The sequence below is a fragment of the Manacus candei genome, unplaced genomic scaffold (assembly GCF_025592945.1).
Source record: "Manacus candei isolate 608988 ecotype Guabito, Panama unplaced genomic scaffold, ASM2559294v1 h1tg000124l, whole genome shotgun sequence".
NCBI lineage: Eukaryota > Metazoa > Chordata > Aves > Passeriformes > Pipridae > Manacus > Manacus candei.
In genome coordinates this window covers 1,579,801-1,649,781 of record NW_026138172.1, presented here as the reverse complement: position 1 = coordinate 1,649,781, position 69,981 = coordinate 1,579,801, and the positions used below count along the sequence as shown (strand labels likewise).

The 69,981-nt window shown below is 48.4% G+C and overlaps 4 long non-coding RNA genes across 4 annotated transcripts; 2 read left to right on the top strand and 2 right to left on the bottom strand.

Moving 5' to 3' along the window:
• Positions 1 to 6,014: 6,014 nt before the first annotated feature.
• Positions 6,015 to 7,409, top strand: LOC127462248 (uncharacterized). The gene is made up of 2 exons (XR_007900373.1): positions 6,015 to 6,115; positions 7,304 to 7,409. It is a non-coding gene; the product is annotated as an uncharacterized LOC127462248 (long non-coding RNA).
• A 21,347-nt stretch (positions 7,410 to 28,756) lies between these two features.
• Positions 28,757 to 54,005, bottom strand: LOC127462251 (uncharacterized). Its single transcript, XR_007900375.1, has 3 exons — positions 53,919 to 54,005; positions 42,293 to 42,395; positions 28,757 to 28,843 (listed from the first exon to the last, which is right to left on the bottom strand). It is a non-coding gene; the product is annotated as an uncharacterized LOC127462251 (long non-coding RNA).
• LOC127462250 (uncharacterized) lies at positions 29,663 to 64,965 on the top strand. Its single transcript, XR_007900374.1, has 4 exons — positions 29,663 to 29,847; positions 51,938 to 52,050; positions 63,395 to 63,471; positions 64,434 to 64,965. It is a non-coding gene; the product is annotated as an uncharacterized LOC127462250 (long non-coding RNA).
• LOC127462252 (uncharacterized) lies at positions 56,653 to 65,161 on the bottom strand. The gene is made up of 2 exons (XR_007900376.1): positions 65,073 to 65,161; positions 56,653 to 56,802 (listed from the first exon to the last, which is right to left on the bottom strand). It is a non-coding gene; the product is annotated as an uncharacterized LOC127462252 (long non-coding RNA).
• Between the last annotated feature and the right edge of the window lie 4,820 nt (positions 65,162 to 69,981).

Here is a 69,981-nt window from a genome sequence, read left to right as displayed (position 1 = left end):
TAAAAAGTCTTCTAAAACAGGTTTGGGTTTTTTTGGGCGGGGTTTTTTTGGGCAGAGTTTTTTTCTCTGTTTGTTTGCTTTTGGCAGGTTTTTTGGTCAAGCTTTTATGATTTCAAAATGAAAATTAAATTAAATATAAAAATGAAAATGCCAAGGCCAACTCTTAGAAAACTGTAAGCCAGTTTTCCCTTCCACACAGTATGTTGTAGTGAATAACATTTGACAAATGGTCTTTCTGATTTCTACACCTCCTTCATTCTGTTCATGGATAATTGTAAAATGAAATCTTATAATTCTATCAGGGAATAATTCATAACTGTGATTAGGCATCATCTTGTTAACTGCAGAATAAAGCCAGGAAAAGTCATCTGGCTTCCAAGAGAAGAAGCTGTGTTGCTCATACAAGTATCTCTAATAATATTTACTCAGAAATGTACATACTGGCAAAGAAAAATGCAAAACGTTTTCATTTCTGCATGTTTGTCCCAGGCTGAAAGTCCCTCTTTAATTACTTGCTCCAGCCAAATCCCTGCCAAAAAACGGTGGGGAGGGAAGGGGAGCAGGCACACAGCGGAGAGCTATTTTAAGAAGTAAGAAAATGTTTTCAAAACTCTTTTCCTATTGTTGTTTTGCCATGATTTTGCTCCTTGAGAGATTCCAAGGTAGGATGGGCTCTTTGCCATCCTTTGAGAGTTAGGTCTCGAGAATGTGTGTACTGCACGGAGGAGTCTCACTCCAGCTACAGCCTTGTGCTTCCTTCTCTTTCCTTGCTCCTAGAGACTCCAGAAACCTTTCTAGGTCTTGCCAGGTCTTCCTCCTACAGCCTGTGCTAAATTACCAAGGCTGGGTAGATGCTGCAAAGCCCCTCAGTGCCACCAAAATTCCAAGGTCGTGGAGCTCCTTGGATCCTTTGGGTTTCCAGTAACAGACTGTTCCCTTTAACGTGGTTTTGACAGGCTGCATATTGTTCCTTTTTGTACAACCTGTACTTTTAGAAGGAGTAAGGTATTTGTGGGTGTCTGGCAAAGGGATCTCCAAATCCCAGCCAGGATGTAAACAAAATACAGCTCTTCAATAAAATTCAATAAATATTGGCCAATATAAACCTGCAAAAAATATCAGACCGTGCCATGCAACATTAAACCTTGTGAACTGCTCAGATCCCTCACCTCGAGCCTTTTTCAAAGGCATCAGAAAAAGTACAGTCTAATGTACACAAATACACAGGGACTGTGTTAGGATGGTATGTGGAGGCCAATTTGTGTATTTGCTCCATATTTTAGAGAGCAACGTTTGAATCTCTCTGTGCTTTTGTGAGATCTAGTCTCTAAACTCCAATTGTATTGTCAACAGTGTTTTCTTTGGAAAATAAACTGCCTTGGCTGAATTTGGAACTGCTCCCAGATTCCGTTCACTTCCTGACAAATGGCAGCAGAAAATTTAGACCGGCTAACATAAACATTAGCATCTGTGTCCATAGAGAGAAGGTAAGTATAATAATGCTGGGTGGGTGGACATCACTCAAATAATTCTGTAGACCACTTAAATACTAGAATCCACTGTTCTTTATTTATACAGCTCTGGAAGATGGCTCATCTGAAAAATCCAGCTAGGCTGTAGGGCAGCACTGCTCCAGTGGCACTTGCCTAATTCCAGACGAGAAGTATATTTTTCCCAGACTCCATGGAAGCCTTATAACTGGGATATATCCAAAATTCCTATGGGAAAGCTTGCATTTCTGGCGACATTCTTATTTTTTGAAGGAGCAGCTTGTGGTGCACAGGTAGAGTCCCCAGCTGGGGGGGATATGAAGAGCCACGCAGAGCCAGAGATGACACTGCCTTCCCTTCTCTGGATACTGACAGGATTATCCATCAGATAGTGCTAACATCTCACTGCTCTGGTCTGCTAGAGTGAAAGGTAGGCAGTGGTGTGGCAGGAACATCAGAGCTGGAGTTCATGTCCCCAAACATAATATAGACAGTTAATTCACATGGAGTTCAAAATGCAATAATTAGATGACTAAGTACCATAGAACCATAATTGGGCTCTCATGTTTATTATTTGCATTTCTTAGCCATCTTTATCTTTTTATACCATTGAAGAGTAAGAGAAAGAAAAATAAAAGCAATTTCTTCTCTTCCTCTCTTTTTTTTTTTTTAATTTTCTATTTATTACCAAGCAGATATTTTGTCTGTTTTTTAGGGAAGGGTCCCCACATAAAAATTATTTGGGCAGATGTTCTTCTGTTCTCTGCAGCCAGATTTTTTTTCCCTTACCCACAATTTTTTCATTCAGTTAATGCAGTAGGGATGATACAATGCAAGGCCCTGGTAAGAAAAGGTGAAAATAAACTACACTGGTGCCTCTGCTCACTGTTTTCACTCATCTAATTCTGTTTTGATATGCAAATCAAAGATGGGTTCAAGCAAGTGTCCTGGAAATGTTTTAGTTCCCTTGAAGTTTTATCATGGCTGACAGGAATTTGAGAAGTTCTGACATTTCCATACAGCCTGGAGGCCAGTCAAAGTTATTCTAGGTAAACTAATGGACATTTGGCATGTCCCATGTTTCAGGCAGACCATATGCACATGGAGCAGGGACCACCCTCACCAACACTTGCTGGGATGCACCTCATAATTTTCAAGGCAGAAATTCCTTGAATGCCTTTCAATGCCTTCAGAGTGGAATAAAGGGGAAGGGACCAGAGGAGTGGTCCTGTGGGGATCCACAGGAGGGACTGGTTGGCTCCAGTGTGAAGCAGTAAGTGAAAGCAGGAGTTACTAGCACATTGTCCCCAGACTGACAAACTTCTCTACGCTGCTGTGACTCCCTGAGCCTGCTGCCTATTGTTGCCAGTGTTTCTGTGGGAGAGAGCTCTCTATTCATACTCTGGTTTATGTCCTTCTTTAGGACATGAACTCGTTCCAAACCAATCTTCCATACAGTGCACAAGCCACTACTTCAAATGCCTTTCAGGAGATAAGAAGCAAGTGTCAGATGCCAACACTCAGCTCTTCCTTCTTTACAGTCCAAAGACTCCAAAGATTTTACGAGTGAACACTAATAAATGCAGTCTGGGGAAGGATGTACTGAGCTGAAGAATATTTCAGAGAGGAACAAAACTACTATACTGAAGATGCTTCCCTCACCTTCTTACATCAGACACCAGCTTTTAGAAGTTATAACTGTGGGTCCAAAGCTATGGGCTGGATCCCCAGCTATGATGAGTCTGAGTATTTGGATTGAATCAATGAAGGTACATCCAGAGAAACCAGCTGAATATCTGGCCCACCAGCTGAATATCTGGCCCACCATTTAATGCATCAGTGAAATCAACTGAAGTGACAAATGAAGTTATAGAGACACCTCACTAAACAACATCTCAATGATGAGAATTTTCAATAACAGAGCTCATCCCTCACCATTGCAAACTGCTGTTCTGTATTTTCCCTTTAAGCTGCTCTGCACTGAGATGACTTCAGCTTTTTTTTTACACAGAATCAATAAACTCCTTGAACCAACACTGCTAATGAAACGACCTTGGATCTTTGTTTTATGATACATCATAAGTATTTCCAAAATTAATCAGGCCATAAGGTTTGAGAGAGTTACATAGTTTGGGCAAATCTGCCAGGCCTAACTGTATTATTTTTGAGTAATCATCCTCATACATCATAACAGCAGCAGCAAGAGCAGTGACTGAAGAAAAGAGGAAAACTATTTAACCTTCCTATGAGTAGTAAGAACTGTAAGTGAACTAATTTGTGGTGGTTTCCTACTGAGGAGCAGAAAGTCACTAAAAAATATCTTGTAAGGAAGAATGAAAGCTAACTCCTTTCAGGAGAAAACTGAAGTTTGGAGGTTTGCAATTCAGGAGGATTTACAGTTTGCAAAGATCTTGGGGTAGATAACTGAGTCTCAGAAATTTATGCCAACAGTTTTAGAGGAAGACTGGGGGTTGGGTTAGACAACCTTTAAAGGACCCTTCCAACTCAAACCATTCTATGATTCTATGAATCTAAGATTACTGCTATCACAGAAGGGGGTTGACAGCCAGCTGCCCACATAGTTTTCCCACCAAGAAATCAGAGAGACAATTTAAAAGGTATGCACTGTTCAGAAAGGTATATTTATTTACTAATTTTGACACATAGTTCTGCTTTCGCCTGCTTTGCCTCCTCCTAAATTCTTTGTTTCAAAGTGAAAACAGATGAGAAACTGAGTTTCATCTAATTTTCTGAGATTTTGAGTGGAGCTGAGAAGCTGTTTGCTAGTGATTGCTACAGTGAGCTCTTGATGGCACCACAGAAGCTTGGTAGAATGGCTATAAATGAACTCCATATCTCTTTATCCCTTGCATAAACTTTGCCTACCAGCAAGTGTACCTAAATAAAAGAATCACAGACCTACTGACACTGGGATGTACCTCTGGAGATCACCTAGTCCAAACTCCTGCTGCCCAGGAACACATTGAATCATGTTTCAGATATCACTGAGGACGGAGACTCCATTGACCTCTCTGGGAAATCTGTGCCTGTGCTCAATCTCTTTTACAGTAAAACCATTTCTGTCCTATGTTGAAGTGGATTTTATTTTTTTCTTTATATTGCAATTTGTGTCCATTGCCTCTTGCCCACCACTGGACAGCCCAGAAGAGAGTCTGGTTCTCACCTCCTTGGACCTGCTGGCAACACTCCTCCTCCCGCAGCCCAGGACATCATTGTCATCTGTTGCTGCAAGTGCACGTTGCTGTCTCATGTTCATCTTGATCCCCAAGTCCTTTCCTGCAAAGCTGCTGTTCATTTGACCAGCCCACAGCCTGAACTGGTGCATGGGACCATTCTCCCTCAGGTGCAGGACTTTGTAATTCCCTTTGTTAAACTTCATCAGAATCTTGTCAGCCCATTTCTCCAGCCTAAGGTCCCTCTGGACATTAGTACAATCACTTGGTGTATCAGTCGCTCCTCCCAGCTTTGTAACATCATCAAACTTGTGGAGGATCATCCTGCCCCATCATCCAGCTGTTGAAGAGTATGGATCCAGTATCAACCCCTGAGGTACACGACTCGTGCCTGCCTCCAGGTGGGCTTTGTGCCCCTGACCAAAACACTTCGAGCTCAATAGTCAGTTTTCAATTCACTGCACTGTCCACTGTCCTGGTCTGTTTGCTGAGGAAATTCCACCACGTTCCACAAATTATGCCACCATCAACAGGACTCGGTCCCAGGCTCCTCTTGAAGAAGGTGAGTCGCCAACCTGCTGGGTAAATCAGGGGCTTATTTATCCAATAAAGAGAGCAGCTTGAACTGGGAACCTCTGAAGAGACATCCCAAACAGAAATACCCCTGGGCAATTATACCCTTGCAATCTAAATTACCCACCCTCCCACAGGTCTGACCAGGAGTTATATTAGGGTCTAGGGTCTTCCTTTTCTTCACTGGGTCCCTTCACTGTCTCTAGTCAGGCTGTTCCTTCTCTTACCTCCAAAGCTGCAGCATCAGCTGATGGTTGCATCAACCTTTCTTGATTCCTTATCTTCCGACTTGAACTGGCTCTGGGGCTTTTCTTGATTTAATTAAAGCTTAACTAAAGCTGTTAACTTCCACCTAGATATGCTGAACTTTTACCTAGTTAAAAGCCTAAGACTGCAGCAAATTTAGCTACTAAAGCTAAGCATGTTATGCTAAACAGGTTCTACATAAGTAGTATACCAAATTGCACAACACTCTTCCTGAGGATATTATGGGAGTTAGTGTGGACATCACCCAGCTGAACATCTTCATGTGGGAAAATTTTATGATATTAAAAAGACTGAGGGCCATCGCAGCACCCGAGATGTCTCTTGCACTTTTTTCCATGAAACATTATTTTTGTGAATTCGAGTCTTTTGTGGTGAATTGTTTGGCTTGGTTAGGTGTGTTCAAATGTTTTATGACCTGTGGAATGTGGGTATTTGTGATACAATCATTCTGTGAGTGCAGTCTTCACAGAATGTATCTGCATCCAGTTCAGGGAGCTGGCACTACCAGATGTATGTTAACCTCTTCCAGGAGCAGTGCTACTTAGATGACAATTCTGGGAAATTTGGAAGGTATGTTGATATGCCAAACTGGTGAGTACTCTGTTTCTACAATAAGATGTGTAAATGTCTTCCATAAAATAGATTTACAATGTTTTTCCAGGAAAATCCAACAAAAATATTTGGTTAAGAAGTTTTATTCCTGGAATAAAGATTTCAAAAGCTAAAATGAAAATATTGTCACTTCCATAATGATGAGAAAAGTCACTTGTGCTAGCAGCCACTGCACTCCCCTGCAATCCAGTCTAGCATTCTCATCTTCTAATTACTCCTTAGTATTTGCAACAAGCTATTTATTTGGAATGCCACACAGGTATCACAGGGAGTAGGAAATCAAATTACAAAACAACAACAACAAAAAAAGACATAATTAACAAGCAGCTGCTCCTGAAGCAACATTAGAATTAGGTATGTATTTCAGCATAAACACCTTAGTGATTAGGTTACTGCCCTGGATTATACCTCACTGTCTTTTGGGCAGAGGGATGAAAGGAGCCAGCCAGATATTTATTTTTGTTTATATGGAGCAGCTATTCAACAGAAATGAAAAATAGAACAATTGTGTCTGTATAGCTTCATCCCAAAAATCTCATGTTTGTTCTGCTAGGCTTTCTAAAGCAATAAAACCTAAAAGTAAAATGCCATTTGCAATAAAAATACTATGAGAAATTCCATCTTTTTTCCCCAGCTTTAGACAGGAAAAATATATTTCTTGTCATAATCAATAGTTTTTAGATCCCTGACTTACCTTCTTGCCTCCCTGCCCCAAACAGAATGCTGCCATATGCTGAATTTACAACCTCTCTGCACAAAAGCACTCTGTGACTATTATTATGCCCATAAAAAACATGTCCCTCTAAAAAAAAAAAAATCAACAAAGGTGGAGATTTAAAAACAAACAAAAATAACCAGGAAAATCAGGTGATCACGCTGTCCCTGTAAACCAAATCTGGCAAAGGAGCAAGAATCTAAAATCTGTGGGAATAAGTGGCTGGAAAAAGTAAGGACAGCCTCTCAGGAACCCATTGGAAGAACCGCTGTGAGTTCCTACAAGACCTTAGAGAACCAACACGCTGGGGACACAACTCTAAAAGAAGCCTCAAATTTTGCACTCTGTTAACACCAGAGAATCCCACTCTGAAATAAAGGTATAGGAAATCCCATTTCATTAGTTCTGTTGTTCATGAAGGAACACGAGTTGTTGTTTGGTTTATTTTTCAGAGATATTAAAGTTGCAGGTTGGCAGGAAAGAGGTGGATTTGACAGGCAAGGGAGAAGGCTCTACAAAAAGGGGTCCAGAGGAGTCCTGAAAGGATGGAGCAACTGACAACAAAACACCAAATCACAGCAGCCTGTAGGCAGAGGGAACACTCCCTGCATGACTGCTGCACAAATGGAAAAGATGTTCAGGGAGGAAAAGAATACAAGTTTGTGAATTGTACTGTTTTTTCGAGAAGATGGCATTTAAAATGATGTTTGACAGAGAGTCTGTCACAAAAAGAAGCTATTGCAAGCTTCCCACTAAGCACAACTCTGCCTTATACAAAAGGAATTGTTATGTGCAAGGAAAACTACAGTGTCCCACTGTTTGTACTATGCAGGAAGCAAACATAGAAGCAGTTCTGTTTTCCATATTCTTGCATAACCTCAACAAAGCTGGCTGCATCTTAAAAGTTAAAGGAGCTATCAGTGAAGTACTGTTCCCAGTTTAGCAATTCAGAAAATTATAGTGTGTATCTGATAGAGAAAAATGTGCTTTCTTCACCATCTTCATCTTTTATCAAACTATTGTGTCCACATTCCTTTAGTTCCCAAACTCTGACAATAGTTCTAATGAAATCCCCCAGTCATAAAATCACAGAATGGTTTGGGTTGAAAAGAACCTTTGAAAATCACGTAGTCCAACACCCCTACCGTGGGCAGGGATATATTTCACTCAATCAAGTTGCTCAAAGCTCCATGAGCAAAGCAGGTGCAGATCCCTCAGGAAAGAGGCATGGCATGGAGTGAGAGAAAGCTTTGGCTTTATTGCAAGACTAGTATTACCACTGTGGCAGTCCTAGGAACCTATGCTAGATAAAATGGTGTCCCAACTCTTCTTTGGGTGTGAAAAAAGTTTTATTACAAACAGAGATGGGTAATAAAACTTGGAAAATAATTAATATATCATACTTATGGAATGCCTTGGTTTGCTCATTAGCAGACTTGCTGATTTAATGCAGATGTTGTTGTCTAAATTCCAAGATCTGCAGCTGGCTGTCACACTGGCACCCATGCACCCCCCAGATGGGGGGAAATTACTTGTCCTGAGTTACTATGACAAGATAAGATGCACTTGGGATTCCAAATCATCCATGCCAAAGTCTTCTTGTTCCCTACAGCTCATCCAGCCTGGCTTTGAACACTTTCAGGGATGGGGCACCACAACTTCACTAACCCTAACCCTTTTCTTCTCCAGGCTGAACAATCCCAGCTCTCCCAGACTTTCCTCACAGCAGAGCTGCTCCATCCCTCTGATCATCTTGGTGCCTCCTCTGGACTCGCTCCAACAGCTCCATGTCCTTGCTGTGCTGGGCCCCCAGAGCTGGAGGCAGCACTGCAGGGGGGACTCCCCAGAGTGGGGCAGAGGGGCAGAATCCCCCCCTGCCCTGCTGCCCACACTGCTTTGGGTGCAGCCCAGGGCATGGGGGGTTTCTGTGCTGGGCCACGTGCAACCTCTCATCCACCAGCACCCCCAAGTCATTCTCCCCAGGGCTGCTCACAGTAATTTCATCTCTTGCTCTGTACTGATACTGGGAATTACCTTGATCCAGGTGCAGGATCTTGCACTTGGGTCATGGATTTTGCACTTGGCCTTGCTGAACTTCAGTGAGGTTTCCATGGGCCAGGTCCTCATGGCCATCAAAGTCCTTACGGATGGCACCCCTTCCCTCTGGTGGAGCAGCTGCTCCACTCAGCCTCGTGTCATCTACTAACCTGCTGTAGATACATTCAATCCCACTGCAGTTAAGAAGTTAATCTTCTTAACTGCTTCCTCTGCACTATTTCCACATCTGACATCAATGACATGTTATCTAAACAGTTTTGATGTCTATGCCAATTGATTTATATTGTTGATATTACTGTACATCTCCATTTTATGAATAAGCTTGTCTGTCAAAGCATCTCATTCTTTGTACTTGCTCTTATTTTCCTTTTTAGTGTCCAAGTTATGGTGCATTATCCAGGTAGGCTGTATTTTAAAAGATGGGATATGACCCCATATGCCATTGATGAAGGTATTAAATAGGTCCCAGTATAGACTCTTAAAAGGCACCACTCATCAGCTGTTTTCCACTAAGACACTGAGCCATTGACTGTAACTCTTTGGACATGGCCATACAGCCAGTTGTTTATCCACCCAACAGTCCATTCTCAAACACATCTCTCTCCAATTCAGCGATAAGAATGTTGTGGGGGACCTTACAGAGATCCAGGTAGATGACATCCATAGCTCTTCCCTTGTCCAGTGATGCAGCCACTGCTGTAGAAGGCCACTAAGTTAGTCAGGCACAATTTTCCCATGTTATCTGTCTCTGTCTTGAGTATGTTTCGACATATCTTCCAGGAGGATCTGCCCCAGAACCTTAGCAGACACTGATATGAGGATGACTGTGTTGAAGCCAGTCTCCTTACTTTGTACATATATTAACTGAGATTCCCACATTATGCCTGTGTATTACCTTTGCCTGAGCTTCTTCAGCTTCCAAGATCAGCCAAAGCCCGTGAGGTCCCCGTGGTTCCACACGAGTCACTGGCTGACCTGTCAGGGCAAAGCAGCCACACCGTGTCTGTCCCAGATGACAAAGCAAAACAGCTGCATTGACCCACAGGTACAGCTGGGGAAATGAGGTGCTTTGGGCTTGAGACAGCACAGCAGGAACTTGTATCACCTGGACAACATGAATAAAGGAGGTAAAGTAGCCCTAAAGGTAAGTAACCCCTTTCCTCCATGATGTGTAAGAAGGTGCTAACAATGCACTTCTCCTAGTGCTGACCTGGCGTGTCGGCTCTGGATAGAAAGTGAAGATCAATGATGTTTGCAATCATTCTGTACAATACCTGGAAGCAAGCCAACATTTAACACAGCTTTTTTCCCAAAGTGTGGCAAATGACAGTCTGCAGTATTCCTGACTTAAATGAGGTTTGAGCTCCAAAGCTGAGTGCTCCTTTGCTTGAAAGCGTTTGATCCTGAAGAAGATATAGAAGTGTTCAATTTAAGAGTTTATCTCTCTTGTAGTAAGCTCTGAGCAATCATACTTCAAAGTTTAAATTGCAAAATTCAGGGACTTGGTTGTCTCAAAGAATATTCACTTAGCTACCCTTGGTGCTGGTAAAAAACCCACAGACAAGTGCCGAGGAGATGTCAGCTACAAGGCACATGCTAGATCCTAATTCTGAGCTGAGCGGTTTCATTAGTAGAAGACAGGATAATGTGCTTTTTTGTAAGTACCATGCAAATTGTAATTGAAAAAACCAACCCCAAACTCACTAGGAGCCTCATCACTAGTAGTTTGCAGGTAGTAATAACATGAACCACATCACAAGAAGCGTTTTCTCCTGCACTGCACATTCTCTGCCCTTGCCCCTGAGGCTGAGCCCTGAGCTGGGGCTGTTGCCGACTCAGACCCTTTGTGTGGTGCTGCAAACCACATCAGTGTGGAGTTTTAGGTGGGAGACATGGGACATAACAGGTTTTGCTCTGAAGTTAATTTCTTTTACTTAGGTGTTTGGAGAGTAGTGGAGACCAGCGGGCATGCTGAGTAGTCTTTAATTTGTGTTGCTAGAAAGCAGTTCCCTGCTTTTTTGCTATGATGCTCCATGTGCCATACTGAGGTGGTCCCGGGGGAGGCCTGACCACCTCCACTTAATGTAAGACATAGAGATCAGTCAGACTCTGGGCTCTCACTTCTGGATGACTGTGATCACTTTTTGTAAAGGCTGTGGGAGAGACCTGCTGTCTGGTGTGCATTTGTGGCAGTGCTCCTCTCTCTGTGGTGGGCTGACCCTGGCTGGATGTCACATGCCCACCAAGGCTGCTCTGTTGCTCAGCTGGACAGAGGAGAGAACAAAGGGCTTGTGGGTTGAGGGAAGGGCATGGAAGAAATCCTTCATCAGTTACTGTCATAGGCAAAACCGAGTAAAACCCAGGAAATTAGTTTAATTCATTATCAGTCAAATCAGATTAGGACACCAACAAATAAAATCAAATCTTATAAACACCTTACTCCCACCCCTCCCTTTTTTCCAGGCTCAGCTTCACTCCTGCCTCCAGCAGTATAGGGGGATAAGGAAAGAGCACTGTGGTCAGTTCATCACCTCACACTCTTCTGCTCCAATGCAGGGTCTCTCCCAAGGGAGATGGTCCTCCACAGACTTCTCCAACATGAGTCCTTCCCATGAGCTGAAGTTCTTCACAAGCTGCTCCAGCATGAGTCCCTTCCACAGAGTGCAGTCCTTCAGGAATAGGCTGTTCCAGCATGAGTCCCTCCCATGGGACCAGAAGCTCTGTCAGCAAATCTGCTCCAGCCTGGGCTTCTTTTTCCACAGCTCCTGCCAGGAGCCTGCTCCAGTGTGAGATTCCCATAGGGTCACAGCCTCCTTCAGGCATGCACCTGCTTCAGTGTGGGCTCTTCTGTGGGCTGCAGGTGGATCTCTGCACCTCCATGGACCCCCCTGGGCTGCAGGGGCACAGCTGCCTCACCACGGTCTCACCACGAGCTGCAGGGGAATCTCTGTTCCAGCGCCTGGAGCGCCGCCTGACCCTCCTTCCTCCCTGACCTGGGGGTCTGCAGGGCTGTTTCTCTCACATATGCTCTCTCCTCTCTCCAGCTGCAATTGCTGTTGCACAGCAATTTTTTTCCCTTCTTAAATATGTCATCCCACTATTCCTGACGGGCTCATCCTTGGCCAGCAGTGGGTCCAAGCTGGAGCCGGCTGGCGTTGGCTCTGTTGGACACAGGGGAAGCTTCAAGCACCTGTGGTCCCCCCCCTACCAAAACCTTGCCATGCAAACCCAATGCAATCCAGCCTAAAGGCACCAGGTTTCTTTGGCAAACTGTGTGCCCCTGGTGAGTGCTAGGAGTCAGAGTGGAGTCTGCTCACGCTGACTTAAGAGTGTGTCTCTGCTGAGCTGGACACACACCTCTACCCTGATGACTCTGGAAATGAGATAACTGCAGAAAGACAAGGTATGAGAGAGAGAGACAATTAACATTCAAAATAAATAGAGATATAGTGGCCTATATTTTTTTTTTTTTGGTAGTTGACAGCACCTCTGTTGTGCTGGTACACCCAACACAATGCCTGGTTGTGATGTGAAGGGATGTAAAAATCTCTAGCTGGACATATAGGTTTCATCAGATTTTGTGGCTTTTTGTTTTGTTTTACGTCTTAGTCTTTTTCTCCTGTTTTTTTTTTACCCAAGTAACCATTGCTGGGCTATGAATTAATGACAGATGTACTTGTTTATGCAGACTCTGACTATGATTTAATATCTATTATTTTTATAGCTCCTCAAGGCATCAGGGTCAGGACTCTTCTTTCACTCACAAATAAGTTTAAGAAATAGTATCTCACCCACTGGTTAAATTTTAAACAATTCTAAAAGGAAGACTTTCATGCTCAAATTAGGATTTCTATTATTTTTTTTTCCAGGAAATGACAGTATGTTGCTTAGTATTTCATATGTTTCAGATTGCAGTACCCTAGTTATTTACAATCTTACAGGATCAGAATTTCCATTTAAAAGATTAGTATTTGAATATATTGACTCCAAATGCCGGTGGCAGGGAAACCAAGATGGTTTTACAGAGTCAAGGATACTTGAAAAAGAAAAGTGCTTTATCTCACATTTTGTTAATTCAGCAGGTTTTTGTTTCCTCACACCTCCTGGTTCTTTTTTTTCCCGTTGTTTGTCTGACAAGGGGGTTTGTCCAACCTTCAGCACGACTCTGTCATGCTTTCCCTGACATTTGCACTTCAGAGCTACTTATCCCTTGCAAAGGGAAGGTTGTTCCAGGCTACCTTTCCAAGGAGACTTACACTGAAGCTATTTTGAGGGCAGCTGGCAATTTTTAGCTTTGGGCTCTGTGTCAGGGCTTGTCCTTAAGCACCCACATGGGATGTGCAAATTTTCACTGATCTAATTGTGTTGATTTTTCTTCCAGTGCATTTTACAAGCGATTACTGAAAGATATGGTGCCTGTTCCTCATGTTGTTCATCTCTTGTTCTGGGGTGGGGTGGGGGGAGGACTGTTATTTAAAAGCAGAGATATATCTGTCACTGAAATTTCATTATTTGTCCAGTTTCTTTCAATTAATACTGAGGCTTGGCCTTTTTATAACAAATGCTAAAAAAAGGTCTGCCTTTGTTTAATGTACATTTTTTGTTTTACATAAGCACAAGCCACATGTTTATCTCTGCTGTACTAGCTTAGACTACTTTCCTAATATTCCCAAAAGTATGCAGATAAAGAATAGAATTTTCTGATTACCAGAGTAATGAATTCAAAACTCACTTTTATGCTCCAATATATTTCTTTCCATACTATTTATTATCGTAAGATTTTTCTTTTCTCTTCCATATGTCTATAAACTAAACAGGAGAGGCCAGAACAGGACCCCCAGAAATGCTGTGGATCAGGATCCCCTTGTGTTTTTCCAGCCCCTCCACAGCTCAGAGACAGTGGCCATACGAAAATACTCTCCTAGCTTTCCAGTGGTCTCAGGCCCACAGAACATCTTTTGAGTATACAGAGATACCAGGATGCTGCCTTGTGCCCCAGGAAAGGACACTGAGGGGTATCTCTGAGACAGCTCTGGCATCTGGTCAGGACCTGGCTGTGTGCTCAGAATGGGAATTGTTCACCTGGCCCATCTTCTGAGCACCTGTGAGCTGCCAGAAAGTCCCACACCTGGCACATGCCACATCCCTCCTGAGCCCTGGGCTCCAAAGGCAGCTCTGGAGAAAGGCTGCGGAGCCTCTGCGGCTCTGGGGAACCCCAGGGGAAAAGGAGAAGTCCCAGAGTGAGAGATGGAGGTCTAAAGTGATCTGATGACAGCCCTTGTGCTTTAGTCAGACACCCATGATGTGACCTGATGCAGGAGAAGAGAGAACACAGTACATCCCTTACAGAAGAACCTTTCTTGTATGTCAGCTTTTCCTTCCAAATTGCATGGAATCTTTATGCTGTTTAACAGTCCTCTCCTGCCTCTCACTGAGCAATTTATGCTTGTTAACCGTGTTCACCTTTCCTGTTTCTTTGAGGGGGTTTCTGAATGTTTTGTGGGGCTTTTTTGTCCTTATCATTTGGGGGGGGAGGGGTTATTCTCTCTTTCCTCCTCTTGTCCCCCTCACACACAAATCCTGTAAAGAAGCTGCTCACATCTGGCTTCTTACATGTGCAAGTACCAAGCTCAAATCAGGAAAGTTAAAAACTAGGGAGATGTCTGAGAGCTTGCTTTCTGGAACGCTCCCCAGAGTCTACTGTGGGATATCACCAACCAGTGTGTTACAATAGGTTCAGATGATGACAAGCATCTTCTTCTCACAGAATGTCCCTGCTAAGAAAGGAACAGACCAGATTAACTGAAACTACTGATTTAAATAAATTAAAAAACAAACAAACAAAACAACAGGTCAGAAGGGTCACTCGGGCAGTGTCACATCAGGATCCTTTGTAGCTACTTGCAAGGGGTTGTCTCCTATAGCAAAAGCAGATTTTCCCTACTCCAGGGCTCTCTCCTAATCCAGTATGGCAAGAGCAAGAGAAGGAGTATCTCGGCAGCCCAGTTACTTCTGGCAAGAGACTCCATCCCTCCCAGAGCCTCTGGGAGACCTGCTGGAGTCAGACACAGGAGCCCCTCTGCACAGGTCTCCCTGCTGCCTGGGAGGGGCGGGGAACAGCAGAGCCCGCTCCTTGCTGAGGATGCACATGGCCAGGAAAAGGCTGCAAGGAAGAGTGGGAGCCCAGGCCATTGCAGTATAAGATTCCCAGGAGCAGCTGGCCCAGCAGCTCCTGTCCCCAAGACACCGGTTCTCAATCCACGGCTCCCAGGAAGCTGCGGCTTTGCCGTAGGAGAAGATCCTTTGTGTGGTGCTGGACAAGATTGTCCAGTGACAAAGGCAAGTGTTTCCAACTCCAGGGCTGTCTCTTGAGCCGGCTCTAGAGTAGAATATTAGGGAATATCTCTGCATCTCTCTTCCTTCCTGCAATAGCCTCCATCCCTTCCAGAATCTCTGGGAGTCCTGGTTGACTCCAGACAGATCAGCCACTGCCTAAGGGACAAAATCCAGCATATACAGGAAGGACCTAAACTATTTCAGTTTTGAGCCAGTAGGGTGCAGAAGTACTGTTGTGTAAACACTAAATAAGGAGAAGGGGAAGGAAGAAAATAGAAACTTTTTTTTTTGTTTTTGCAAATAGGGTTTTTTCACATGGGTTTAGGTTGGCTATTTGGGAGAGGTTCTTCCCTCCGAGGGTGGTTGGGCACTGGACCAGGCTCCCCAGGGCAGGGGTCACAGCACCAAGGCTGACAGAGTTAAGGCACATGGTGTGACTCTTGGTGTTGGTCCTGTGCAGGGCAAAGGCTTGGACTCGACGCTCTTTGTGGGTCCCTTCCACCTCAGCATATTGTGTGACTGTGCGATCAGTTCCCTCTCTTTCAACGCTTCTGTTCTTTTTCGGGATCCTGGCTGCCCGGGGGGCTGCTTCCCTGCCCGTTGTGGCGGCCGCAGCCAGGCGCTGAGTGCCCGTTCCCCGGGCGGGCACGGCCGCTCGCTCCAGGACTAGCGGGGCAGCGCCGCTCCCTGGAGCATTCCCGGGATTCCCTCGCCGGTTTCCAGGCAACGCTCCCCGCGCGGGGCTCGAGGCGTCGAATCCTCCCCGCGCGCTCCTCGCTCCAGGGCCGAACGCGCGCAGCCAATGGGAGGAGGCGGAGTGGGCGGGGCGAGGCGGGGATTGGGCGGGGCGGGGGCGGGGCCGAGAGGGTCGGTTGGTGGGGTTTGGGGCGGGGCGGGCGCGGGCGGGGCCGGGAGCGGGAGCGGTGCCGCTGAGCGGCCCCCGGGCAGAGACCCCGGGGAGAGACCCCCGGCGAGTGGCCCCCCGTGCGCGGCCCCGGGGGAGACATCCCGGGGGAGACATCCCCGGCGAGTGGCCCGCGGGGCCGGGGGAGGGACCCTCCGTGCGCGGCCGCCGGCGAGCGTCCGCTGGTGAGCGATCCCCGGTGAGTGACGCTCGGTGAGTGACCCTCGGTGAGCGACCCCCGGTCAGCGACCCTCGGTCAGCGACCCCCGGTGAGTGACCCCCGGTCAGCGACCCTCGGTGAGCGACCCCCGGTGAGTGACCCCCGGTGAGTGACCCCCAGTGCGCGGCCCTGGGTGAGCGACCCCCAGGGAGGGACCCCCGGTAAGTGACCCCCGGGCAGGGACCCCCGGTGCGCGGCCCCCGGGGGTGTCGGGCCGGGGCTGGGCGCGTTCCTTCCCCGTGCAGAGCCGAGCGGGGCCCCGGCGGGAGCGGGGCGGGAGCGGAGCCGGCCGGGGGGGCAGAGGGGAGCCCTGAGCCGCCTTCTGCCGAGGGGGCTGCTGGAAAGGAGCCTGCGCTGGGGGGAGCGGGGGAATGGCCCGAGGCTGAGGCAGGGGAGCTTCAGGTGAACTACTGGAGAAAGGTTTCTCGCTGTGTTTTTCGGGGGCTCGGGCACTGCAATGGGTTGCCCAGGTGGAGTCAGCACCCCGGCAGGTGTTTCAGAGGCGCCTGCATCTGGCGCTGAGTGACACGGTTTAGTGGTTTAGGAGTTCCTGGGGCAGTGCTGGGCTGACAGTTGGACTCGATGGAATCATGGAATGTGTTGCGTTGGGAGGGTCCCATGGTGACCGTGGAGTCCAGCTCCCGATGTTTATGCACCAATAAAGGAACCGAAGCTGGATCAAGCTGTTTGGCTCCAAAAATCTTCTGCCCCTAGTCTACACTGCAAAGTAAAACAAGAAAGACCGTGCAAAATAGAGGCCTGTGTTCCCCCCAAAGGGAAGGCAGGCAGTTCCAAAAGAGGACAATAAATCAAAGCTGAGAGCATACGTTCATGGTCACCACAGTTGTATGACACATCAAACCAGTCGTCTGTTCATTACTCGTGTAGAACTCTCATCAAGAACTCCAAACTTTATTTGTGTATTTGTGGAAATATATATATATATATATATATATATATACATTTGTGTGCATCTGTATAAGATTCTGTATCTTTGGCTGTGATATTGGCATGTTATTGTTCTGTGGCAACAAGTGGACTTAAAAGGTTGCAATACTTTATTAGATCACCTTTCTGCTTATGGGTTATATATTTTAAAGAAGGCAACGATCAAAGAACTATTTAGCCAAATATAAGTTAAGACGTTAATCAGAGCAAATGTATTGCTTTTTATTTACAATTGTACAACATTCATTCATGGCTAGGCTTTGCGAACCCAAACAACAAGTCATTCAGCTATTTGCATACTCAAAAGCCAGGTTTGAAAATTCTCCCTCAGAAATAAGAAAAACTATTTTCCGAGGCTGTTACTTAGAGCCATTTCAGAGTTTCCAATAACAACTCACCATTCTTGAAATGCAGAGCCTGAAAAATGAAACAAGTGTTAACCTGAAATTCTTGTTGCCAGCACTGATCTGGACATAAGTTCTTAGAGAGTGTAGCAAAGCTAGCAACAGAAATAACCTTTGGCTCTCTAGCACTGCTCTGCATTCATTGGTCATGGCAACACCCATCTGCTAAGGAAACCTTTCCAGAAATGTGAGTTTATAAACTACTTTTCTTAAGAAGTTATGAGGCCTTAATACAGTGTACACAGATGCGACCCTGAAATAGGAGAGAGTCCAGTTCCTGATGATCAGTGGAGATGAGGAATCAGGTATGCTGAGCAGGCTTCAAGCTTTGTGATTTTTAAAAGTGGACTATTTCAAATCTGTTGTGGAAGAAACACTCTTTTCCGTTTTATCAACTTTCCACTTTCAGAATACTGCAGTTTATCCCTAAACTTCAGCCAGTGGTTTCAAAAAATAAAAATCCTTAGAGGAAATCTTTTGGCTTCAGTAGCCAATTGCAACTTCTCCAGGGAAGACCAGCAACAGCACCATTCATTAAATACACTGTTCTGTACAAGAGATCCCATAGAGATTTAGCTCGAGTGCTAAACCCCATAGAGTGTCAACTGCCATAACAGCTGATTTTTGACTTCGATGAAATTATCTCTTGTTTGCGATAGTGCAGCTGGCACATCTGGAGCAAGGGATCTGGCCAAAAGTATATCCCTACCAGGGTCCAGTAGAGATCATGGTACAAGAGCAGCCCTTTCTCTAATTAAGGAAGCAAAGTAGAGAGAGGAATTTATTTTTCCAAACTTCCAGATGCCCCAAGATTCCTCCCAGACAAAAGGTGCCACACAAGAAAGCTCTTGCTGCCCACAGAGTGCCCAGGCTGCTCCACCAACTGAATCAGAAAGGCAAATATAGGAGGCTTTCTTTCCTGAGGATAAGGGCTGCTCTTCTCTTGTTTGAGCCCTTTGCTGCTACTGCCATTCTGACTCCCGAAATTCCAGATGCACCAAGATTCCTCGCAGACAAAAGGTGCCACACAAGAAAGTCCTCGCTGCCTACAGAGAGTCCCGGCTACCCAACAAATGGCACTGGAAAGCCAAAGCTCACAGGCTTTCTGTCCTGGAGGAAAGGGCTGCTGTTCCCTTTTTTCACTCCCACCTCCCGAAAATTGAAAAAAAATGAAGATTCCACCCAGACAAAAGGTGCCACACAAGAAAGCTCTTGCAGACCACAGAGTGCCCAGGCTATCATTTCAAGCGCATCAGAAAGGCAAAGATAGGAGGCTTTCTTTCCTGGGGATAAGGGCTGTTTTTTCCTTTTTTCAGCCCTGTAATGCTACTGCCATTCTGACTCCCCAAATTCCAGATGCACCAAGATTCCTCCCAGACAAAATGTGCCACACAAGAAAGCTCTTGCTGCCCACAGAGTGCCCAGGCTGTTCCACCAACTGCACCTGAAAGCCAAAGCTCACAGACTTTCTTTCCTGGGGATAAGGGCTGCTTTTCCCTTTTTTCAGCCCTGCGCTTCAAGTACCTGTCTCAGCTCCCCAAAATGGAAGAGAAATGTAGATTCCTCCCAGACAAAAGGTGCCACAGAAGAAAGTTCTTGCTGCCCACAGAGTGCCCAGGCTGCTCCAGCAACTGCACCTGAAAGCCAAAGCTCACAGGCTTTCTTTCCTTGGGATAAGGGCTGCTTTTCCCTTTTTTCAGCTCTGCGCTTCAAGTACCTGTCTCAGCTTCCCAAAATGGAAGAGAAATGAAGATTCCTCCAGACAAATGTGCCACACAAGAAAGCTCTTGCAGCCCACAGAGTTCTCCGGCTCCCCCACCTACTGCATTAGAAATGCAAATATAGGAGACTTTCGTTCCTGAGGATAAGGGCTGCTCATAGGTTTTTTCAGCCCTGTAATGCTACTGCCATTCTGACTCCCCAAATTCCAGATGCACCAAGATTCCTCCCAGACAAAAGGTGCCACACAAGAAAGCTCTTGCTGCCCACATAGTACCCAGGGTGCCCCAACAAATGAACCTGAAAGCCAAACCTTACACGCTTTTTGTACTTGGGGAAGGAGCTGCTGTTCCCTTTCTTTTCGCTCTGCGCTTCAAGTGCCGGTCCCACCTCCCCAAAATGGAAGAGAAATGAAGATTCCTCCAGACAAAAGGTGCCACACAAAAAAGCTCTTGCTGCCCACAGAGTGCCAAGGCTGCTCCACCAACTGCACCTGAAAGCCAAAGCTCACAGGCTTGCTTTCCTGGGGATAAGGGCTGCTTTTCCCTTTTTTCAGCCCTGCGCTTCAAGTGCCTGTCTCAGCTTTCCAAAATGGAAGAGAAATGAAGATTCCTCCAGAGAAAAGGTGCCACACATGAAAGCTCTTGCTGCCCACAGAGTTCTCCGGCTCCCCCACCTACTGCATTAGAAATGCAAATATAGGAGACTTTCGTTCCTGAGGATAAGGGCTGCTCATAGGTTTTTTCAGCCCTGTAATGCTACTGCCATTCTGACTCCCCAAATTCCAGATGCACCAAGATTCCTCCCAGACAAAAGGTGCCACACAAGAAAGCTCTTGCTGTCCACAGAGTGCCCAGGGTGCCCCAACAACTGAACCTGAAAGCCAAACCTTACACGCTTTTTGTACTTGGGGAAGGAGCTGCTGTTCCCTTTCTTTCCACTCTGCGCTTCAAGTGCCTGTCTCAGCTTTCCAAAATGGAAGAGAAATGAAGATACCTTCCAGACAAAAGGTGCCACACAAGAAAGCTCTTGCTGCCCACAGAGTGCCCAGGCTGCTCCACCAACTGCACCTGAAAGCCAAAGCTCACAGGCTTTCTTTCCTGGGGATAAGGGCTGCTTTTCCCTTTTTTCAGCCCTGCGCTTCAAGTGCCTGTCTCAGCTTTCCAAAATGGAAGAGAAATGAAGATTCCTCCAGAGAAAAGGTGCCACACATGAAAGCTCTTGCTGCCCACAGAGTTCTCCAGCTCCCCCACCTACTGCATTAGAAATGCAAATATAGGAGACTTTCGTTCCTGAGGATAAGGGCTGCTTATAGGTTTTTTCAGCCCTGTAATGCTACTGCCATTCTGACTCCCCAAATTCCAGATGCACCAAGATTCCTCCCAGACAAAAGGTGCCACACAAGAAAGCTCTTGCTGTCCACAGGGTGCCCCAACAACTGAACCTGAAAGCCAAACCTTACACGCTTTTTGTACTTGGGGAAGGAGCTGCTGTTCCCTTTCTTTCCACTCTGCGCTTCAAGTGCCGGTCCCACCTCCCCAAAATGGAAGAGAAATGAAGATTCCTCCCAGACAAAAGGTGCCATTCAAGAAAGCTCTTGCTGCCCAAAGAGTGCCCAGGCTGCTCCACCAACTGCACCTGAAAGCCAAAGCTCACAGACTTTCTTTTCTGATGATAAGGGCTGCTTTTCCCTTTATTCAGCCCTGCGCTTCAAGTACCTGTCCCACTTGCCCAAAATGGAACAGAAATGAAGATTCCTCCAGAGAAAAGGTGCCACACAAGAAAGCTCTTGCTGCCCACAGAGTGCCCAGGCTGCTCCACCAACTGCACCTGAAAGCCAAAGCTCACAGACTTTCTTTCCTGGGGATAAGGGCTGCTTTTCCCTTTTTTCAGCCCTGCGCTTCAAGTACCTGTCTCAGCTTTCCAAAATGGAAGAGAAATGAAGATTCCTCCCAGACAAAAGGTGCCACACAAGAAAGCTCTTGCTGTCCACAGGGTGCCCCAACAACTGAACCTGAAAGCCAAACCTTACACGCTTTTTGTACTTGGGGAAGGAGCTGCTGTTCCCTTTCTTTCCACTCTGCGCTTCAAGTGCCGGTCCCACCTGCCCAAAATGGAAGAGAAATGAAGATTCCTCCCAGACAAAAGGTGCCACACAAGAAAGCTCTTGCTGCCCACAGAGTGCCCAGGCTGCTCCACCAACTGCACCTGAAAGCCAAAGCTCACAGGCTTTCTTTCCTGAGGATAAGAGCTTCTTTTCAATTTTTCAGCCCTGCGCTTCAAGTGCCGGTCCCCCCTGCCCAAAATGGAAGAGAAATGAAGATTCCTCCAGACAAAAGGTGCCATTCAAGAAAGCTCTTGCTGCCCAAAGAGTGTCCAACCTGCTCCACCAACTGCACCTGAAAACTAAAGCTCACAGGCTTTCTTTCCTGAGGATAAGGGCTTCTTTTCCCTTTTTTCAACCCTGCGCTTCAAGTGCCGGTCCCACCTGCCCAAAATGGAAGAGAAATGAAGATTTCTCCAGACAAAAGGGCCACACAAGAAAGCTCTTGCTGTCCACAGAGTGCCCAGGGTGCCCCAACAACTGAACCTGAAAGCCAAACCTTACACGCTTTTTGTACTTGGGGAAGGAGCTGCTGTTCCCTTTCTTTCCACTCTGCGCTTCAAGTGCCGGTCCCACCTCCCCAAAATGGAAGAGAAATGAAGATTCCTCCCAGACAAAAGGTGCCATTCAAGAAAGCTCTTGCTGCCCAAAGAGTGCCCAGGCTGCTCCACCAACTGCACCTGAAAGCCAAAGCTCACAGACTTTCTTTTCTGATGATAAGGGCTGCTTTTCCCTTTATTCAGCCCTGCGCTTCAAGTACCTGTCCCACTTGCCCAAAATGGAACAGAAATGAAGATTCCTCCAGAGAAAAGGTGCCACACAAGAAAGCTCTTGCTGCCCACAGAGTGCCCAGGCTGCTCCACCAACTGCACCTGAAAGCCAAAGCTCACAGGCTTTCTTTCCTGAGAATAAGGGCTTCTTTTCCCTATTTTAAACCCTGCACTTCAATTGCCGGTCCCACTTGCCCAAAATGGAAGAGAAATGAAGATTCCTCCAGACAAAAGTGCCACACAAGAAAGCTCTTACTGCCCACAGAGTGCCCAACCTGCTCCACCAACTGCACCTGAAAGCCAAAGCTCACAGACTTTCTTTCCTGGGGATAAGGGCTGCTTTTCCCTTTTTTCAGCCCTGCGCTTCAAGTGCCTGTCTCAGCTTTCCAAAATGGAAGAGAAATGAAGATTCCTCCCAGACAAAAGGTGCCACACAAGAAAGCTCTTGCTGCCCACAGAGTGCCCAGGCTGCTCCACCAACTGCACCTGAAAGCCAAAACTTAGAGACTTTCTGTCATGGGTGAAAGGGCTGCTCTTCAATTTTTTCAGTCTTGCGCTTCAGGTGCCAGTCCCACCTCCCCAAAATGGAAGAGAAATGAAGATTCCTCCCAGACAAAAGGTGCCACAAAAAAAGCTCTTGCTGCCCACAGAGTGCCCAGGCTGCTCCACCAACTGCACCTAAAGCCAAAGCTCACAGGCTTGCTTTCCTGGGGATAAGGGCTGTAATTCCCTTTTTTCAGCCCTGCGCTTCAAGTGCCTGTCTCAGCTTTCCAAAATGGAAGAGAAATGAAGATTCCTCCCAGACAAAAGGTGTCACACAAGAAAGCTCTTGCTGCCCACAGAGTTCTCCGGCTCCCCCACCTACTGCATTAGAAATGCAAATATAGGAGACTTTCATTCCTGAGGATAAGGGCTGCTCATAGGTTGTTTCAGCCCTGTAATGCTACTGCCATTCTGACTCCCCAAATTCCAGATGCACCAAGATTCCTCCCAGACAAAAGGTGCCACACAAGAAAGCTCTTGCTGTCCACAGAGTGCCCAGGGTGCCCCAACAACTGAACCTGAAAGCCAAACCTTACACGCTTTTTGTACTTGGGGAAGGAGCTGCTGTTCCCTTTCTTTCCACTCTGCGCTTCAAGTGCCGGTCCCACCTGCCCAAAATGGAAGAGAAATGAAGATACCTCCCAGACAAAAGGTGCCATTCAAGAAAGCTCTTGCTGCCCACAGAGTGCCCAGGCTGCTACACCAACTGCACCTGAAAGCCAAAGCTCACAGACTTTCTTTCCTGAGGATAAGGGCTGCTTTTCCCTTTTTTCAGCCCTGCGCTTCAAGTACCTGTCCCACTTGCCCAAAATGGAAGAGAAATGAAGATTCCTCCAGAGAAAAGGTGCCACACATGAAAGCTCTTGCTGCCCAAAGAGTGCCCAGGCTGCTCCACCAACTGCACCTGAAAACCAAAGCTCACAGGCTTGCTTTCCTTGGGATAAGGGCTGGTTTTCCCGTTTTTCAGCCCTGCGCTTCAAGTGCCTGTTTCAGCTTTCCAAAATGGAAGAGAAATGAAGATTCCTCCCAGACAAAAGGTGCCACACAAGAAAGCTCTTGCTGCCCACAGAGTGCCCAGGCTGCTCCACCAACTGCACCTGAAAACCAAAGCTCACAGGCTTTCTTTTCTGGGGATAAGGGCTGGTTTTCCCTTTTTTCAGCCCTGCGCTTCAAGTGCCTGTTTCAGCTTTCCAAAATGGAAGAGAAATGAAGATTCCTCCCAGACAAAAGGTGCCACACAAGAAAGCTCTTGCTACCCACAGAGTGCCCAGGCTGCTCCACCAACTGCACCTGAAAGCCAAAACTTTGAGACTTTCTGTCATGGGTGAAAGGGCTGCTCTTCAATTTTTTCAGTCTTGCCCTTCAGGGTCCAGTCCCACCTCCTCAAAATGGAAGAGAAATGAAGATTCCTCCAGACAAAAGGTGCCACACAAGAAAGCTCTTGCTGCCCACAGAGTGCCCAGGCTGCTCCACCAACTGCACCTAAAACCAAAGCTCACAGGCTTTCTTTCCTGAGAATAAGGGCTTCTTTTCCCTTTTTTCAACCCTGCGCTTCAATTGCCGGTCCCACTTGCCCAAAATGGAAGAGAAATGAAGATTCCTCCAGACAAAAGTGCCACACAAGAAAGCTCTTGCTGCCCACAGAGTGCCCAACCTGCTCCACCAACTGCACCTGAAAGCCAAAGCTCACAGACTTTCTTTCCTGGGGATAAGGGCTGCTTTTCCCTTTTTTCAACCCTGCGCTTCAAGTGCCTGTCTCAGCTTTCCAAAATGGAAGAGAAATGAAGATTCCTCCCAGACAAAAGGTGCCACACAGGAAAGCTCTTGCTGCCCACAGAGTGCCCAGGCTGCTCCACCAACTGCACCTGAAAGCCAAAACTTAGAGACTTTCTGTCATGGGTGAAAGGGCTGCTCTTCAATTTTTTCAGTCTTGCGCTTCAGGTGCCAGTCCCACCTCCCCGAAATGGAAGAGAAATGAAGATTCCTCCCAGACAAAAGGTGCCACAAAAAAAGCTCTTGCTGCCCACAGAGTGCCCAGGCTGCTCCACCAACTGCACCTAAAGTCAAAGCTCACAGGCTTGCTTTCCTGGGGATAAGGGCTGTAATTCCCTTTTTTCAGCCCTGCGCTTCAAGTGCCTGTCTCAGCTTTCCAAAATGGAAGAGAAATGAAGATTCCTCCCAGACAAAAGGTGTCACACAAGAAAGCTCTTGCTGCCCACAGAGTTCTCCGGCTCCCCCACCTACTGCATTAGAAATGCAAATATAGGAGACTTTCATTCCTGAGGATAAGGGCTGCTCATAGGTTGTTTCAGCCCTGTAATGCTACTGCCATTCTGACTCCCCAAATTCCAGATGCACCAAGATTCCTCCCAGACAAAAGGTGCCACACAAGAAAGCTCTTGCTGTCCACAGAGTGCCCAGGGTGCCCCAACAACTGAACCTGAAAGCCAAACCTTACACGCTTTTTGTACTTGGGGAAGGAGCTGCTGTTCCCTTTCTTTCCACTCTGCGCTTCAAGTGCCGGTCCCACCTGCCCAAAATGGAAGAGAAATGAAGATACCTCCCAGACAAAAGGTGCCATTCAAGAAAGCTCTTGCTGCCCACAGAGTGCCCAGGCTGCTACACCAACTGCACCTGAAAGCCAAAGCTCACAGACTTTCTTTCCTGAGGATAAGGGCTGCTTTTCCCTTTTTTCAACCCTGCGCTTCAAGTGCCTGTCCCACTTGCCCAAAATGGAAGAGAAATGAAGATTCCTCCAGAGAAAAGGTGCCACACATGAAAGCTCTTGCTGCCCAAAGAGTGCCCAGGCTGCTCCACCAACTGCACCTGAAAACCAAAGCTCACAGGCTTGCTTTCCTTGGGATAAGGGCTGGTTTTCCCGTTTTTCAGCCCTGCGCTTCAAGTGCCTGTTTCAGCTTTCCAAAATGGAAGAGAAATGAAGATTCCTCCCAGACAAAAGGTGCCACACAAGAAAGCTCTTGCTGCCCACAGAGTGCCCAGGCTGCTCCACCAACTGCACCTGAAAACCAAAGCTCACAGGCTTTCTTTTCTGGGGATAAGGGCTGGTTTTCCCTTTTTTCAGCCCTGCGCTTCAAGTGCCTGTTTCAGCTTTCCAAAATGGAAGAGAAATGAAGATTCCTCCCAGACAAAAGGTGCCACACAAGAAAGCTCTTGCTACCCACAGAGTGCCCAGGCTGCTCCACCAACTGCACCTGAAAGCCAAAACTTTGAGACTTTCTGTCATGGGTGAAAGGGCTGCTCTTCAATTTTTTCAGTCTTGCCCTTCAGGGTCCAGTCCCACCTCCTCAAAATGGAAGAGAAATGAAGATTCCTCCAGACAAAAGGTGCCACACAAGAAAGCTCTTGCTGCCCACTGAGTGCCCAGGCTGCTCCACCAACTGCACCTAAAACCAAAGCTCACAGGCTTTCTTTCCTGAGAATAAGGGCTTCTTTTCCCTTTTTTCAACCCTGCGCTTCAATTGCCGGTCCCACTTGCCCAAAATGGAAGAGAAATGAAGATTCCTCCAGACAAAAGTGCCACACAAGAAAGCTCTTGCTGCCCACAGAGTGCCCAACCTGCTCCACCAACTGCACCTGAAAGCCAAAGCTCACAGACTTTCTTTCCTGGGGATAAGGGCTGCTTTTCCCTTTTTTCGACCCTGCGCTTCAAGTGCCTGTCTCAGCTTTCCAAAATGGAAGAGAAATGAAGATTCCTCCCAGACAAAAGGTGCCACACAGGAAAGCTCTTGCTGCCCACAGAGTGCCCAGGCTGCTCCACCAACTGCACCTGAAAGCCAAAACTTAGAGACTTTCTGTCATGGGTGAAAGGGCTGCTCTTCAATTTTTTCAGTCTTGCGCTTCAGGTGCCAGTCCCACCTCCCCGAAATGGAAGAGAAATGAAGATTCCTCCCAGACAAAAGGTGCCACAAAAAAAGCTCTTGCTGCCCACAGAGTGCCCAGGCTGCTCCACCAACTGCACCTAAAGTCAAAGCTCACAGGCTTGCTTTCCTGGGGATAAGGGCTGTAATTCCCTTTTTTCAGCCCTGCGCTTCAAGTGCCTGTCTCAGCTTTCCAAAATGGAAGAGAAATGAAGATTCCTCCCAGACAAAAGGTGCCACACAAGAAAGCTCTTGCTGCCCACAGAGTGCCCCGGCTGCTCCACCAACTGCACCTGAAAGCCAAAACTTAGAGACTTTCTGTCATGGGTGAAAGGGCTGCTCTTCAATTTTTTCAGTCTTGCGCTTCAGGTGCCAGTCCCACCTCCCCAAAATGGAAGAGAAATGAAGATACCTCCCAGACAAAAGGTGCCACACAAGAAAGCTCTTGCTGCCCACAGAGTGCCCAGGCTGCTCCAACAACTGCACCTGAAAGCCAAAGCTCACAGGCTTTCTTTCCTGAGGATAAGGCTTCTTTTCAATTTTTTCAGCCCTGCGCTTCAAGTGCCGGTCCCACCTGCCCAAAATGGAAGAGAAATGAAGATTCCTCCAGACAAAAGTGCCACACAAGAAAGCTCTTACTGCCCACAGAGTGCCCAACCTGCTCCACCAACTGCACCTGAAAGCCAAAGCTCAAAGACTTTCTTTCCTGGGGATAAGGGCTGCTCTTCAATTTTTTCAGTCTTGCCCTTCAGGGTCCAGTCCCACCTCCCCAAAATGGAAGAGAAATGAAGATTCCTCCAGACAAAAGGTGCCACACAAGAAAGCTCTTGCTGCCCACAGAGTGCCCAGGCTGCTACACCAACTGCACCTGAAAGCCAAAGCTCACAGGCTTTCTTTCCTGAGGATAAGGGCTTCTTTTCCCTTTTTTCAAGCCTGCGCTTCAATTGCCGGTCCCACCTGCCCAAAATGGAAGAGAAATGAAGATTCCTCCAGACAAAAGTGCCACACAAGAAAGCTCTTGCTGCCCACGGAGTGCCCAACCTGCTCCACCAACTGCACCTGAAAGCCAAAGCTCACAGACTTTCTTTCCTGGGGATAAGGGCTGCTTTTCCCTTTTTTCAGCCCTGCGCTTCAAGTGCCTGTCTCAGCTTTCCAAAATGGAAGAGAAATGAAGATTCTTCCAAGATAAAAGGTGCCACACATGAAAGCTCTTGCTGCCCACAGAGTTCTCCGGCTCCCCCACCTACTGCATTAGAAATGCAAATATAGGAGACTTTCATTCCTGAGGATAAGGGCTGCTCATAGGTTTTTTCAGCCCTGTAATGCTACTGCCATTCTGACTCATCAAATTCCAGATGCACCAAGATTCCTCCCAGACAAAAGGTGCCACACAAGAAAGCTCTTGCTGTCCACAGAGTGCCCAGGGTGCCCCAACAACTGAACCTGAAAGCCAAACCTTACACGCTTTTTGTATTGAGGAAGGAGCTGCTGTTCCCTTTCTTTCCACTCTGCGCTTCAAGTGCCGGTCCCACCTGCCCAAAATGGAAGAGAAATGAAGATTCCTCCAGACAGAAGGTGCCACACAAGAAAGCTCTTGCTGCCCACAGAGTGCCCAGGCTGCTCCACCAACTGCACCTGAAAGCCAAAGCTCACAGACTTTCTTTCCTGGGGATAAGGGCTGCTTTTCCCTTTTTTCAGCCCTGCGCTTCAAGTGCCTCTCTCAGCTTTCCAAAATGGAAGAGAAATGAAGATTCCTCCCAGACAAAAGGTGCCACACAAGAAAGCTCTTGCTGCCCACAGAGTGCCCAGGCTGCTCCACCAACTGCACCTGAAAGCCAAAACTTTGAGACTTTCTGTCATGGGTGAAAGGGCTGCTCTTCAATTTTTTCAGTCTTGCCCTTCAGGGTCCAGTCCCACCTCCCCAAAATGGAAGAGAAATGAAGATTCCTCCAGACAAAAGTGCCACACAAGAAAGCTCTTGCTGCCCACAGAGTGCCCAGGCTGCTCCACCAACTGCACCTGAAAGCCAAAGCTCACAGGCTTTCTTTCCTTGGGATAAGGGCTTCTTTTCCCTTTTTTCAGCCCTGCGCTTCAAGTGCGGGTCTCAGCTTTCCAAAATGGAAGAGAAATGAAGATTCTTCCAAGATAAAAGGTGCCACACATGAAAGCTCTTGCTGCCCACAGAGTTCTCCAGCTCCCCCACCTACTGCATTAGAAATGCAAATATAGGAGACTTTCGTTCCTGAGGATAAGGGCTGCTCATAGGTTTTTTCAGCCCTGTAATGCTACTGCCATTCTGACTCCCCAAATTCCAGATGCTCCAAGATTCCTCCCAGACAAAAGGTGCCACACAAGAAAGCTCTTGCTGTCCACAGAGTGCCCAGGGTGCCCCAACAACTGAACCTGAAAGCCAAACCTTACACGCTTTTTGTACTTGGGGAAGGAGCTGCTGTTCCCTTTCTTTCCACTCTGCGCTTCAAGTGCCGGTCCCACCTGCCCAAAATGGAAGAGAAATGAAGATACCTCCCAGACAAAAGGTGCCACACAAGAAAGCTCTTGCTGCCCACAGAGTGCCCAGGCTGCTCCACCAACTGCACCTGAAAGCCAAAGCTCATAGGCTTTCTTTCCTGAGGATAAGGGCTTCTTTTCAATTTTTCAGCCCTGCGCTTCAAGTGCCGGTCCCACTTGCCCAAAATGGAAGAGAAATGAAGATTCCTCCAGAGAAAAGGTGCCACACAAGAAAGCTCTTGCTGCCCAAAGAGTGCCCAACCTGCTCCACCAACTGCACCTGAAAACCAAAGCTCACAGGCTTGCTTTCCTTGGGATAAGGGCTGGTTTTCCCGTTTTTCAGCCCTGCGCTTCAAGTGCCTGTTTCAGCTTTCCAAAATGGAAGAGAAATGAAGATTCCTCCCAGACAAAAGGTGCCACACAAGAAAGCTCTTGCTGCCCACAGAGTTCTCCGGCTCCCCCACCTACTGCATTAGAAATGCAAATATAGGAGACTTTCGTTCCTGAGGATAAGGGCTGCTCATAGGTTTTTTCAGCCCTGTAATGCTACTGCCATTCTGACTCCCCAAATTCCAGATGCACCAAGATTCCTCCCAGACAAAAGGTGCCACACAAGAAAGCTCTTGCTGTCCACAGAGTGCCCAGGGTGCCCCAACAACTGAACCTGAAAGCCAAACCTTACACGCTTTTTGTACTTGGGGAAGGAGCTGCTGTTCCCTTTCTTTCCACTCTGCGCTTCAAGTGCCGGTCCCACCTGCCCAAAATGGAAGAGAAATGAAGATACCTCCCAGACAAAAGGTGCCATTCAAGAAAGCTCTTGCTGCCCAAAGAGTGCCCAACCTGCTCCACCAACTGCACCTGAAAGCCAAAGCTCACAGACTTTCTTTCCTGAGGATAAGGGCTGCTTTTCCCTTTTTTCAGCCCTGCGCTTCAAGTACCTGTCCCACTTGCCCAAAATGGAAGAGAAATGAAGATTCCTCCAGAGAAAAGGTGCCACACAAGAAAGCTCTTGCTGCCCAAAGAGTGCCCAACCTGCTCCACCAACTGCACCTGAAAACCAAAGCTCACAGGCTTGCTTTCCTTGGGATAAGGGCTGGTTTTCCCGTTTTTCAGCCCTGCGCTTCAAGTGCCTGTTTCAGCTTTCCAAAATGGAAGAGAAATGAAGATTCCTCCCAGACAAAAGGTGCCACACAAGAAAGCTCTTGCTGCCCACAGAGTGCCCAGGCTGCTCCACCAACTGCACCTGAAAACCAAAGCTCACAGGCTTGCTTTTCTGGGGATAAGGGCTGCTTTTCCCTTTTTTCAGCCCTGCGCTTCAAGTGCCTGTTTCAGCTTTCCAAAATGGAAGAGAAATGAAGATTCCTCCCAGACAAAAGGTGCCACACAAGAAATCTCTTGCTGCCCGCAGAGTGCCCAGGCTGCTCCACCAACTGCACCTGAAAGCCAAAGCTCACAGGCTTTCTTTCCTGAGGATAAGGCTTCTTTTCAATTTTTTCAGCCCTGCGCTTCAAGTGCCGGTCCCACCTGCCCAAAATGGAAGAGAAATGAAGATTCCTCCAGACAAAAGGTGCCACACAAGAAAGCTCTTGCTGCCCACAGAGTGCCCAGGCTGCTCCACCAACTGCACCTGAAAGCCAAAGCTCACAGGCTTTCTTTCCTGAGGATAAGGGCTTCTTTTCCCTTTTTTCAAGCCTGCGCTTCAATTGCCGGTCCCACCTGCCCAAAATGGAAGAGAAATGAAGATTCCTCCAGACAAAAGTGCCACACAAGAAAGCTCTTGCTGCCCACGGAGTGCCCAGGCTGCTCCACCAACTCCACCTGAAAGCCAAAGCTCACAGACTTTCTTTCCTGGGGATAAGGGCTGCTTTTCCCTTTTTTCAGCCCTGCGCTTCAAGTGCCTGTCTCAGCTTTCCAAAATGGAAGAGAAATGAAGATTCTTCCAAGATAAAAGGTGCCACACATGAAAGCTCTTGCTGCCCACAGAGTTCTCCAGCTCCCCCACCTACTGCATTAGAAATGCAAATATAGGAGACTTTCGTTCCTGAGGATAAGGGCTGCTCATAGGTTTTTTCAGCCCTGTAATGCTACTGCCATTCTGACTCATCAAATTCCAGATGCACCAAGATTCCTCCCAGACAAAAGGTGCCACATAAGAAAGCTCTTGCTGTCCACAGAGTGCCCAGGGTGCCCCAAAAACTGAACCTGAAAGCCAAACCTTACACGCTTTTTGTACTTGGGGAAGGAGCTGCTGTTCCCTTTCTTTCCACTCTGCGCTTCAAGTGCCGGTCCCACCTGCCCAAAATGGAAGAGAAATGAAGATACCTCCCAGACAAAAGGTGCCACACAAGAAAGCTCTTGCTGCCCACAGAGTGCCCAGGCTGCTCCACCAACTGCACCTGAAAGCCAAAGCTCATAGGCTTTCTTTCCTGAGGATAAGGGCTTCTTTTCAATTTTTCAGCCCTGCGCTTCAAGTGCCGGTCCCACTTGCCCAAAATGGAAGAGAAATGAAGATTCCTCCAGAGAAAAGGTGCCACACAAGAAAGCTCTTGCTGCCCAAAGAGTGCCCAACCTGCTCCACCAACTGCACCTGAAAACCAAAGCTCACAGGCTTGCTTTCCTTGGGATAAGGGCTGGTTTTCCCGTTTTTCAGCCCTGCGCTTCAAGTGCCTGTTTCAGCTTTCCAAAATGGAAGAGAAATGAAGATTCCTCCCAGACAAAAGGTGCCACACAAGAAAGCTCTTGCTGCCCACAGAGTGCCCAGGCTGCTCCACCAACTGCACCTGAAAGCCAAAGCTCACAGGCTTTCTTTCCTGAGGATAAGGGCTTCTTTTCCCTTTTTTCAAGCCTGCGCTTCAATTGCCGGTCCCACCTGCCCAAAATGGAAGAGAAATGAAGATTCCTCCAGACAAAAGTGCCACACAAGAAAGCTCTTGCTGCCCACGGAGTGCCCAACCTGCTCCACCAACTCCACCTGAAAGCCAAAGCTCACAGACTTTCTTTCCTGGGGATAAGGGCTGCTTTTCCCTTTTTTCAGCCCTGCGCTTCAAGTGCCTGTCTCAGCTTTCCAAAATGGAAGAGAAATGAAGATTCTTCCAAGATAAAAGGTGCCACACATGAAAGCTCTTGCTGCCCACAGAGTTCTCCGGCTCCCCCACCTACTGCATTAGAAATGCAAATATAGGAGACTTTCGTTCCTGAGGATAAGGGCTGCTCATAGGTTTTTTCAGCCCTGTAATGCTACTGCCATTCTGACTCCCCAAATTCCAGATGCACCAAGATTCCTCCCAGACAAAAGGTGCCACATAAGAAAGCTCTTGCTGTCCACACAGTGCCCAGGGTGCCCCAACAACTGAACCTGAAAGCCAAACCTTACACGCTTTTTGTATTGAGGAAGGAGCTGCTGTTCCCTTTCTTTCCACTCTGCGCTTCAAGTGCCGGTCCCACCTGCCCAAAATGGAAGAGAAATGAAGATACCTCCCAGACAAAAGGTGCCATTCAAGAAAGCTCTTGCTGCCCAAAGAGTATCCAAGCTGCTCCACCAACTGCACCTGAAAACCAAAGCTCACAGGGTTTCTTTCCTGAGGATAAGGCTTCTTTTCAATTTTTTCAGCCCTGCGCTTCAAGTGCCGGTCCCACCTGCCCAAAATGGAAGAGAAATGAAGATTCCTCCAGACAGAAGGTGCCACACAAGAAAGCTCTTGCTGCCCACAGAGTGCCCAGGCTGCTCCACCAACTGCACCTGAAAGCCAAAGCTCACAGACTTTCTTTCCTGGGGATAAGGGCTGCTTTTCCCTTTTTTCAGCCCTGCGCTTCAAGTGCCTCTCTCAGCTTTCCAAAATGGAAGAGAAATGAAGATTCCTCCCAGACAAAAGGTGCCACACAAGAAAGCTCTTGCTGCCCACAGAGTGCCCAGGCTGCTCCACCAACTGCACCTGAAAGCCAAAGCTCACAGGCTTTCTTTCCTGAGGATAAGGCTTCTTTTCCCTTTTTTCAACCCTGCGCTTCAATTGCCGGTCCCACCTGCCCAAAATGGAAGAGAAATGAAGATTCCTCCCAGACAAAAGGTGCCACAAAAAAAGCTCTTGCTGCCCAAAGAGTGCCCAACCTGCTCCACCAACTGCACCTGAAAGCCAAAGCTCACAGACTTTCTTTACTGGGGATAAGGGCTGCTTTTCCCTTTTTTAGCCCTGCGCTTCAAGTGCCTGTCTCAGCTTTCCAAAATGGAAGAGAAATGAAGATACCTCCCAGACAAAAGGTGCCACACAAGAAAGCTCTTGCTGCCCACAGAGTGCCCAGGCTGCTCCACCAACTGCACCTGAAAGCCAAAACTTAGAGACTTTCTGTCATGGGTGAAAGGGCTGCTCTTCAATTTTTTCAGTCTTGCGCTTCAGGTGCCAGTCCCACCTCCCCAAAATGGAAGAGAAATGAAGATTCCTCCAGACAAAAGTGCCACACAAGAAAGCTCTTGCTGCCCACAGAGTGCCCAGGCTGCTCCACCAACTGCACCTGAAAGCCAAAGCTCACAGGCTTTCTTTCCTTGGGATAAGGGCTGCTTTTCCCTTTTTTCAGCCCTGCGCTTCAAGTGCCTGTCTCAGCTTTCCAAAATGGAAGAGAAATGAAGATTCTTCCAAGATAAAAGGTGCCACACATGAAAGCTCTTGCTGCCCACAGAGTTCTCCAGCTCCCCCACCTACTGCATTAGAAATGCAAATATAGGAGACTTTCGTTCCTGAGGATAAGGGCTGCTTTTCCCTTTTTTCAGCCCTGTAATGCTACTGCCATTCTGACTCATCAAATTCCAGATGCACCAAGATTCCTCCCAGACAAAAGGTGCCACATAAGAAAGCTCTTGCTGTCCACAGAGTGCCCAGGGTGCCCCAACAACTGAACCTGAAAGCCAAACCTTACACGCTTTTTGTACTTGGGGAAGGAGCTGCTGTTCCCTTTCTTTCCACTCTGCGCTTCAAGTGCCGGTCCCACCTGCCCAAAATGGAAGAGAAATGAAGATACCTCCCAGACAAAAGGTGCCACACAAGAAAGCTCTTGCTGCCCACAGAGTGCCCAGGCTGCTCCACCAACTGCACCTGAAAGCCAAAGCTCATAGGCTTTCTTTCCTGAGGATAAGGGCTTCTTTTCAATTTTTCAGCCCTGCGCTTCAAGTGCCGGTCCCACTTGCCCAAAATGGAAGAGAAATGAAGATTCCTCCAGAGAAAAGGTGCCACACAAGAAAGCTCTTGCTGCCCAAAGAGTGCCCAACCTGCTCCACCAACTGCACCTGAAAACCAAAGCTCACAGGCTTGCTTTCCTTGGGATAAGGGCTGGTTTTCCCGTTTTTCAGCCCTGCGCTTCAAGTGCCTGTCTCAGCTTTCCAAAATGGAAGAGAAATGAAGATTCTTCCAAGATAAAAGGTGCCACACATGAAAGCTCTTGCTGCCCACAGAGTTCTCCAGCTCCCCCACCTACTGCATTAGAAATGCAAATATAGGAGACTTTCGTTCCTGAGGATAAGGGCTGCTCATAGGTTTTTTCAGCCCTGTAATGCTACTGCCATTCTGACTCATCAAATTCCAGATGCACCAAGATTCCTCCCAGACAAAAGGTGCCACATAAGAAAGCTCTTGCTGTCCACAGAGTGCCCAGGGTGCCCCAAAAACTGAACCTGAAAGCCAAACCTTACACGCTTTTTGTACTTGGGGAAGGAGCTGCTGTTCCCTTTCTTTCCACTCTGCGCTTCAAGTGCCGGTCCCACCTGCCCAAAATGGAAGAGAAATGAAGATACCTCCCAGACAAAAGGTGCCACACAAGAAAGCTCTTGCTGCCCACAGAGTGCCCAGGCTGCTCCACCAACTGCACCTGAAAGCCAAAGCTCATAGGCTTTCTTTCCTGAGGATAAGGGCTTCTTTTCAATTTTTCAGCCCTGCGCTTCAAGTGCCGGTCCCACTTGCCCAAAATGGAAGAGAAATGAAGATTCCTCCAGAGAAAAGGTGCCACACAAGAAAGCTCTTGCTGCCCAAAGAGTGCCCAACCTGCTCCACCAACTGCACCTGAAAACCAAAGCTCACAGGCTTGCTTTCCTTGGGATAAGGGCTGGTTTTCCCGTTTTTCAGCCCTGCGCTTCAAGTGCCTGTTTCAGCTTTCCAAAATGGAAGAGAAATGAAGATTCCTCCCAGACAAAAGGTGCCACACAAGAAAGCTCTTGCTGCCCACAGAGTGCCCAGGCTGCTACACCAACTGCACCTGAAAGCCAAAGCTCACAGGCTTTCTTTCCTGAGGATAAGGGCTTCTTTTCCCTTTTTTCAAGCCTGCGCTTCAATTGCCGGTCCCACCTGCCCAAAATGGAAGAGAAATGAAGATTCCTCCAGACAAAAGTGCCACACAAGAAAGCTCTTGCTGCCCACGGAGTGCCCAACCTGCTCCACCAACTCCACCTGAAAGCCAAAGCTCACAGACTTTCTTTCCTGGGGATAAGGGCTGCTTTTCCCTTTTTTCAGCCCTGCGCTTCAAGTGCCTGTCTCAGCTTTCCAAAATGGAAGAGAAATGAAGATTCTTCCAAGATAAAAGGTGCCACACATGAAAGCTCTTGCTGCCCACAGAGTTCTCCGGCTCCCCCACCTACTGCATTAGAAATGCAAATATAGGAGACTTTCGTTCCTGAGGATAAGGGCTGCTCATAGGTTTTTTCAGCCCTGTAATGCTACTGCCATTCTGACTCCCCAAATTCCAGATGCACCAAGATTCCTCCCAGACAAAAGGTGCCACATAAGAAAGCTCTTGCTGTCCACACAGTGCCCAGGGTGCCCCAACAACTGAACCTGAAAGCCAAACCTTACACGCTTTTTGTATTGAGGAAGGAGCTGCTGTTCCCTTTCTTTCCACTCTGCGCTTCAAGTGCCGGTCCCACCTGCCCAAAATGGAAGAGAAATGAAGATACCTCCCAGACAAAAGGTGCCATTCAAGAAAGCTCTTGCTGCCCAAAGAGTATCCAAGCTGCTCCACCAACTGCACCTGTAAACCAAAGCTCACAGGGTTTCTTTCCTGAGGATAAGGCTTCTTTTCAATTTTTTCAGCCCTGCGCTTCAAGTGCCGGTCCCACCTGCCCAAAATGGAAGAGAAATGAAGATTCCTCCAGACAGAAGGTGCCACACAAGAAAGCTCTTGCTGCCCACAGAGTGCCCAGGCTGCTCCACCAACTGCACCTGAAAGCCAAAGCTCACAGACTTTCTTTCCTGGGGATAAGGGCTGCTTTTCCCTTTTTTCAGCCCTGCGCTTCAAGTGCCTCTCTCAGCTTTCCAAAATGGAAGAGAAATGAAGATTCCTCCCAGACAAAAGGTGCCACACAAGAAAGCTCTTGCTGCCCACAGAGTGCCCAGGCTGCTCCACCAACTGCACCTGAAAGCCAAAGCTCACAGGCTTTCTTTCCTGAGGATAAGGCTTCTTTTCCCTTTTTTCAACCCTGCGCTTCAATTGCCGGTCCCACCTGCCCAAAATGGAAGAGAAATGAAGATTCCTCCCAGACAAAAGGTGCCACAAAAAAAGCTCTTGCTGCCCAAAGAGTGCCCAACCTGCTCCACCAACTGCACCTGAAAGCCAAAGCTCACAGACTTTCTTTACTGGGGATAAGGGCTGCTTTTCCCTTTTTTAGCCCTGCGCTTCAAGTGCCTGTCTCAGCTTTCCAAAATGGAAGAGAAATGAAGATACCTCCCAGACAAAAGGTGCCACACAAGAAAGCTCTTGCTGCCCACAGAGTGCCCAGGCTGCTCCACCAACTGCACCTGAAAGCCAAAACTTTGAGACTTTCTGTCATGGGTGAAAGGGCTGCTCTTCAATTTTTTCAGTCTTGCGCTTCAGGTGCCAGTCCCACCTCCCCAAAATGGAAGAGAAATGAAGATTCCTCCAGACAAAAGTGCCACACAAGAAAGCTCTTGCTGCCCACAGAGTGCCCAGGCTACTCCACCAACTGCACCTGAAAGCCAAAGCTCACAGGCTTTCTTTCCTTGGGATAAGGGCTGCTTTTCCCTTTTTTCAGCCCTGCGCTTCAAGTGCCTGTCTCAGCTTTCCAAAATGGAAGAGAAATGAAGATTCTTCCAAGATAAAAGGTGCCACACATGAAAGCTCTTGCTGCCCACAGAGTTCTCCAGCTCCCCCACCTACTGCATTAGAAATGCAAATATAGGAGACTTTCGTTCCTGAGGATAAGGGCTGCTTTTCCCTTTTTTCAGCCCTGTAATGCTACTGCCATTCTGACTCATCAAATTCCAGATGCACCAAGATTCCTCCCAGACAAAAGGTGCCACATAAGAAAGCTCTTGCTGTCCACAGAGTGCCCAGGGTGCCCCAACAACTGAACCTGAAAGCCAAACCTTACACGCTTTTTGTACTTGGGGAAGGAGCTGCTGTTCCCTTTCTTTCCACTCTGCGCTTCAAGTGCCGGTCCCACCTGCCCAAAATGGAAGAGAAATGAAGATACCTCCCAGACAAAAGGTGCCACACAAGAAAGCTCTTGCTGCCCACAGAGTGCCCAGGCTGCTCCACCAACTGCACCTGAAAGCCAAAGCTCATAGGCTTTCTTTCCTGAGGATAAGGGCTTCTTTTCAATTTTTCAGCCCTGCGCTTCAAGTGCCGGTCCCACTTGCCCAAAATGGAAGAGAAATGAAGATTCCTCCAGAGAAAAGGTGCCACACAAGAAAGCTCTTGCTGCCCAAAGAGTGCCCAACCTGCTCCACCAACTGCACCTGAAAACCAAAGCTCACAGGCTTGCTTTCCTTGGGATAAGGGCTGGTTTTCCCGTTTTTCAGCCCTGCGCTTCAAGTGCCTGTTTCAGCTTTCCAAAATGGAAGAGAAATGAAGATTCCTCCCAGACAAAAGGTGCCACACAAGAAAGCTCTTGCTGCCCACAGAGTGCCCAGGCTGCTCCACCAACTGCACCTGAAAGCCAAAGCTCACAGGCTTTCTTTCCTGAGGATAAGGCTTCTTTTCAATTTTTTCAGCCCTGCGCTTCAAGTGCCGGTCCCACCTGCCCAAAATGGAAGAGAAATGAAGATACCTCCCAGACAAAAGGTGCCATTCAAGAAAGCTCTTGCTGCCCAAAGAGTATCCAAGCTGCTCCACCAACTGCACCTGAAAGCCAAAGCTCACAGGCTTTCTTTCCTGAGGATAAGGGCTTCTTTTCCCTTTTTTCAAGCCTGCGCTTCAATTGCCGGTCCCACCTGCCCAAAATGGAAGAGAAATGAAGATTCCTCCAGACAAAAGTGCCACACAAGAAAGCTCTTGCTGCCCACGGAGTGCCCAACCTGCTCCACCAACTGCACCTGAAAGCCAAAGCTCACAGACTTTCTTTCCTGGGGATAAGGGCTGCTTTTCCCTTTTTTCAGCCCTGCGCTTCAAGTGCCTGTCTCAGCTTTCCAAAATGGAAGAGAAATGAAGATTCTTCCAAGATAAAAGGTGCCACACATGAAAGCTCTTGCTGCCCACAGAGTTCTCCGGCTCCCCCACCTACTGCATTAGAAATGCAATTATAGGAGACTTTCGTTCCTGAGGATAAGGGCTGCTCATAGGTTTTTTCAGCCCTGTAATGCTACTGCCATTCTGACTCCCCAAATTCCAGATGCACCAAGATTCCTCCCAGACAAAAGGTGCCACACAAGAAAGCTCTTGCTGTCCACAGAGTGCCCAGGGTGCCCCAACAACTGAACCTGAAAGCCAAACCTTACACGCTTTTTGTATTGAGGAAGGAGCTGCTGTTCCCTTTCTTTCCACTCTGCGCTTCAAGTGCCGGTCCCACCTGCCCAAAATGGAAGAGAAATGAAGATACCTCCCAGACAAAAGGTGCCATTCAAGAAAGCTCTTGCTGCCCTAAGAGTATCCAAGCTGCTCCACCAACTGCACCTGAAAACCAAAGCTCACAGGGTTTCTTTCCTGAGGATAAGGCTTCTTTTCAATTTTTTCAGCCCTGCGCTTCAAGTGCCGGTCCCACCTGCCCAAAATGGAAGAGAAATGAAGATTCCTCCAGACAGAAGGTGCCACACAAGAAAGCTCTTGCTGCCCACAGAGTGCCCAGGCTGCTCCACCAACTGCACCTGAAAGCCAAAGCTCACAGACTTTCTTTCCTGGGGATAAGGGCTGCTTTTCCCTTTTTTCAGCCCTGCGCTTCAAGTGCCTCTCTCAGCTTTCCAAAATGGAAGAGAAATGAAGATTCCTCCCAGACAAAAGGTGCCACACAAGAAAGCTCTTGCTGCCCACAGAGTGCCCAGGCTGCTCCACCAACTGCACCTGAAAGCCAAAGCTCATAGGCTTTCTTTCCTGAGGATAAGGGCTTCTTTTCAATTTTTCAGCCGTGCGCTTCAAGTGCCGGTCCCACCTGCCCAAAATGGAAGAGAAATGAAGATACCTCCCAGACAAAAGGTGCCACACAAGAAAGCTCTTGCTGCCCAAAGAGTGCCCAACCTGCTCCACCAACTGCACCTGAAAGCCAAAGCTCACAGGCTTTCTTTCCTGAGGATAAGGGCTGCTTTTCCCTTTTTTCAGCCCTGCGCTTCAAGTACCTGTCCCACTTGCCCAAAATGGAAGAGAAATGAAGATTCCTCCCAGACAAAAGGTGCCACAAAAAAAGCTCTTGCTGCCCAAAGAGTGCCCAACCTGCTCCACCAACTGCACCTGAAAGCCAAAGCTCACAGACTTTCTTTACTGGGGATAAGGGCTGCTTTTCCCTTTTTTAGCCCTGCGCTTCAAGTGCCTGTCTCAGCTTTCCAAAATGGAAGAGAAATGAAGATTCCTCCCAGACAAAAGGTGCCACACAAGAAAGCTCTTGCTGCCCACAGAGTGCCCAGGCTGCTCCACCAACTGCACCTGAAAGCCAAAACTTTGAGACTTTCTGTCATGGGTGAAAGGGCTGCTCTTCAATTTTTTCAGTCTTGCCCTTCAGGGTCCAGTCCCACCTCCCCAAAATGGAAGAGAAATGAAGATTCCTCCAGACAAAAGTGCCACACAAGAAAGCTCTTGCTGCCCACAGAGTGCCCAGGCTGCTCCACCAACTGCACCTGAAAGCCAAAGCTCACAGACTTTCTTTCCTGGGGATAAGGGCTGCTTTTCCCTTTTTTCAGCCCTGCGCTTCAAGTGCCTGTCTCAGCTTTCCAAAATGGAAGAGAAATGAAGATTCTTCCAAGATAAAAGGTGCCACACAAGAAAGCTCTTGCTGCCCACAGAGTTCTCCAGCTCCCCCACCTACTGCATTAGAAATGCAAATATAGGAGACTTTCGTTCCTGAGGATAAGGGCTGCTCATAGGTTTTTTCAACCCTGTAATGCTACTGCCATTCTGACTCATCAAATTCCAGATGCACCAAGATTCCTCCCAGACAAAAGGTGCCACATAAGAAAGCTCTTGCTGTCCACAGAGTGCCCAGGGTGCCCCAACAACTGAACCTGAAAGCCAAACCTTACACACTTTTTGTACTTGGGGAAGGAGCTGCTGTTCCCTTTCTTTCCACTCTGCGCTTCAAGTGCCTGTCTCAGCTTTCCAAAATGGAAGAGAAATGAAGATACCTCCCAGACAAAAGGTGCCACACAAGAAAGCTCTTGCTGCCCACAGAGTGCCCAGGCTGCTCCACCAACTGCACCTGAAAGCCAAAGCTCATAGGCTTTCTTTCCTGAGGATAAGGGCTTCTTTTCAATTTTTCAGCCCTGCGCTTCAAGTGCCGGTCCCACCTGCCCAAAATGGAAGAGAAATGAAGATACCTCCCAGACAAAAGGTGCCATTCAAGAAAGCTCTTGCTGCCCAAAGAGTGCCCAACCTGCTCCACCAACTGCACCTGAAAGCCAAAGCTCACAGACTTTCTTTCCTGAGGATAAGGGCTGCTTTTCCCTTTTTTCAGCCCTGCGCTTCAAGTACCTGTCCCACTTGCCCAAAATGGAAGAGAAATGAAGATTCCTCCCAGACAAAAGGTGCCACACAAGAAAGCTCTTGCTGCCCACAGAGTTCTCCGGCTCCCCCACCTACTGCATTAGAAATGCAAATATAGGAGACTTTCGTTCCTGAGGATAAGGGCTGCTCATAGGTTTTTTCAGCCCTGTAATGCTACTGCCATTCTGACTCCCCAAATTCCAGATGCACCAAGATTCCTCCCAGACAAAAGGTGCCACACAAGAAAGCTCTTGCTGTCCACAGAGTGCCCAGGGTGCCCCAACAACTGAACCTGAAAGCCAAACCTTACACGCTTTTTGTATTGAGGAAGGAGCTGCTGTTCCCTTTCTTTCCACTCTGCGCTTCAAGTGCCGGTCCCACCTGCCCAAAATGGAAGAGAAATGAAGATACCTCCCAGACAAAAGGTGCCATTCAAGAAAGCTCTTGCTGCCCAAAGAGTGCCCAGGCTGCTCCACCAACTGCACCTGAAAGCCAAAGCTCACAGACTTTCTTTCCTGAGGATAAGGGCTGCTTTTCCCTTTTTTCAGCCCTGCGCTTCAAGTACCTGTCCCACTTGCCCAAAATGGAAGAGAAATGAAGATTCCTCCAGAGAAAAGGTGCCACACAAGAAAGCTCTTGCTGCCCAAAGAGTGCCCAACCTGCTCCACCAACTGCACCTGAAAACCAAAGCTCACAGGCTTGCTTTCCTTGGGATAAGGGCTGGTTTTCCCGTTTTTCAGCCCTGCGCTTCAAGTGCCTGTTTCAGCTTTCCAAAATGGAAGAGAAATGAAGATTCCTCCCAGACAAAAGGTGCCACACAAGAAAGCTCTTGCTGCCCACAGAGTGCCCAGGCTGCTCCACCAACTGCACCTGAAAACCAAAGCTCACAGGCTTGCTTTTCTGGGGATAAGGGCTGCTTTTCCCTTTTTTCAGCCCTGCGCTTCAAGTGCCTGTTTCAGCTTTCCAAAATGGAAGAGAAATGAAGATTCCTCCCAGACAAAAGGTGCCACACAAGAAATCTCTTGCTGCCCGCAGAGTGCCCAGGCTGCTCCACCAACTGCACCTGAAAGCCAAAGCTCACAGGCTTTCTTTCCTGAGGATAAGGCTTCTTTTCAATTTTTTCAGCCCTGCGCTTCAAGTGCCGGTCCCACCTGCCCAAAATGGAAGAGAAATGAAGATTCCTCCAGACAAAAGGTGCCACACAAGAAAGCTCTTGCTGCCCACAGAGTGCCCAGGCTGCTCCACCAACTGCACCTGAAAGCCAAAGCTCACAGGCTTTCTTTCCTGAGGATAAGGGCTTCTTTTCCCTTTTTTCAAGCCTGCGCTTCAATTGCCGGTCCCACCTGCCCAAAATGGAAGAGAAATGAAGATTCCTCCAGACAAAAGTGCCACACAAGAAAGCTCTTGCTGCCCACGGAGTGCCCAGGCTGCTCCACCAACTCCACCTGAAAGCCAAAGCTCACAGACTTTCTTTCCTGGGGATAAGGGCTGCTTTTCCCTTTTTTCAGCCCTGCGCTTCAAGTGCCTGTCTCAGCTTTCCAAAATGGAAGAGAAATGAAGATTCTTCCAAGATAAAAGGTGCCACACATGAAAGCTCTTGCTGCCCACAGAGTTCTCCAGCTCCCCCACCTACTGCATTAGAAATGCAAATATAGGAGACTTTCGTTCCTGAGGATAAGGGCTGCTCATAGGTTTTTTCAGCCCTGTAATGCTACTGCCATTCTGACTCATCAAATTCCAGATGCACCAAGATTCCTCCCAGACAAAAGGTGCCACATAAGAAAGCTCTTGCTGTCCACAGAGTGCCCAGGGTGCCCCAAAAACTGAACCTGAAAGCCAAACCTTACACGCTTTTTGTACTTGGGGAAGGAGCTGCTGTTCCCTTTCTTTCCACTCTGCGCTTCAAGTGCCGGTCCCACCTGCCCAAAATGGAAGAGAAATGAAGATACCTCCCAGACAAAAGGTGCCACACAAGAAAGCTCTTGCTGCCCACAGAGTGCCCAGGCTGCTCCACCAACTGCACCTGAAAGCCAAAGCTCATAGGCTTTCTTTCCTGAGGATAAGGGCTTCTTTTCAATTTTTCAGCCCTGCGCTTCAAGTGCCGGTCCCACTTGCCCAAAATGGAAGAGAAATGAAGATTCCTCCAGAGAAAAGGTGCCACACAAGAAAGCTCTTGCTGCCCAAAGAGTGCCCAACCTGCTCCACCAACTGCACCTGAAAACCAAAGCTCACAGGCTTGCTTTCCTTGGGATAAGGGCTGGTTTTCCCGTTTTTCAGCCCTGCGCTTCAAGTGCCTGTTTCAGCTTTCCAAAATGGAAGAGAAATGAAGATTCCTCCCAGACAAAAGGTGCCACACAAGAAAGCTCTTGCTGCCCACAGAGTGCCCAGGCTGCTCCACCAACTGCACCTGAAAGCCAAAGCTCACAGGCTTTCTTTCCTGAGGATAAGGGCTTCTTTTCCCTTTTTTCAAGCCTGCGCTTCAATTGCCGGTCCCACCTGCCCAAAATGGAAGAGAAATGAAGATTCCTCCAGACAAAAGTGCCACACAAGAAAGCTCTTGCTGCCCACGGAGTGCCCAACCTGCTCCACCAACTCCACCTGAAAGCCAAAGCTCACAGACTTTCTTTCCTGGGGATAAGGGCTGCTTTTCCCTTTTTTCAGCCCTGCGCTTCAAGTGCCTGTCTCAGCTTTCCAAAATGGAAGAGAAATGAAGATTCTTCCAAGATAAAAGGTGCCACACATGAAAGCTCTTGCTGCCCACAGAGTTCTCCGGCTCCCCCACCTACTGCATTAGAAATGCAAATATAGGAGACTTTCGTTCCTGAGGATAAGGGCTGCTCATAGGTTTTTTCAGCCCTGTAATGCTACTGCCATTCTGACTCCCCAAATTCCAGATGCACCAAGATTCCTCCCAGACAAAAGGTGCCACATAAGAAAGCTCTTGCTGTCCACACAGTGCCCAGGGTGCCCCAACAACTGAACCTGAAAGCCAAACCTTACACGCTTTTTGTATTGAGGAAGGAGCTGCTGTTCCCTTTCTTTCCACTCTGCGCTTCAAGTGCCGGTCCCACCTGCCCAAAATGGAAGAGAAATGAAGATACCTCCCAGACAAAAGGTGCCATTCAAGAAAGCTCTTGCTGCCCAAAGAGTATCCAAGCTGCTCCACCAACTGCACCTGAAAACCAAAGCTCACAGGGTTTCTTTCCTGAGGATAAGGCTTCTTTTCAATTTTTTCAGCCCTGCGCTTCAAGTGCCGGTCCCACCTGCCCAAAATGGAAGAGAAATGAAGATTCCTCCAGACAGAAGGTGCCACACAAGAAAGCTCTTGCTGCCCACAGAGTGCCCAGGCTGCTCCACCAACTGCACCTGAAAGCCAAAGCTCACAGACTTTCTTTCCTGGGGATAAGGGCTGCTTTTCCCTTTTTTCAGCCCTGCGCTTCAAGTGCCTCTCTCAGCTTTCCAAAATGGAAGAGAAATGAAGATTCCTCCCAGACAAAAGGTGCCACACAAGAAAGCTCTTGCTGCCCACAGAGTGCCCAGGCTGCTCCACCAACTGCACCTGAAAGCCAAAGCTCACAGGCTTTCTTTCCTGAGGATAAGGCTTCTTTTCCCTTTTTTCAACCCTGCGCTTCAATTGCCGGTCCCACCTGCCCAAAATGGAAGAGAAATGAAGATTCCTCCCAGACAAAAGGTGCCACAAAAAAAGCTCTTGCTGCCCAAAGAGTGCCCAACCTGCTCCACCAACTGCACCTGAAAGCCAAAGCTCACAGACTTTCTTTACTGGGGATAAGGGCTGCTTTTCCCTTTTTTAGCCCTGCGCTTCAAGTGCCTGTCTCAGCTTTCCAAAATGGAAGAGAAATGAAGATACCTCCCAGACAAAAGGTGCCACACAAGAAAGCTCTTGCTGCCCACAGAGTGCCCAGGCTGCTCCACCAACTGCACCTGAAAGCCAAAACTTAGAGACTTTCTGTCATGGGTGAAAGGGCTGCTCTTCAATTTTTTCAGTCTTGCGCTTCAGGTGCCAGTCCCACCTCCCCAAAATGGAAGAGAAATGAAGATTCCTCCAGACAAAAGTGCCACACAAGAAAGCTCTTGCTGCCCACAGAGTGCCCAGGCTGCTCCACCAACTGCACCTGAAAGCCAAAGCTCACAGGCTTTCTTTCCTTGGGATAAGGGCTGCTTTTCCCTTTTTTCAGCCCTGCGCTTCAAGTGCCTGTCTCAGCTTTCCAAAATGGAAGAGAAATGAAGATTCTTCCAAGATAAAAGGTGCCACACATGAAAGCTCTTGCTGCCCACAGAGTTCTCCAGCTCCCCCACCTACTGCATTAGAAATGCAAATATAGGAGACTTTCGTTCCTGAGGATAAGGGCTGCTTTTCCCTTTTTTCAGCCCTGTAATGCTACTGCCATTCTGACTCATCAAATTCCAGATGCACCAAGATTCCTCCCAGACAAAAGGTGCCACATAAGAAAGCTCTTGCTGTCCACAGAGTGCCCAGGGTGCCCCAACAACTGAACCTGAAAGCCAAACCTTACACGCTTTTTGTACTTGGGGAAGGAGCTGCTGTTCCCTTTCTTTCCACTCTGCGCTTCAAGTGCCGGTCCCACCTGCCCAAAATGGAAGAGAAATGAAGATACCTCCCAGACAAAAGGTGCCACACAAGAAAGCTCTTGCTGCCCACAGAGTGCCCAGGCTGCTCCACCAACTGCACCTGAAAGCCAAAGCTCATAGGCTTTCTTTCCTGAGGATAAGGGCTTCTTTTCAATTTTTCAGCCCTGCGCTTCAAGTGCCGGTCCCACTTGCCCAAAATGGAAGAGAAATGAAGATTCCTCCAGAGAAAAGGTGCCACACAAGAAAGCTCTTGCTGCCCAAAGAGTGCCCAACCTGCTCCACCAACTGCACCTGAAAACCAAAGCTCACAGGCTTGCTTTCCTTGGGATAAGGGCTGGTTTTCCCGTTTTTCAGCCCTGCGCTTCAAGTGCCTGTCTCAGCTTTCCAAAATGGAAGAGAAATGAAGATTCTTCCAAGATAAAAGGTGCCACACATGAAAGCTCTTGCTGCCCACAGAGTTCTCCAGCTCCCCCACCTACTGCATTAGAAATGCAAATATAGGAGACTTTCGTTCCTGAGGATAAGGGCTGCTCATAGGTTTTTTCAGCCCTGTAATGCTACTGCCATTCTGACTCATCAAATTCCAGATGCACCAAGATTCCTCCCAGACAAAAGGTGCCACATAAGAAAGCTCTTGCTGTCCACAGAGTGCCCAGGGTGCCCCAAAAACTGAACCTGAAAGCCAAACCTTACACGCTTTTTGTACTTGGGGAAGGAGCTGCTGTTCCCTTTCTTTCCACTCTGCGCTTCAAGTGCCGGTCCCACCTGCCCAAAATGGAAGAGAAATGAAGATACCTCCCAGACAAAAGGTGCCACACAAGAAAGCTCTTGCTGCCCACAGAGTGCCCAGGCTGCTCCACCAACTGCACCTGAAAGCCAAAGCTCATAGGCTTTCTTTCCTGAGGATAAGGGCTTCTTTTCAATTTTTCAGCCCTGCGCTTCAAGTGCCGGTCCCACTTGCCCAAAATGGAAGAGAAATGAAGATTCCTCCAGAGAAAAGGTGCCACACAAGAAAGCTCTTGCTGCCCAAAGAGTGCCCAACCTGCTCCACCAACTGCACCTGAAAACCAAAGCTCACAGGCTTGCTTTCCTTGGGATAAGGGCTGGTTTTCCCGTTTTTCAGCCCTGCGCTTCAAGTGCCTGTTTCAGCTTTCCAAAATGGAAGAGAAATGAAGATTCCTCCCAGACAAAAGGTGCCACACAAGAAAGCTCTTGCTGCCCACAGAGTGCCCAGGCTGCTACACCAACTGCACCTGAAAGCCAAAGCTCACAGGCTTTCTTTCCTGAGGATAAGGGCTTCTTTTCCCTTTTTTCAAGCCTGCGCTTCAATTGCCGGTCCCACCTGCCCAAAATGGAAGAGAAATGAAGATTCCTCCAGACAAAAGTGCCACACAAGAAAGCTCTTGCTGCCCACGGAGTGCCCAACCTGCTCCACCAACTCCACCTGAAAGCCAAAGCTCACAGACTTTCTTTCCTGGGGATAAGGGCTGCTTTTCCCTTTTTTCAGCCCTGCGCTTCAAGTGCCTGTCTCAGCTTTCCAAAATGGAAGAGAAATGAAGATTCTTCCAAGATAAAAGGTGCCACACATGAAAGCTCTTGCTGCCCACAGAGTTCTCCGGCTCCCCCACCTACTGCATTAGAAATGCAAATATAGGAGACTTTCGTTCCTGAGGATAAGGGCTGCTCATAGGTTTTTTCAGCCCTGTAATGCTACTGCCATTCTGACTCCCCAAATTCCAGATGCACCAAGATTCCTCCCAGACAAAAGGTGCCACATAAGAAAGCTCTTGCTGTCCACACAGTGCCCAGGGTGCCCCAACAACTGAACCTGAAAGCCAAACCTTACACGCTTTTTGTATTGAGGAAGGAGCTGCTGTTCCCTTTCTTTCCACTCTGCGCTTCAAGTGCCGGTCCCACCTGCCCAAAATGGAAGAGAAATGAAGATACCTCCCAGACAAAAGGTGCCATTCAAGAAAGCTCTTGCTGCCCAAAGAGTATCCAAGCTGCTCCACCAACTGCACCTGTAAACCAAAGCTCACAGGGTTTCTTTCCTGAGGATAAGGCTTCTTTTCAATTTTTTCAGCCCTGCGCTTCAAGTGCCGGTCCCACCTGCCCAAAATGGAAGAGAAATGAAGATTCCTCCAGACAGAAGGTGCCACACAAGAAAGCTCTTGCTGCCCACAGAGTGCCCAGGCTGCTCCACCAACTGCACCTGAAAGCCAAAGCTCACAGACTTTCTTTCCTGGGGATAAGGGCTGCTTTTCCCTTTTTTCAGCCCTGCGCTTCAAGTGCCTCTCTCAGCTTTCCAAAATGGAAGAGAAATGAAGATTCCTCCCAGACAAAAGGTGCCACACAAGAAAGCTCTTGCTGCCCACAGAGTGCCCAGGCTGCTCCACCAACTGCACCTGAAAGCCAAAGCTCACAGGCTTTCTTTCCTGAGGATAAGGCTTCTTTTCCCTTTTTTCAACCCTGCGCTTCAATTGCCGGTCCCACCTGCCCAAAATGGAAGAGAAATGAAGATTCCTCCCAGACAAAAGGTGCCACAAAAAAAGCTCTTGCTGCCCAAAGAGTGCCCAACCTGCTCCACCAACTGCACCTGAAAGCCAAAGCTCACAGACTTTCTTTACTGGGGATAAGGGCTGCTTTTCCCTTTTTTAGCCCTGCGCTTCAAGTGCCTGTCTCAGCTTTCCAAAATGGAAGAGAAATGAAGATACCTCCCAGACAAAAGGTGCCACACAAGAAAGCTCTTGCTGCCCACAGAGTGCCCAGGCTGCTCCACCAACTGCACCTGAAAGCCAAAACTTTGAGACTTTCTGTCATGGGTGAAAGGGCTGCTCTTCAATTTTTTCAGTCTTGCGCTTCAGGTGCCAGTCCCACCTCCCCAAAATGGAAGAGAAATGAAGATTCCTCCAGACAAAAGTGCCACACAAGAAAGCTCTTGCTGCCCACAGAGTGCCCAGGCTACTCCACCAACTGCACCTGAAAGCCAAAGCTCACAGGCTTTCTTTCCTTGGGATAAGGGCTGCTTTTCCCTTTTTTCAGCCCTGCGCTTCAAGTGCCTGTCTCAGCTTTCCAAAATGGAAGAGAAATGAAGATTCTTCCAAGATAAAAGGTGCCACACATGAAAGCTCTTGCTGCCCACAGAGTTCTCCAGCTCCCCCACCTACTGCATTAGAAATGCAAATATAGGAGACTTTCGTTCCTGAGGATAAGGGCTGCTTTTCCCTTTTTTCAGCCCTGTAATGCTACTGCCATTCTGACTCATCAAATTCCAGATGCACCAAGATTCCTCCCAGACAAAAGGTGCCACATAAGAAAGCTCTTGCTGTCCACAGAGTGCCCAGGGTGCCCCAACAACTGAACCTGAAAGCCAAACCTTACACGCTTTTTGTACTTGGGGAAGGAGCTGCTGTTCCCTTTCTTTCCACTCTGCGCTTCAAGTGCCGGTCCCACCTGCCCAAAATGGAAGAGAAATGAAGATACCTCCCAGACAAAAGGTGCCACACAAGAAAGCTCTTGCTGCCCACAGAGTGCCCAGGCTGCTCCACCAACTGCACCTGAAAGCCAAAGCTCATAGGCTTTCTTTCCTGAGGATAAGGGCTTCTTTTCAATTTTTCAGCCCTGCGCTTCAAGTGCCGGTCCCACTTGCCCAAAATGGAAGAGAAATGAAGATTCCTCCAGAGAAAAGGTGCCACACAAGAAAGCTCTTGCTGCCCAAAGAGTGCCCAACCTGCTCCACCAACTGCACCTGAAAACCAAAGCTCACAGGCTTGCTTTCCTTGGGATAAGGGCTGGTTTTCCCGTTTTTCAGCCCTGCGCTTCAAGTGCCTGTTTCAGCTTTCCAAAATGGAAGAGAAATGAAGATTCCTCCCAGACAAAAGGTGCCACACAAGAAAGCTCTTGCTGCCCACAGAGTGCCCAGGCTGCTCCACCAACTGCACCTGAAAGCCAAAGCTCACAGGCTTTCTTTCCTGAGGATAAGGCTTCTTTTCAATTTTTTCAGCCCTGCGCTTCAAGTGCCGGTCCCACCTGCCCAAAATGGAAGAGAAATGAAGATACCTCCCAGACAAAAGGTGCCATTCAAGAAAGCTCTTGCTGCCCAAAGAGTATCCAAGCTGCTCCACCAACTGCACCTGAAAGCCAAAGCTCACAGGCTTTCTTTCCTGAGGATAAGGGCTTCTTTTCCCTTTTTTCAAGCCTGCGCTTCAATTGCCGGTCCCACCTGCCCAAAATGGAAGAGAAATGAAGATTCCTCCAGACAAAAGTGCCACACAAGAAAGCTCTTGCTGCCCACGGAGTGCCCAACCTGCTCCACCAACTGCACCTGAAAGCCAAAGCTCACAGACTTTCTTTCCTGGGGATAAGGGCTGCTTTTCCCTTTTTTCAGCCCTGCGCTTCAAGTGCCTGTCTCAGCTTTCCAAAATGGAAGAGAAATGAAGATTCTTCCAAGATAAAAGGTGCCACACATGAAAGCTCTTGCTGCCCACAGAGTTCTCCGGCTCCCCCACCTACTGCATTAGAAATGCAATTATAGGAGACTTTCGTTCCTGAGGATAAGGGCTGCTCATAGGTTTTTTCAGCCCTGTAATGCTACTGCCATTCTGACTCCCCAAATTCCAGATGCACCAAGATTCCTCCCAGACAAAAGGTGCCACACAAGAAAGCTCTTGCTGTCCACAGAGTGCCCAGGGTGCCCCAACAACTGAACCTGAAAGCCAAACCTTACACGCTTTTTGTATTGAGGAAGGAGCTGCTGTTCCCTTTCTTTCCACTCTGCGCTTCAAGTGCCGGTCCCACCTGCCCAAAATGGAAGAGAAATGAAGATACCTCCCAGACAAAAGGTGCCATTCAAGAAAGCTCTTGCTGCCCTAAGAGTATCCAAGCTGCTCCACCAACTGCACCTGAAAACCAAAGCTCACAGGGTTTCTTTCCTGAGGATAAGGCTTCTTTTCAATTTTTTCAGCCCTGCGCTTCAAGTGCCGGTCCCACCTGCCCAAAATGGAAGAGAAATGAAGATTCCTCCAGACAGAAGGTGCCACACAAGAAAGCTCTTGCTGCCCACAGAGTGCCCAGGCTGCTCCACCAACTGCACCTGAAAGCCAAAGCTCACAGACTTTCTTTCCTGGGGATAAGGGCTGCTTTTCCCTTTTTTCAGCCCTGCGCTTCAAGTGCCTCTCTCAGCTTTCCAAAATGGAAGAGAAATGAAGATTCCTCCCAGACAAAAGGTGCCACACAAGAAAGCTCTTGCTGCCCACAGAGTGCCCAGGCTGCTCCACCAACTGCACCTGAAAGCCAAAGCTCATAGGCTTTCTTTCCTGAGGATAAGGGCTTCTTTTCAATTTTTCAGCCGTGCGCTTCAAGTGCCGGTCCCACCTGCCCAAAATGGAAGAGAAATGAAGATACCTCCCAGACAAAAGGTGCCACACAAGAAAGCTCTTGCTGCCCAAAGAGTGCCCAACCTGCTCCACCAACTGCACCTGAAAGCCAAAGCTCACAGGCTTTCTTTCCTGAGGATAAGGGCTGCTTTTCCCTTTTTTCAGCCCTGCGCTTCAAGTACCTGTCCCACTTGCCCAAAATGGAAGAGAAATGAAGATTCCTCCCAGACAAAAGGTGCCACAAAAAAAGCTCTTGCTGCCCAAAGAGTGCCCAACCTGCTCCACCAACTGCACCTGAAAGCCAAAGCTCACAGACTTTCTTTACTGGGGATAAGGGCTGCTTTTCCCTTTTTTAGCCCTGCGCTTCAAGTGCCTGTCTCAGCTTTCCAAAATGGAAGAGAAATGAAGATTCCTCCCAGACAAAAGGTGCCACACAAGAAAGCTCTTGCTGCCCACAGAGTGCCCAGGCTGCTCCACCAACTGCACCTGAAAGCCAAAACTTTGAGACTTTCTGTCATGGGTGAAAGGGCTGCTCTTCAATTTTTTCAGTCTTGCCCTTCAGGGTCCAGTCCCACCTCCCCAAAATGGAAGAGAAATGAAGATTCCTCCAGACAAAAGTGCCACACAAGAAAGCTCTTGCTGCCCACAGAGTGCCCAGGCTGCTCCACCAACTGCACCTGAAAGCCAAAGCTCACAGACTTTCTTTCCTGGGGATAAGGGCTGCTTTTCCCTTTTTTCAGCCCTGCGCTTCAAGTGCCTGTCTCAGCTTTCCAAAATGGAAGAGAAATGAAGATTCTTCCAAGATAAAAGGTGCCACACAAGAAAGCTCTTGCTGCCCACAGAGTTCTCCAGCTCCCCCACCTACTGCATTAGAAATGCAAATATAGGAGACTTTCGTTCCTGAGGATAAGGGCTGCTCATAGGTTTTTTCAACCCTGTAATGCTACTGCCATTCTGACTCATCAAATTCCAGATGCACCAAGATTCCTCCCAGACAAAAGGTGCCACATAAGAAAGCTCTTGCTGTCCACAGAGTGCCCAGGGTGCCCCAACAACTGAACCTGAAAGCCAAACCTTACACACTTTTTGTACTTGGGGAAGGAGCTGCTGTTCCCTTTCTTTCCACTCTGCGCTTCAAGTGCCTGTCTCAGCTTTCCAAAATGGAAGAGAAATGAAGATACCTCCCAGACAAAAGGTGCCACACAAGAAAGCTCTTGCTGCCCACAGAGTGCCCAGGCTGCTCCACCAACTGCACCTGAAAGCCAAAGCTCATAGGCTTTCTTTCCTGAGGATAAGGGCTTCTTTTCAATTTTTCAGCCCTGCGCTTCAAGTGCCGGTCCCACCTGCCCAAAATGGAAGAGAAATGAAGATACCTCCCAGACAAAAGGTGCCATTCAAGAAAGCTCTTGCTGCCCAAAGAGTGCCCAACCTGCTCCACCAACTGCACCTGAAAGCCAAAGCTCACAGACTTTCTTTCCTGAGGATAAGGGCTGCTTTTCCCTTTTTTCAGCCCTGCGCTTCAAGTACCTGTCCCACTTGCCCAAAATGGAAGAGAAATGAAGATTCCTCCCAGACAAAAGGTGCCACACAAGAAAGCTCTTGCTGCCCACAGAGTTCTCCGGCTCCCCCACCTACTGCATTAGAAATGCAAATATAGGAGACTTTCGTTCCTGAGGATAAGGGCTGCTCATAGGTTTTTTCAGCCCTGTAATGCTACTGCCATTCTGACTCCCCAAATTCCAGATGCACCAAGATTCCTCCCAGACAAAAGGTGCCACACAAGAAAGCTCTTGCTGTCCACAGAGTGCCCAGGGTGCCCCAACAACTGAACCTGAAAGCCAAACCTTACACGCTTTTTGTATTGAGGAAGGAGCTGCTGTTCCCTTTCTTTCCACTCTGCGCTTCAAGTGCCGGTCCCACCTGCCCAAAATGGAAGAGAAATGAAGATACCTCCCAGACAAAAGGTGCCATTCAAGAAAGCTCTTGCTGCCCAAAGAGTGCCCAGGCTGCTCCACCAACTGCACCTGAAAGCCAAAGCTCACAGACTTTCTTTCCTGAGGATAAGGGCTGCTTTTCCCTTTTTTCAGCCCTGCGCTTCAAGTACCTGTCCCACTTGCCCAAAATGGAAGAGAAATGAAGATTCCTCCAGAGAAAAGGTGCCACACAAGAAAGCTCTTGCTGCCCAAAGAGTGCCCAACCTGCTCCACCAACTGCACCTGAAAACCAAAGCTCACAGGCTTGCTTTCCTTGGGATAAGGGCTGGTTTTCCCGTTTTTCAGCCCTGCGCTTCAAGTGCCTGTTTCAGCTTTCAAAAATGGAAGAGAAATGAAGATTCCTCCCAGGCAAAAGGTGCCACACAAGAAATCTCTTGCTGCCCACAGAGTGCCCAGGCTGCTCCACCAACTGCACCTGAAAGCCAAAGCTCACAGGCTTTCTTTCCTGAGGATAAGGCTTCTTTTCAATTTTTTCAGCCCTGCGCTTCAAGTGCCGGTCCCACCTGCCCAAAATGGAAGAGAAATGAAGATTCCTCCAGACAAAAGGTGCCACACAAGAAAGCTCTTGCTGCCCACAGAGTGCCCAGGCTGCTCCACCAACTGCACCTGAAAGCCAAAGCTCACAGGCTTTCTTTCCTGAGGATAAGGGCTTCTTTTCCCTTTTTTCAAGCCTGCGCTTCAAGTGCCGGTCCCACCTGCCCAAAATGGAAGAGAAATGAAGATTCCTCCAGACAAAAGTGCCACACAAGAAAGCTCTTGCTGCCCACAGAGTGCCCAGGCTGCTCCACCAACTGCACCTGAAAGCCAAAGCTCACAGGCTTTCTTTCCTGGGGATAAGGGCTGCTTTTCCCTTTTTTCAGCCCTGCGCTTCAAGTGCCTGTCTCAGCTTTCCAAAATGGAAGAGAAATGAAGATTCTTCCAAGATAAAAGGTGCCACACAAGAAAGCTCTTGCTGCCCACAGAGTTCTCCAGCTCCCCCACCTACTGCATTAGAAATGCAAATATAGGAGACTTTCGTTCCTGAGGATAAGGGCTGCTCATAGGTTTTTTCAGCCCTGTAATGCTACTGCCATTCTGACTCATCAAATTCCAGATGCACCAAGATTCCTCCCAGACAAAAGGTGCCACATAAGAAAGCTCTTGCTGTCCACAGAGTGCCCAGGGTGCCCCAACAACTGAACCTGAAAGCCAAACCTTACACACTTTTTGTACTTGGGGAAGGAGCTGCTGTTCCCTTTCTTTCCACTCTGCGCTTCAAGTGCCTGTCTCAGCTTTCCAAAATGGAAGAGAAATGAAGATACCTCCCAGACAAAAGGTGCCACACAAGAAAGCTCTTGCTGCCCACAGAGTGCCCAGGCTGCTCCACCAACTGCACCTGAAAGCCAAAGCTCATAGGCTTTCTTTCCTGAGGATAAGGGCTTCTTTTCAATTTTTCAGCCCTGCGCTTCAAGTGCCGGTCCCACCTGCCCAAAATGGAAGAGAAATGAAGATACCTCCCAGACAAAAGGTGCCATTCAAGAAAGCTCTTGCTGCCCAAAGAGTGCCCAACCTGCTCCACCAACTGCACCTGAAAGCCAAAGCTCACAGACTTTCTTTCCTGAGGATAAGGGCTGCTTTTCCCTTTTTTCAGCCCTGCGCTTCAAGTACCTGTCCCACTTGCCCAAAATGGAAGAGAAATGAAGATTCCTCCCAGACAAAAGGTGCCACACAAGAAAGCTCTTGCTGCCCACAGAGTTCTCCGGCTCCCCCACCTACTGCATTAGAAATGCAAATATAGGAGACTTTCGTTCCTGAGGATAAGGGCTGCTCATAGGTTTTTTCAGCCCTGTAATGCTACTGCCATTCTGACTCCCCAAATTCCAGATGCACCAAGATTCCTCCCAGACAAAAGGTGCCACACAAGAAAGCTCTTGCTGTCCACAGAGTGCCCAGGGTGCCCCAACAACTGAACCTGAAAGCCAAACCTTACACGCTTTTTGTATTGAGGAAGGAGCTGCTGTTCCCTTTCTTTCCACTCTGCGCTTCAAGTGCCGGTCCCACCTGCCCAAAATGGAAGAGAAATGAAGATACCTCCCAGACAAAAGGTGCCATTCAAGAAAGCTCTTGCTGCCCAAAGAGTGCCCAGGCTGCTCCACCAACTGCACCTGAAAGCCAAAGCTCACAGACTTTCTTTCCTGAGGATAAGGGCTGCTTTTCCCTTTTTTCAGCCCTGCGCTTCAAGTACCTGTCCCACTTGCCCAAAATGGAAGAGAAATGAAGATTCCTCCAGAGAAAAGGTGCCACACAAGAAAGCTCTTGCTGCCCAAAGAGTGCCCAACCTGCTCCACCAACTGCACCTGAAAACCAAAGCTCACAGGCTTGCTTTCCTTGGGATAAGGGCTGGTTTTCCCGTTTTTCAGCCCTGCGCTTCAAGTGCCTGTTTCAGCTTTCCAAAATGGAAGAGAAATGAAGATTCCTCCCAGACAAAAGGTGCCACACAAGAAAGCTCTTGCTGCCCACAGAGTGCCCAGGCTGCTCCACCAACTGCACCTGAAAACTAAAGCTCACAGGCTTTCTTTTCTGGGGATAAGGGCTGGTTTTCCCTTTTTTCAGCCCTGCGCTTCAAGTGCCTGTTTCAGCTTTCAAAAATGGAAGAGAAATGAAGATTCCTCCCAGACAAAAGGTGCCACACAAGAAATCTCTTGCTGCCCACAGAGTGCCCAGGCTGCTCCACCAACTGCACCTGAAAGCCAAAGCTCACAGGCTTTCTTTCCTGAGGATAAGGGCTTCTTTTCCCTTTTTTCAAGCCTGCGCTTCAATTGCCGGTCCCACCTGCCCAAAATGGAAGAGAAATGAAGATTCCTCCAGACAAAAGTGCCACACAAGAAAGCTCTTGCTGCCCACGGAGTGCCCAACCTGCTCCACCAACTCCACCTGAAAGCCAAAGCTCACAGACTTTCTTTCCTGGGGATAAGGGCTGCTTTTCCCTTTTTTCAGCCCTGCGCTTCAAGTGCCTGTCTCAGCTTTCCAAAATGGAAGAGAAATGAAGATTCTTCCAAGATAAAAGGTGCCACACATGAAAGCTCTTGCTGCCCACAGAGTTCTCCGGCTCCCCCACCTACTGCATTAGAAATGCAAATATAGGAGACTTTCGTTCCTGAGGATAAGGGCTGCTCATAGGTTTTTTCAGCCCTGTAATGCTACTGCCATTCTGACTCCCCAAATTCCAGATGCACCAAGATTCCTCCCAGACAAAAGGTGCCACATAAGAAAGCTCTTGCTGTCCACACAGTGCCCAGGGTGCCCCAACAACTGAACCTGAAAGCCAAACCTTACACGCTTTTTGTATTGAGGAAGGAGCTGCTGTTCCCTTTCTTTCCACTCTGCGCTTCAAGTGCCGGTCCCACCTGCCCAAAATGGAAGAGAAATGAAGATACCTCCCAGACAAAAGGTGCCATTCAAGAAAGCTCTTGCTGCCCAAAGAGTATCCAAGCTGCTCCACCAACTGCACCTGAAAACCAAAGCTCACAGGGTTTCTTTCCTGAGGATAAGGCTTCTTTTCAATTTTTTCAGCCCTGCGCTTCAAGTGCCGGTCCCACCTGCCCAAAATGGAAGAGAAATGAAGATTCCTCCAGACAGAAGGTGCCACACAAGAAAGCTCTTGCTGCCCACAGAGTGCCCAGGCTGCTCCACCAACTGCACCTGAAAGCCAAAGCTCACAGACTTTCTTTCCTGGGGATAAGGGCTGCTTTTCCCTTTTTTCAGCCCTGCGCTTCAAGTGCCTCTCTCAGCTTTCCAAAATGGAAGAGAAATGAAGATTCCTCCCAGACAAAAGGTGCCACACAAGAAAGCTCTTGCTGCCCACAGAGTGCCCAGGCTGCTCCACCAACTGCACCTGAAAGCCAAAGCTCACAGGCTTTCTTTCCTGAGGATAAGGCTTCTTTTCCCTTTTTTCAACCCTGCGCTTCAATTGCCGGTCCCACCTGCCCAAAATGGAAGAGAAATGAAGATTCCTCCCAGACAAAAGGTGCCACAAAAAAAGCTCTTGCTGCCCAAAGAGTGCCCAACCTGCTCCACCAACTGCACCTGAAAGCCAAAGCTCACAGACTTTCTTTACTGGGGATAAGGGCTGCTTTTCCCTTTTTTAGCCCTGCGCTTCAAGTGCCTGTCTCAGCTTTCCAAAATGGAAGAGAAATGAAGATACCTCCCAGACAAAAGGTGCCACACAAGAAAGCTCTTGCTGCCCACAGAGTGCCCAGGCTGCTCCACCAACTGCACCTGAAAGCCAAAACTTTGAGACTTTCTGTCATGGGTGAAAGGGCTGCTCTTCAATTTTTTCAGTCTTGCGCTTCAGGTGCCAGTCCCACCTCCCCAAAATGGAAGAGAAATGAAGATTCCTCCAGACAAAAGTGCCACACAAGAAAGCTCTTGCTGCCCACAGAGTGCCCAGGCTACTCCACCAACTGCACCTGAAAGCCAAAGCTCACAGGCTTTCTTTCCTTGGGATAAGGGCTGCTTTTCCCTTTTTTCAGCCCTGCGCTTCAAGTGCCTGTCTCAGCTTTCCAAAATGGAAGAGAAATGAAGATTCTTCCAAGATAAAAGGTGCCACACATGAAAGCTCTTGCTGCCCACAGAGTTCTCCAGCTCCCCCACCTACTGCATTAGAAATGCAAATATAGGAGACTTTCGTTCCTGAGGATAAGGGCTGCTTTTCCCTTTTTTCAGCCCTGTAATGCTACTGCCATTCTGACTCATCAAATTCCAGATGCACCAAGATTCCTCCCAGACAAAAGGTGCCACATAAGAAAGCTCTTGCTGTCCACAGAGTGCCCAGGGTGCCCCAACAACTGAACCTGAAAGCCAAACCTTACACGCTTTTTGTACTTGGGGAAGGAGCTGCTGTTCCCTTTCTTTCCACTCTGCGCTTCAAGTGCCGGTCCCACCTGCCCAAAATGGAAGAGAAATGAAGATACCTCCCAGACAAAAGGTGCCACACAAGAAAGCTCTTGCTGCCCACAGAGTGCCCAGGCTGCTCCACCAACTGCACCTGAAAGCCAAAGCTCATAGGCTTTCTTTCCTGAGGATAAGGGCTTCTTTTCAATTTTTCAGCCCTGCGCTTCAAGTGCCGGTCCCACTTGCCCAAAATGGAAGAGAAATGAAGATTCCTCCAGAGAAAAGGTGCCACACAAGAAAGCTCTTGCTGCCCAAAGAGTGCCCAACCTGCTCCACCAACTGCACCTGAAAACCAAAGCTCACAGGCTTGCTTTCCTTGGGATAAGGGCTGGTTTTCCCGTTTTTCAGCCCTGCGCTTCAAGTGCCTGTTTCAGCTTTCCAAAATGGAAGAGAAATGAAGATTCCTCCCAGACAAAAGGTGCCACACAAGAAAGCTCTTGCTGCCCACAGAGTGCCCAGGCTGCTCCACCAACTGCACCTGAAAGCCAAAGCTCACAGGCTTTCTTTCCTGAGGATAAGGCTTCTTTTCAATTTTTTCAGCCCTGCGCTTCAAGTGCCGGTCCCACCTGCCCAAAATGGAAGAGAAATGAAGATACCTCCCAGACAAAAGGTGCCATTCAAGAAAGCTCTTGCTGCCCAAAGAGTATCCAAGCTGCTCCACCAACTGCACCTGAAAGCCAAAGCTCACAGGCTTTCTTTCCTGAGGATAAGGGCTTCTTTTCCCTTTTTTCAAGCCTGCGCTTCAATTGCCGGTCCCACCTGCCCAAAATGGAAGAGAAATGAAGATTCCTCCAGACAAAAGTGCCACACAAGAAAGCTCTTGCTGCCCACGGAGTGCCCAACCTGCTCCACCAACTGCACCTGAAAGCCAAAGCTCACAGACTTTCTTTCCTGGGGATAAGGGCTGCTTTTCCCTTTTTTCAGCCCTGCGCTTCAAGTGCCTGTCTCAGCTTTCCAAAATGGAAGAGAAATGAAGATTCTTCCAAGATAAAAGGTGCCACACATGAAAGCTCTTGCTGCCCACAGAGTTCTCCGGCTCCCCCACCTACTGCATTAGAAATGCAATTATAGGAGACTTTCGTTCCTGAGGATAAGGGCTGCTCATAGGTTTTTTCAGCCCTGTAATGCTACTGCCATTCTGACTCCCCAAATTCCAGATGCACCAAGATTCCTCCCAGACAAAAGGTGCCACACAAGAAAGCTCTTGCTGTCCACAGAGTGCCCAGGGTGCCCCAACAACTGAACCTGAAAGCCAAACCTTACACGCTTTTTGTATTGAGGAAGGAGCTGCTGTTCCCTTTCTTTCCACTCTGCGCTTCAAGTGCCGGTCCCACCTGCCCAAAATGGAAGAGAAATGAAGATACCTCCCAGACAAAAGGTGCCATTCAAGAAAGCTCTTGCTGCCCAAAGAGTATCCAAGCTGCTCCACCAACTGCACCTGAAAACCAAAGCTCACAGGGTTTCTTTCCTGAGGATAAGGCTTCTTTTCAATTTTTTCAGCCCTGCGCTTCAAGTGCCGGTCCCACCTGCCCAAAATGGAAGAGAAATGAAGATTCCTCCAGACAGAAGGTGCCACACAAGAAAGCTCTTGCTGCCCACAGAGTGCCCAGGCTGCTCCACCAACTGCACCTGAAAGCCAAAGCTCACAGACTTTCTTTCCTGGGGATAAGGGCTGCTTTTCCCTTTTTTCAGCCCTGCGCTTCAAGTGCCTGTTTCAGCTTTCCAAAATGGAAGAGAAATGAAGATTCCTCCCAGACAAAAGGTGCCACACAAGAAAGCTCTTGCTGCCCACAGAGTGCCCAGGCTGCTCCACCAACTGCACCTGAAAGCCAAAGCTCATAGGCTTTCTTTCCTGAGGATAAGGGCTTCTTTTCAATTTTTCAGCCGTGCGCTTCAAGTGCCGGTCCCACCTGCCCAAAATGGAAGAGAAATGAAGATACCTCCCAGACAAAAGGTGCCACACAAGAAAGCTCTTGCTGCCCAAAGAGTGCCCAACCTGCTCCACCAACTGCACCTGAAAGCCAAAGCTCACAGGCTTTCTTTCCTGAGGATAAGGGCTGCTTTTCCCTTTTTTCAGCCCTGCGCTTCAAGTACCTGTCCCACTTGCCCAAAATGGAAGAGAAATGAAGATTCCTCCCAGACAAAAGGTGCCACACAAGGAAGCTCTTGCTGCCCAAAGAGTGCCCAACCTGCTCCACCAACTGCACCTGAAAACCAAAGCTCACAGGCTTGCTTTCCTGGGGATAAGGGCTGCTTTTCCCTTTTTTCAGCCCTGCGCTTCAAGTGCCTCTCTCAGCTTTCCAAAATGGAAGAGAAATGAAGATTCCTCCCAGACAAAAGGTGCCACACAAGAAAGCTCTTGCTGCCCACAGAGTGCCCAGGCTGCTCCACCAACTGCACCTGAAAGCCAAAGCTCACAGGCTTTCTTTCCTGAGGATAAGGGCTTCTTTTCCCTTTTTTCAACCCTGCGCTTCAATTGCCGGTCCCACCTGCCCAAAATGGAAGAGAAATGAAGATTCCTCCCAGACAAAAGGTGCCACAAAAAAAGCTCTTGCTGCCCAAAGAGTGCCCAACCTGCTCCACCAACTGCACCTGAAAGCCAAAGCTCACAGACTTTCTTTACTGGGGATAAGGGCTGCTTTTCCCTTTTTTAGCCCTGCGCTTCAAGTGCCTGTCTCAGCTTTCCAAAATGGAAGAGAAATGAAGATTCCTCCCAGACAAAAGGTGCCACACAAGAAAGCTCTTGCTGCCCACAGAGTGCCCAGGCTGCTCCACCAACTGCACCTGAAAGCCAAAACTTTGAGACTTTCTGTCATGGGTGAAAGGGCTGCTCTTCAATTTTTTCAGTCTTGCCCTTCAGGGTCCAGTCCCACCTCCCCAAAATGGAAGAGAAATGAAGATTCCTCCAGACAAAAGTGCCACACAAGAAAGCTCTTGCTGCCCACAGAGTGCCCAGGCTGCTCCACCAACTGCACCTGAAAGCCAAAGCTCACAGACTTTCTTTCCTGGGGATAAGGGCTGCTTTTCCCTTTTTTCAGCCCTGCGCTTCAAGTGCCTGTCTCAGCTTTCCAAAATGGAAGAGAAATGAAGATTCTTCCAAGATAAAAGGTGCCACACAAGAAAGCTCTTGCTGCCCACAGAGTTCTCCAGCTCCCCCACCTACTGCATTAGAAATGCAAATATAGGAGACTTTCGTTCCTGAGGATAAGGGCTGCTCATAGGTTTTTTCAGCCCTGTAATGCTACTGCCATTCTGACTCATCAAATTCCAGATGCACCAAGATTCCTCCCAGACAAAAGGTGCCACATAAGAAAGCTCTTGCTGTCCACAGAGTGCCCAGGGTGCCCCAACAACTGAACCTGAAAGCCAAACCTTACACACTTTTTGTACTTGGGGAAGGAGCTGCTGTTCCCTTTCTTTCCACTCTGCGCTTCAAGTGCCTGTCTCAGCTTTCCAAAATGGAAGAGAAATGAAGATACCTCCCAGACAAAAGGTGCCACACAAGAAAGCTCTTGCTGCCCACAGAGTGCCCAGGCTGCTCCACCAACTGCACCTGAAAGCCAAAGCTCACAGGCTTGCTTTCCTGGGGATAAGGGCTGTAATTCCCTTTTTTCAGCCCTGCGCTTCAAGTGCCTGTCTGAGTTTTCCAAAATGGAAGAGAAATGAAGATTCCTCCCAGACAAAAGGTGCCACACAAGAAAGCTCTTGTTGCCCACAGAGTGCCCAGGCTGCTCCACCAACTGCACCTGAAAGTCAAAACTTAGAGACTTTCTGTCATGGGTGAAAGGGCTGCTCTTCAAATTTTTCAGTCTTGCGGTTCAAGTGCCAGTCCCACCTCCCGAAAATGGAAGAGAAATGAAGATTCCTGCGAGAGAAAAGGTGCCACTCAAGAAAGCTCTTGCTGCCCACAGAGTGCCCAGGCTGCTTCACCAACTGCACCTGAAAGCCAAAGCTCACAGGCTTGCTTTCCTGGGGATAAGGGTTGCTTTTCCCATTTTTCAACCCTGCGCTTCAAGTGCCTGTCTCAGCTTTTCAAAATGGAAGAGAAATGAAGATACCTCCAGACAAAAGGTGCCACACAAGAAAGCTCTTGCTGCCCACAGAGTTCTCGGGCTCCCCCACCTACTGCATTAGAAATGCAAATATAGGAGACTTTCGTTCCTGAGGATAAGGGCTACTCATAGGTTTTTTCAACCCTGTAATGCTACTGCCATTCTGACTCCCCAAATTCCAGATGCACCAAGATTCCTCCCAGACAAAAGGTGCCACACAAGAAAGCTCTTGCTGTCCACAGAGTGCCCAGGGTGCCCCAACAACTGAACCTGAAAGCCAAACCTTACACGCTTTTTGTACTTGGGGAAGGAGCTGCTGTTCCCTTTCTTTCCATTCTGCGCTTCAAGTGCCGGTCCCACCTGCCCAAAATGGAAGAGAAATGAAGATTCCTCCCAGACAAAAGGTGCCACACAAGAAAGCTCTTGCTGCCCACAGAGTGCCCAGGCTGCTCTACCAACTGCACCTGAAAGCCAAAACTTAGAGTCTTTCTGTCATGGGTGAAAGGGCTGCTCTTCAATTTTTTCAGTCTTGCGCTTCAAGTGCCGGTCCCACCTCCCCAAAATGGAAGAGAAATGAAGATTCCTGCGAGAGAAAAGGTGCCACTCAAGAAAGCTCTTGCTGCCCACAGAGTGCCCAGGCTGCTTCACCAACTGCACCTGAAAGCCAAAGCTCACAGGCTTGCTTTCCTGGGGATAAGGGCTGTAATTCCCTTTTTTCAGCCCTGCGCTTCAAGTGCCTGTCTGAGTTTTCCAAAATGGAAGAGAAATGAAGATTCCTCCCAGACAAAAGGTGCCACACAAGAAATCTCTTGCTGCCCACAGAGTGCCCAGGCTGCTCCACCAACTGCACCTGAAAGTCAAAACTTAGAGACTTTCTGTCATGGGTGAAAGGGCTGCTCTTCAAATTTTTCAGTCTTGCGCTTCAAGTGCCAGTCCCACCTCCCGAAAATGGAAGAGAAATGAAGATTCCTGCGAGAGAAAAGGTGCCACTCAAGAAAACTCTTGCTGCCCACAGAGTGCCCAGGCTGCTTTACCAACTGCACCTGAAAACCAAAGCTCACAGGCTTGCTTTCCTGGGGATAAGGGCTGCTTTTCCCTTTTTTCAACCCTGCGCTTCAAGTGCCAGTCCCACCTCCCCAAAATTGAAGAGAAATGAAGATTCCTCCCAGACAAAAGGTGCCACACAAGAAAGCTCTTGCTGCCCACAGAGTTCTCGGGCTCCCCCACCTACTGCATTAGAAATGCAAATATAGGAGACTTTCGGTCCTGAGGACAAGGGCTGCTCATAGGTTTTTTCAGCCCTGTAATGCTACTGCCATTCTGACTCCCCAAATTCCAGATGCACCAAGATTCCTCCCAGACAAAGGTGCCACACAAGAAAGCTCTTGCTGTCCACAGAGTGCCCAGGGTGCCCCAATAACTGAACCTGAAAGCCAAACCTTACACGCTTTTTGTACTTGGGGAAAGAAGCTGCTGTTCCCTTTCTTTCCAATCTGCGCTTCAAGGGCCGATCCCACCTCCCCAAAATGGAAGAGAAATGAAGATTCCTCCCAGACAAAAGGTGCCACACAAGAAAGCTCTTGCTGCCCACAGAGTGCCCAGGCTGCTCCACCAACAGCACCTGAAAGCCAAAGCTCACAGGCTTTCTTTCCTGAGGATAAGGGCTTCTTTTCAATTTTTTCAGCCCTGCGCTTCAAGTGCCAGTCCCACCTGCCCAAAATGGAAGAGAAATGAAGATTCCTCCAGACCAAATGTGCCACACAAGAAAGCTCTTGCTGCCCACAGAGTGCCCAGGCTGCTCCACCAACTGCACCTGAAAGCCAAAGCTCACAGGCTTTCTTTCCTCGGGATAGGGGCTGCTTTTCCCTTTTTTCAACCCTGTGCTTCAAGTGCCTGTCTGAGTTTTCCAAAATGGAAGAGAAATGAAGATTGCTCCAGAGAAGAGGTGCCACACAAGAAAGCTCTTGCTGCCCACAGAGTTCCCAGGCTGCTCCACCAACTGCACCTGAAAGCCAAAGCTCACAGGCTTTCTTTCCTGAGGATAAGGGCTTCTTTTCAATTTTTTCAGCCCTGCACTTCCAGTGCTGGTCCCACCTGCCCAAAGTGGAAGAGAAATGAAGGTACCTCCCAGACAAAAGGTGCCACACAAGAAAGCTCTTGCTGCCCACAGAGTTCTCCGGCTCCCCCACCTACTGCATTAGAAATGCAAATATAGGAGACTTTCGGTCCTGAGGATAAGGGCTGCTCATAGGTTTTTCTGCCCTGCAATGCTACTGCCATTCTGACTCCCCAAATTCCAGATGCACCAAGATTCCTCCCAGACAAAAGGTGCCGCACAAGAAAGCTCTTGCTGCCCACAGAGTGCCCAGGGTGCCCCAACAAATGAACCTGAAAGCAAAACCTTACACGATTTTCTACTTGGGGAAGGATCTGCTGTTCCCTTTCTTTCCGCTCTGCGCTTCAAGTGCCGGTCCCACCTGCCCAAAATGGAAGAGAAATGAAGATTCCTCCAGACAAAAGGTGCCACACAAGAAAGCTCTTGCTGCCCACAGAGTGCCCAGGCTGCTCCACCAACTGCACCTGAAAGCCAAAACTTAGAGACTTTCTGTCATGGGTGAAAGGGCTGCTCTTCAATTTTTTCAGTCTTGCGCTTCAAGTGCCAGTCCCACCTGCCCAAAATGGAAGAGAAATGAAGATTCCTCCCAGACAAAAGGTGCCACACAAAAAAGCTCTTGCTGCCCACAGACTGTCCAGGCAGCTCCACCAACTACACCTGAAAGTCAAAGCTAACAGGCTTGCTTTCCTGGGGATAATGGCTGTAATTGCCTTTTTTCAGCCCTGCGCTTCAAGTGCCTGTCTCAGTTTTCCAAAATGGAAGAGAAATGAAGATTCCTCCCAGACAAAAGGTGCTACACAAGAAAGCTCTTGCTTGCCCACAGAGTGCCCAGGCTGCTCCACCAACTGCACCTGAAAGCCAAAACTTAGAGACTTTCTGTCATGGGTGAAAGGGCTGCTCTTCAATTTTTTCAGTCTTGCGCTTCAGGTGCCAGTCCCACCTCCCCAAAATGGAAGAGAAATGAAGATTCCTCCCAAATAAAAGGTGCCATTCAAGAAAGCTCTTACTGCCCAAACAGTGCCCAACCTGCTCCACCAACTGCACCTGAAAACCAAAGCTCACAGGCTTGCTTTCCTTGGGATAAGGACTGCTTTTCCCTTTTTTCAGCCCTGCGCTTCAATTGCCTGTCTCAGCTTTTCCAAAATGGAAGAGAAATGAAGATTCCTCCCAGACAAAAGGTGCCACACAAGAAAGCTCTTGCTGCACGTGTAATGCCCAGGCTGGCTAGTGGATTTTACTCGAAAGCCAAGGCTTCCAGGCTTTCTACGTGGGAAATAAGGGATGATTTTGCTTTTTTTCAACCCTGTGATGAACCTGCTAGGTCACTGCTGAAATTCCATAGGAATGAAGATTTCTCCCAGTGAAAAGGTGCCAGGACAGAAGTCTTGCTGCCCGCAGAGTGCCCGTACTGGCCCACCAACTGCACCAAAAAGCCAAGGTTTCCAGGCTTTTTTTGCTCGGAATAAGGACTGTTGTTTGCTTTTTGCAGTCCTGTGCTCAAACTGCCAGCCCAACTTGCAAAATTGCAAAGAGGCGAAGATTCCTCCCAGACCAAGGTGCCAGGATAGAAAGCTCTTGCTGCCCACCTAGTGCCCAGGCTGGCCCACAACTTGCACCTCAAAGCGCTAAAGGTCCCATGCTTTCTTTGCTGAGGATAAAGGCTGTTGTTTGCTTTTTTCAGCCCTGTGCTGCAACTGCCATCCCAACTACCAAAATTGCATAAGGTCGAAGATTCCTCCCAGAACAAAGGTGCCCTCCCAGAAAGCTTTTGCTGTCCACATAGTGCCGAGAGTTGTGCACCAGCTGCACACCAGAGATGGAGGGTCAGGGCTTTCTTTCCTGAGTGGAAGGGCAATCATTAGGGTTATAGTTAGGGTTAGGATTAGGGTTAGGTTTAGGGTTAGAGTTTTGAATTTGGTTAAGTTTAGGGTTAGGTTTAGAGTTAGTTACAATTAGGGTCAGGGTTAGAGATAGGATTAGGTTTAGAGTTATAGTTTGTTTCAGAGTTAGTTAGGATTAGGGTTAGGGTTAGGTTTAGAGTTAGGGTTAGTGTCACAGTTAGGGTTTAGTGTTAGGGTTCATCATAGGGACAGTTACAGTTAGGGTAAGGATTGGGCTTTAGAGTTTGGGTTATGGTTAGGTTTAGGGTTAGGGTTACAGATAAGGATAGGGTTAGGGATTGGGTTTGGATTAGGCTGTCCGATTGCCAAAATTCCATACAGATGAAGATTCCTCCCACACCAAAGGTGCCACCACACAAAGCTCTTGCTGCTCATGGAGTGCTCAGGCTGGTCTACCAACTGCATCAGAGAGCCAAAGGTTCCATGCTTTCTTTGCTGGGTATAAGGGCTGTTGTTTGCTTTTCTCAGCCCTGCACCTAACTGCCAGTCCCACTGCCAAAACTGCATCCGGACGAAGATTCCTCCCAGAACAAAGGTGCCCTCCCAGAAAGCTCTTGTGGTCCATGTAGTGCCGAGAGTGGCGCACGAACTGCACACGAGAGACGGAGGATCAGGGCTCTCTTTCCTGAGTGGAGGGGCAATCATTAGGTTTAGGGTTAGGGTTAGGTCTAGGGTCAGGATTAGGGTTACAGTTAGAGTTTTGAATTCAGGTTGAGTTTAGGGTGAAGTTTAGAGTTAGTTATGATTAGGGTCAGGGTTAGAGTTAGGGATAGGATTAGTCCAGTTTAGAGTTACAGTTTGTTTCAAAGTTAGTTAGGATTAGATTTACAGTTAGGGTTAGGGTTACAGTTAGGGTTTTGTGTTAGGGTTCATCTTAGGGACAGTTATGGTTAGAGTAAGAATTGGGGTTTAGGGTTTGGGTTATGGTTAGGTTTAGGGTTAGGGTTACAGATAGGGTACAGTTAGGGATTGGGTTAGGATTAGGCTGTCTGATTGCCAAAATATGTATGCCCTCCAGAGTTAACATCCAAAGGAAAACTGGACCTTTCTGTATCCTTCAGATTTGTGATACATAACTTACCTGTGTACTGTCTTCCATAAATACTGCTAATTTCTAACGCTCTGGTGTATCTACTGTTTTTCTGTGCCAGTTTCCTCTTATCAGGCAATGCATTTTTTCCTCTCAGAAACTAAACACCATTATTCTTGGGAAAATGAACTAAAAATAAAAATAAAGCTTTGAGATCTTAATACTCATTCCAGCAACAACACTTAACCAAACAACAATGCTCACAGTTCTTTTCAGCCAGCTCTCTCTGCAGGAATACTGTGCAAATGAAGAGTACTTAATCCAGTTGAAGAGACCTCAGCACTGGAAGAGGATTTTGGATTTCAGAAAGAATAGGAAGCAGCTCCAAAGCATCTCAGGCTTGGTAGGCCCGTAAGTCAACTGTGGAAACTGCACCATGAATTTGGTCTTCAGGTGACAGGCAAACCAAGCTGGCATTCGCATCAGCAGGCAAGAGGGAGATGAAAAAGACCTAAAGAAGGGTTAGGTTAAAGACATCCTCACGAGTCCAAGGCCTCAATCGCCCGCTCTTGACACAGAGAAGAAAACAGCTTGCAGCAGACCTTGGGAAAGGAGCACTGGCGGCCAGCAAGTGTAGATCAGAGCCAGTGCAAGGACACGTGTCTCTCCAGTGAGCAGAATGGGAGCCCAGGTGAGAAACAGCTTGCTGCAATTGCTTCGCCCAACCAAAGCAGCAAATCTGACTGCAGATCAGAGAGGGGATCTGAGGGATCTGGGATGCCAGCAGAAGCAGATCAAGGCCGCCCCTGAAGCAGCAAGTTAAGAGCTGTCAGCCACAGCAACAGCCTTTTAGGTCAAACAGCTGACTGCTCTTGCACAGCAGCTTCTGTTCTTGCATGATGCTGGTTGTCGCTTTCCTATTGTTTTGTAGAGAAGAAAGGTCCATCCTCAGAGAACGTGCTCCACTCGGGCAAAGAAGGGATGGTAGAAAGCAAAAAAGTCATCAGCTTGTTTTAGGATAAAACCAAAAAGTGTCATGAAACAGCCAATTGCTCGTCAGCGTTTTGAAAGGTAACTACTCCATATGGGTGTGACGTAGAAAAGAGTAAGAAAGAGCAAAAGGTAAGAAAGAAGAGAAGGTAAGAAAAGCGAAAAGGAGAGATGAGAACTTCAGGGAAAGGGCATCTCTTCAGATTGTTGCAAGAAGAACTCCAATGAGCTTTCTCCTGACTTTCAAAGCAGCAGGCGCCCGACCCTCTCCTCTGCGTTCCTCCTCGCCCTCTCTCCAGCACGCTGCCTCCCATCTCAGGACGACGACGACGTCTGCACACAACAGGCAACGGGGGCTTGCCCAGCGGCTTCAGAGCAGGCAGATGGCCCAACAGCCTGCCACCCCTTCTACTCAGTCCCCTCCGGCACCACCAGCCCGGGATCCCCCCACTCACAGGCCCAGCCCCGCGTGCCCACTCTGCCCCAGCCCGCAGCAGGACTTCCCCCTCTCGTCCACGCATCCCTCCCGACCCAGGCAACGCCCTTCTCCTTCGCCCCACCCAACGCACGCCGGCCCCGGCAACTAAAAGCCTTGGGTCTTCAGGAGGCTTTCTTGCCCCCAAATCAAGGACTACAGCCTGACCAAAAGAACCACCAGCGCTGCTTGTGGATCAAACCAGGAGTTTTATTTCAAGAAAGGCATTGAGATATTCTCTTGTCCTTTAGCAGCGGCCCAGCCCCACAAGACACATCTTCCAAGAACTCCTCCTTCTAAAATGGAGGGCAGCAACACACCAACTTTGGGAGATGCTGAAAAACTAACTTCTTCTTCCAAGAAGGGAAGACCCACTCACTGGCTGTTCCCCAGCTCTGCTTACAGACGTCTCTGGGCTGCCTTCAGCCTCCAGGACAGCTCTGTTGCACACACCCGCGCCAAGGGACACAGCTCAGCTGCCTAAGGAACAAGTCCTAGCCCAAGCCCGAAATATTATTCTCTTTCAAAACACAAGCTTCCTGACCCTTTTCTTTCCAAACCAATCTTTATTTTAAACTTCCACAAGTCTATCTTAAATACTAGGCTCTCCTAGGTCAGCGCCCATGCTAAAGCACCCTTTGTCATTCTGGTCATGAAACGGGACTGGAAAGCATGAGGCGGCCTTTAGCTTGTCCTTTGAAATTCCAGTGGAGAGCACTGCTAACACCTAGCCCTACTTTATCCTACGCAACTTAACTCGACTAATTCTTCCCTACCCCTACTTTAACCTAAAGAACTTAAGGGGACTTCTTCCTATTTCGGGGAATGGAAACAAGGACAGGTGGTCTGGCAGGATGGGGACAAGGCTAGGGAAGCTGGGGACAAGGGTGGGAAAGCCAAGGCCCAGCTCAACTTGAGTCTGGCCGGAGCTCTTCAGGAGAACAGGAAGGGCCTCTACAGCTATCTTACTAAAGACGGGGATAAGGGATAAGGGATAAGGGATAAGGGATTAGGGATAAGGGATAAGGGATAAGGGATAAGGGATAAGGGATAAGGGATAAGGTGGGCCCTCTCCAGAAGGAACTGGCAGACGTGGCTGTCCAGCACAAAGAGAAGGCTGAGGCTCTCCATGCCTTCTGTGCTTCAGCCTTGGACAGCAAGCGCTCCAGCCACGCCGCCCAAGTGGAGAAAGGCAAAGGCAGGGACTGGCAGAAGAAGAGCCCAAGTCCCCTGCAGCAGAGGATCAGGTGGGAGAGCGTGTAAGACACCTGAATGTGCACAAGGCACCCGCTGAGGTTCATCCCCAGGTCCTGAGGGAGCTGGCAGACAAAGGGGCTAGTCCACTGCCCATGGTTTTGGAGAAA